We start from the raw sequence: 72089 nt of genomic DNA on the forward strand, positions 1-72089 counted from the left end.
CGACCAAAGGTTACCTTGTTAATCCTTGACCGAAATAATTCGACCAAAGATTACTTTGTTAAGTTTTGACCGAAGGAAGATTACCGTAATTAAGGGTTTTTTCCCTCGTGATCAAATCACTTTGTTCATCAAGATTTCAATTATACATCCACTATTATCGTGTTAGCACTATACCTCACCTGACAGATTTGGATACAATATCCTTAGCTGATTTTTATCTAAAACAATTTGGCGCCCACCGTGGGGCGATTGGTGCTCTAATCCATATTACTCCTATCAATTGTCGATTTTTCCATACCCATATCACTATCAATGGCTTCTCAATCAACCTCTGCTTCGTCAACCATGCCCTCATCAAGGACTTTGTCACCGATGACTCCGCCAATCACGGGAGCACATCGAACTGCTGCTGCTGGGAGCAAGACGCGACTACCAGTCTTCCAAAGCTCAAAAACCGCTGCTGCTGCGCTAGTGGTTAATACTAATAATGATGTTTCATCAATGTTTTCGCAGGTTAAGGCATATATGGAGCACCATAACAAGACCAACCAAAGGATCCTTCGTGAGATAGAAGATCTCAAGAAGACTAAGAGGCCGGCAAAGGATCTCACTCCCCTGATGCCCAGGATGTTGGATTTCACCACTCCAGGATCCATGGCTCAGCTCTCGCAAGGATCATCCATCCTTCAACAGGGGTCCATGGGTCAACAAGCTCAAGGATCCTCACTGTTTCAGCCAGGATCATCCATCCTTCAACAGGGGTCCATGGGTCAGCATGCTCAAGGATCCTCACTGTTTCAGCCAGGATCATCCATCCTTCAACAGGGGTCCATGGGTCAGCATGCTCAAGGATCCTCACTGTTTCAGCCAGGATCATCCATCCTTCAACAGGGGTCCATGGGTCAGCATGCTCAAGGATCCTCACTATTTCAGCCAGGATCATCCATCATTCAACAGGGGTCCATGGGTCAACAAGCTCAAGGATCCTCACTATTTCAGTCAGGATCGTCCATCTTTCAAAAAGGGTCCGTGGGTCAACAGGCTCAAGGATCCTCATTATTCCAGCAGGGATCACCCGTCATTCCACCAGGATCCTCTGGGTTATATATTCAAGGGTCCTATAACTCCCAACCTCAAGGATCCTTCTTTCAGAATCAAGGATCCTCAGGAATCCAACATCAACGATCCTCCGAAGTCCATGAAGGAGATTTCATCCCCATGAAGACGATCGCGTCGGGTGGTCCCACTCCTGTCGCTGACTCTTCTTATCTCAGATATTCATCCGAGATGCCAACCTTCACCCAGCAAAGAGGTAACTTATACGATCCTTTATCCTTAGATGCTAACCGTGGTTTCGTGCAGGATGCAGGTATCAACCAAGCTATGGCCAAGGAGCTACAGAAGCTCAAGGATATGATATCCAGTGTTCCCGGGGTTATAAGACCAATCCACGAGATACCTGAGGGAAGCCACAAGTTATCCAGATTTGCTCCACCTATCTGTGATGCTGTGAAGGTTCCCAGCCGAATCACACAGGAATATCTCGTAACACGAGGGTGCGGAATCCCCACGTAATACGATACGAGCGTAAGATAGATAATACGTTGAACCGATAAGACAAACTCACGGCACAATACTAATAAACTCGATTGTATTGCAACACTTCAACACGTGATATCAATAATCACTAACACACGTTCGGAAAAACTCTATCACGATAAGCCGAAGTGGAGGTTTAAATAGACCTCGACAACTTCGCCTAACATACTAGGCGAAGTTGTCATAACTTCGCTTATTCTCCAAGTTCGCCTACATCTCAGGCGAACTTATACAAAACAATATTCAAAACCAAACAAACAATCTAAAACGATTACAGACACATACAAAACACAAGATACTGAACTACTGACATTATGCACCAACAGACTCCCCCTTGGCAGTAGCTTCATATATCTATCTTCATTCTCGTGTTTAGTAATCCCAAAAATCTCGTGCCACCCGTCTTCAAGCATGAACGCCCTGTCTTACACAGAAAGAGACTACCCTCTGGTACTTCTTGGCTTCATCTTTCCACGCAGGAATGTAGAATATCTTCTTATCGTTTAGTACCTGCAAATCAGCCTGAGACAAATTTACCAAGTGCATGGGATCATACACTCTTAGAATCTCCTGTTAGTCCTCATCTTCCATAACAGCTTCAGCTGTTTGACTATCAACGTACCACCACTTGAGACTCTTTAAAACATCCTTGGGCATTATCTTCATCGGAACTTCTTTCAAACACCGAATCGGCTTATATTTCATCACCATCCAAGGTTTGCCATCAGCTCGCATTCCCCTTTCCTTATCTTCAACTAACTTCCCTTTCTGAGGCTTTAACAACTCACACTTCTTCTCTTTCACGCTTTCTTTCCACACGATCTTCCCAATTATTCTAGCCATATTGTCATCACTCCTATTAATCGATCTCAATTTAGCCAAATCCTTCACCTCACACTCAGGCATGGTATTGAGCGATCTCAAAGTCCTCTTAAAATACTGAATCCCATCAAAGCGTTTAATCACAAATAACTTTAACTGCTCATCATACTGCCAGCAAATAATACCTTTCTTCGACTCAGCATACCCCTTGATATTGTAACTCTTTTTGAACATTGTTGGAACCGCTGGCTTCTTTGTCTTAACAAACCACTGAGCATAGCCTTCTTTCCAACTAAGACTCATCTGACACATCCATATCAAGACTCACATTCACCTTGTCAACATCTGGAATATCATGTTCTACACTATCATCCACAATCTCACATTCTTCTATCTCACTATCAATCACAATCTGTTCTCCTATCTTTTCAATCTCATCAACAGTTAACACATCATCTGTTAAATCATCATCATCACCCAACATTTCCTCATCATCAACAACAACGACATTCTCACCACCTGATCCACCTGATGTACCAGTTGACTCCCCCTGAGATATGGAAGTCCCAAGAGTTTGTTCAGTTCTTGGCAACTCACCACCTGCACCTTTCGATGCATTGGGATCATCGTCTCTATATTGTCTCTTCTTGGTTCTCAACTCGTCGCCCTTGCAGCTCCTCTCCCCTTGAGATGCTAAGAACTCTTTAAGGGCATCAAATAATTTACCGTGTTCAACAAGGAGGGACGACTGTAACTGGTTCTCTGCCACAAGTCTCTGGATGGCATGAGTTTGGATGAGATTAATTCTTGACTGTTCAGCAACCACCCGTTTAAGAGCTGCTATCCTCTCGAAATCTAATAAAGTAGCATCAAAATCAAACCTTATGTGAGAAATGTCTTGAGCATACGGTGGAGGAATGCCCAAGCTAGCTGGAATATCAGAAGTAGTCTGAAAAGTAACTGCGGGTGGTATTGAAACAGGCATCCCCGCAGTAGCAACCAACGTTAACTCAACAAATCTTGCAACAACCTCCGATGGAGTGACAGTAGGAGGTGGCAAGGAGACTATCTCCGGTGCTGTAAATTGAAACGTGGTCAGAGGAACACCAAAGGATGACGATGTGGTCACCACGGGAACACTTGAGGTAATCGGTACTGTCACAGTCATAGAAGCAGGAACCATAGTCATACCAGATAACGAGGGTGGAGAGAAACGAACCACCCTTGAGCTTTCACCAACTCCTGACCACCGAACCCTTGAGTTTGAAGATACTTTGACTCATTTGACCACCGAACCCCTCTTATAGTTAGAAGCAACCACATAGGCGAAGTTGTGTTAAGTTCGCTCATCTGTTAAGTTCGCCCAATATTAACTTCGCCTATAGTCAACCTGGTGGTTAACTTCGCCAATTAGATTACCAATTAACTTCGCCTATAGTCAATTTACAAACAGAACCGTATAAAATTAATCAAAATGCAACACGCTTTTAAAATCCTCCGTTAAAAATTTAAACCTTACGATCAAAGATCCAAGTAACCAAGTTTTAAACCATAAGACAGAATAGGCAATGAAAATTTTAGTAATAAAATAAACGGGATCAAATTTCAGTCTTGACGAGAACCTGCATGTTTTGGAAAAGTTCCGAACAGGAATCATACTAATTAATTGGTTGTCACATAGATCCATGTTCAGCGGTATTATGACTTAAAGAAACAGGTTGTAAGCAGGTATAAAACTTAGTATGGTTTTCATCGCGTCTGTGATACGGATTAGGTTCAATTAAGCTCAAACTTTAGATGGACATCACATGAGAGATTGTGATGCCTCCTATCTATTCTCAAAGCGTATTTTGCTTTCCCCATGTCACCCCGAGTTGACTTCGACCCGTAGTGTCTGATTAAACAGTAAGCACACATCGATCTTTAGAGTCTTCTTCCCGTTCCTTTTTTTATGCTTGAAATATTCTCTCTTGCCTCTTTCTTGATATTTGAAACAACATAAGCTTCAGAAGGCTTAACAATATACATGTTTATTATTATTATTATTATTATTATTATTAATAAAGACATTAATACAACTTCAAATTGTAGACAACTGCAAGTCCCGAATCTGGATCACTGCAGGTAGTTGACACTATCTTCTCGGGAATCAGAACACTCACGGGCTCGTGTATGACTGGGTAATCACTTTTCTGCCTATCATTCGGAAAGATGTACATGGAGACATGCACAACTCAGAATGATTCTCCACATTAAATCGAGAAGATTTAGTTTGTATCACTTCTACTTTTACGTACCATAGAAAGCTACCATAACATACAATGACTGTTCTTGAGTCCTTTAGGCCTAATAACTTCACCAGTTAAGCACACAAAAACAGTTTTCTATCACTTTCCAAGGTTGGATCAATTTTCTTTTAAACATTGTATTGAAACTTCTTACGAAGTTATAGACTTGAAAAATTATATCATCTCCCTAAAAAATTTTAAATTCTATCGCCCCGATCAAGTCAAAGTCTTCAGGTAAACGGCTATCCTGAAGATCCAATGGATCAGCTGGACCGACCACATACGAGTATGTTTCCTTCTAACTAAGTATGAATGACTATTTTTCAGCGAAAGAATAAAAGCCTATCATAAACCGCCCCGGTCACTTTCAGTCATCTGGTTAATGGTTATCCTCATAATCTACAAGTAGAAGTAAGGACCAAACATATCTGAAGATATGTCCTTCAGACTTAAGCAACCGACATAATTTTAAGCGATAGTGATGTTTTTTTTTTAATAAACCAGGTTACTCGGGATGGATCATCCCATTAAGCTCAACAAGATTTTGAAAACGGGATCGGTCAAACGCTTTAGTAAAAAGGTCGGCAAAATTATCCAAAGAATCAACCTTTTCAAGCACAATTAATTTCTTCTCAGCACAATCCCGTATAAAATGATGACGAATGTCAATATGTTTAGTTTTGCTGTGTTTGACGGGATTGTTAGTTACTGAGATTGCAGCAGTGTTATCAATGCAAATAGGAGTTTGAGTGAAATTCAGACCATAATCGCGCAATTGCTGTTGTATCCATAGAACCTGGGAGCAGCAGTTTGATGTTGCCATGTATTCTGCTTCGCAGGTTGAAATGGCTACTGAGGTCTGCTTCTTGCACTGCCAAGACACCAATCTTCCTCCGAGAAACTGACACCCACCCGTTGTTGACTTCCTGTTTTGATTGCAACCTCCATAGTTAGAATCTGTGTAAGCTACCAAATCTAGTTCTCCCCCTTTCGTGTACCACAATCCCAACTTAGGCTTGCCTTTGAGATACCGCAAGATTCTCTTCACTCCCTTCATGTGAGATCCTTCGGGCTTGCCTGAAAACGAGCACAAAGACAAACTGCAAACATAATGCCAGGTCTAGATGCAGTTTGATACATTAAAGAACCTATGATTGCTCGATATTGGGTGGGATCAACGTCTTCATCACTGTCAGAATCAGCACCCAGTTTGTGGTTGACGCAAACTGGAGTGTCAAATGGGGTGCTATCGTCCATCTTGAAGCGTTTGAGCACATCATGGACATATTTCGTTTGATGAATAAACATCCCATCTTTCTTCTGATCTACTTGCAATCCCAAAAAGTAAGCTAATTCGCCCATGGCGCTCATTTCAAACCTCTTCTTCATGACTGCTTCAAATTCCTGACACATGGTGACTTTTGGTGCAGCAAAAATGATGTCGTCCACATAGACTTGAATGAGTAGAAAATCTCCCCATTTTCTCTTGATAAATAGCGTGCTATCGATCTTTCCCCTTTCGAACCCATTCTTAAGCAAGTAATCGGACAAGGCTGCGTACCAGGCACGAGGGGCCTGATGTAGCCCATATAAAGCTTTACTCAGTTTGTACACATGATCAAGAAAATCTGGGTCTGGGAAACCCGGAGGTTGTTCAACATACACCACCTCATCGACTTTACCATTAAGAAAGGCACTTTTCACATCTAACTGGAACACTTTCATCTCTTTGTGTGCAGCAAATGCCAAAAATAGTCGAATTGCCTCCAATCTTGCCACAGGAGCAAACACTTCATTGTAGTCGATTCCTTCTTGTTGATTAAACCCTTTTACTACCAGTCTTGCCTTGTTCCGTATGATTATCCCTTTCTCATCTATCTTACATTTAAAAACCCACTTTGTACCGATAGCATTTACGTTATGTGGTTTTTCAACTAATTTCCATGCTTCCATCTATTCAAACTGTGCTAATTCTTCTTGCATGGCTTCAACCTACGAGCTATCCTTTAAAGCCATTTGATAATTCTTCGGTTCAATCTGGCTGATGAAGCAGGTGTACAAGCATTCATTTATGATACTCGTGTCTTTAATGCTTGCGTAAACACATGTGTGTTCATCCAAACTTCTTCTTGTTTGAACACCGTCAGACAGATTACCTATCACGTTCTCCAAAGGGTGATTTTTGTGAATTCCAGTAGTCTGAACCGGACCGACTTCCAGATTGTTTTCTAAATTTGAAGAGAGTTCATCAGTGTGTGATTGATGTTGAGAGTGAAATGGATTGTAGAATTCTTCTTCAGTGGAGGCAGCAGGAGTATCAACGGCACTTGACGAGGTTGTTTGACATTCATCGTATTGCAGACGTTGCACAATATTTTCCTCCTCGTCATACAGAATCTGTGAAGCAATTTTCTCATCAACTTCTGCAAAATTCAAGTAAGGCACATTAAAAGATTTGAATAGTTTATCATAGTCGAAAGCTTCAGCAAGTCCCATGCTAGGTTTTAGTGATTTGTAACTCGTAATGTCAGTGTTACATACCACCTCAACCTTGTTGTTCGATAAATTAAAGACTCTTCTGTTGGGAGTCCCAATCACATACCCGACTAAAATACCTTCGTCGGCTTTCTCACCAAATTTAGAGTTTGTCTTTAATATCGAACATGGGGACCCGAAAGGTTCGAGACCATTCAAGTTTGGCTTTCTACCATGCATAAGCTCATAACAAGTTTTATTTAATCTTTTAACAGTTAAAACACGATTAAGGATATAACAGGCTGTGGCAACAGCCTCAGCCCATAACACCACAAGAAGTTTAGCATCTGCCAGCATGGTTCTGGCTCCTTCTATTAGCGTTCTATTCTTCCTCTCAGCTACTCCATTTTGTTGTGGAGCATACGGGGCGCTGTACTGATGTTCTATCCCTTTCTGTAAGCAGAACATCTCCATTTGATAGCTCTTGAACTCTGTACCATTATCACTCCTGATGTACTTAACCTTTCTCCCAACAATATTTTCAACCTTGGTAATCAAGTTAATTACCAACTAAACAGTCTCATCTTTTGCCTTCAGAAAGTATACCCAAGAGTATCGAGAGTAATCATCGGTTACAACCAAGCAGTATGACGTTCCACCTAGACTCTTTACATTCACAGGACCAAAAGGATCCATGTGTAGTAGGTCTAGGGTACTGACAATTGAGTTAACCTTCTTGGAGTGATGAGGCTTTTTGTGTTGCTTTCCTTTCTTACACGACAAGCATTGATCTTCAAAGTTAAAATTCTTCAAGGGAACTCCAAGTACCAGCCCATTCTTGACAATGTAATTCATTTTGCGAAGATGTATATGTCTCATTCTTCGATGCCATAACTCTGACCCAGACTCAGTTGCCTTTGACAGAAGACATGACTCTTCTGTTGTCATCTTAGTTGACCTCATATCCATTACATACGTTTTCTTTTCTCGTCGAGCTTTCATCACCACCCAGGACTCTGGTATCTTGAAACCAGGATAAAGAACGATTGCCTCATTTTTAGTAAAATGCACCGTGTATTCTTTGTCACAAATTTGAGATACACTCAACAAGTTATGCTTCAACTCTTCCACAAAATTCACCTTCTCTAACTTCATTATTCCATTCGTCACAGTTCCAATACCACTGATTCTACCTCCACTCTCTCCAGCGAAACTAACCCTTCCTCCTTGAATAGATTTCCAGTCACGTAACTATTTCTTGTTACCAGTCATGTGCCGGGAACAGCCACTGTCAACAACCCACATATTGTTTACAGCCCTGTTTGACTGTTCCTGCACAATTAAAGAAATAGATTAAAATCTGGGGACCCAAGACCTACTGGTCTTGATTAAATCTGTTGACCGGCATCCAGTACTTTGGTTGCCCAAAGTCAGTTTGAGGATGGTTTCTGTAAGTTCTGAAAGGAAACCTTCTAGAGGAATGGCTATGAGGCCATCCAAACCTTAGTGAATTAACTGAATTATAATTGTTGGTTTGGTAGTTGACTGGGAAAAAATGAGACTGATTTCTTTGAAATCTTGGATTAGTCCAATGACTGAAATTTGGTGTGTTCACATTCTTACCAGTATCATAATTAGTATTCGTTTTATTCTCAGTTTCCGGAGGCCTCATACCTCTAAATTTTCTCTGTTTTAGAGGACAATCAGCAATAAGGTGTCCTACTTTATTGCATCTGAAACAACTTCTGTTTTGAACTTTCGTCTCAACAGTTGTTGCAGATGTCGAGGTTGCATTACTACCCATTTGTCTAACATATGGTAGGACGAACGGATTTAGGGAAGAATTCTTTTCATCGGGCTTATATTCCTCCCCACGTTTTAGTAACACTACCTCTCTTTTATCTCACCCAATTCGGATGACTTGTCCGAATTTGATGAGACAGAGCTAGGGACAGAAATCGCAACATTAGAACTTGACTTACTCGTTTCGCTTTTATTAACTTCAGTTTCTTTAGTAGAAATTTTGATTGGAACTGTCTGACTAATCTCAACATTCGCAGATTGCTGATTACTAGGATCATAAGTATAGTTATTGTTATACGGTGGTGGAACTTCTGAAATCCAATTCTTCCTTTGTTAACCGGGGAACGTTGAACACTTATGATGTGATCTAGCATTGCTGAAGAATTTCTAAATTGTTCAATTTTTCTGTTTAGTTCCACCACTTTTACCTGGTAATCAGCTATCTTTTTCAGCCATTAGTTTTGTTTTTTCTTCTAACACTTCATAACTAAGATCAATTACTTGTATTTTTTCAGCTAGACTGGCTTTAAGACTTCTGATATCCTTTTCACTAGCTTTTATTTTTACCGAGTAACTGATTTCTCTTGTTTTAGTATAGTGATGATTTTCTTTTAAGGTTTTAAGTTGTGTGTCCAAACTAACAAACTGATCAGTTATTGTTTTCAATTGTTCAAACAGATTTTCACATTGTTCACAATGAAGTTCAGAACTTACCTCAGAGAGCTGATCGTTCACTTCTGCCATATATGCTTGATTTTCTCCCGTCTCCCTCTCATTTCCTCCAGTTTCGATGTTTACCAAATTAGCCTGTTCGAACACTTCCTCAACTTGTATATTCCAGTTGTATCCACCATGCTGTCTAGATACCATAGCCCTATTTTCACTACCACCCCCATTCTGTTGTGCAGGCCTGTTCTGACTTCGTTCGACTCTCTTATTTGTACATTCCTTAGCAAAGTGACCATTTTGTTGACAGTTGTAACATCGAACCTTTGATTTATCAAACCCTGGTCTTTCTCCAACGAACTTTCTACCCGTTTTCTTCATGAATCTCTTTACCCTTCTTACTATCATAGCCATCTGCCACTGCAGGTCCATCTCTTCCAAATCATCAGCATCGATCTGATCATAGTCTTTATCCAACGTTGCAGGGTCGACTATTTTACCTTTGATGTAGTTCTCATAGGATGCAATGAAGGATGCATATAGAGCAAACTGCTGTTCAGCTGATTTAACACTCATGGGCATCTGTGATTAGTTGTAGCTTGGAACACTTGACGAGAAATTTCCATTTGTGGCTTGAGGTTTTGAAGGATTACTACCTCCAGCTACGAAACATACGTCACCATCCATATTGAGAATCACATGACCATCTCGAGTTGAGTAGTAGGTAGAGGATTCTGATTTTGAACTTGAGCTTGGAGTGACTTTCGCACCATACATTCCTGAATCCTGAACCTGATCAGTTGGTGTCTCCTTCCGAACCATGTTAAGCTCAAAATTTCGTAACTTATTGACCACTGTTTCCAAATCGATCTTGGCACAGTCTTTATCTTCTCTCATCAGAACAGTGTACATTTCCCATTTCGGTGGAAGAGCATCAAGAAGTTTCTCTACTATCTCTTCTTCCTTGTATTCAATGGAGTAATTACTTAGTTCGGTCATCAAGTGATAATATCTTGTGATGATATCGTCAAGTGATTCATTTTTCAAATACTTGAATACAGAGAATTGGGTTTTTAGCAGCTTTGTCTTGGAAACACGTATCCCCACATTACCTTCATATCTATTTTCTAGTGCTTCCCATAGATCTCTAGCAGTTTTGTATTTCTTGAAGGTATGAAGAATCTCTTGTGGAAGAGCCATTGTTATAGCTGCATGAGCTTTACTCTCTGCCTCATACATTTTCTTTTCCTCCTCTTCCATCTTACTGTACTTCTTAATCTGTTCACGACCTTCAAACAAGGATGTTGGTGGAATGTATCCGTCTTGAATGCAAACCAAAATCTTAGCATCTTGATACTTCACATACTGTTCAAACCGATCTTTCCATGCAACGAAATCGGTACCCTTAAGCATTTTTGGAGCTTTAGTTGCTGAACCGGCTTCAACCTCCATCTTTACCAGTTCTGTAATGTTTATTGAAGTCATAGTCGAAAGAAATACGACTCGAAATAAAAAGAAAGTACTTTTTGTGAACAGTGATCAGATAGCGAAGTTATTACAACTTCGCTTGAAGCTTAACTTCACTTGAAGCTTAACTTAACTTCGCTTGAAGCTTAACTTCGCTGAACACTCAACCTCGCTGCTTCCTAACTTCGCCTCTTATTAACTTCGCTTAAACTTTATAAGTTCGCTTAAACCCTACGTAAGTTGACGGCAACTTCGCTTGATGAACACAAGGTTTGCAGGATTTAATTGGATGTATTGCGAGGTATGCAGAGGTGTTTTGGGGTATATTTGATGGTGGAAGATGGGCAAGACACAAAAACTAAGAATTTCAACGTAAACTCGTTCCGCGAATAGAAGAACGGAACGATCTTAACACCCGTGTGATAATCCCGAACCACACAATCACAAGCAAACGCTCTGATACCAATTGAAGGTTCCCAGCCGGATCACACAGGAATATCTCGTAACACGAGGGTGCGGAATCCCCACGTAATACGATACGAGCGTAAGATAGATAATACGTTGAACCGATAAGACAAACTCACGGCACAATACTAATAAACTCGATTGTATTGCAACACTTCAACACGTGATATCAATAATCACTAACACACGTTCGGAAAAACTCTATCACGATAAGCCGAAGTGGAGGTTTAAATAGACCTCGACAACTTCGCCTAACATACTAGGCGAAGTTGTCATAACTTCGCTTATTCTCCAAGTTCGCCTACATCTCAGGCGAACTTATACAAAACAATATTCAAAACCAAACAAACAATCTAAAACGATTACAGACACATACAAAACACAAGATACTGAACTACTGACATTATGCACCAACATGCTGAAATCCCGAAGCGGTTCCAGACTCCGAATATGAAAACTTACGACGGGACCACTGATCCTGAAGAACATGTGGCACAATATAGAGAAAGGATGGAGATCAATCCTATTCCGGAAAGACTCAAAGAAGCTTGCCTATGCAAAGGATTTGGATCCACACTGACAGGATCAGCATTAAAATGGCTACTAAGTCTTCCTCCCTTTTCAATTACTTCTTTTTCTCATTTAGTTAACTTGTTCAACAGCCAATTTTCCTGTAGCAAGAAATTTGAGAAGTTAACTAGTGACTTATACTGAGTTATCCAACCAAGTGATGAATCCCTTAGGGACTTTGTTACGAGGTTTGGTAGGGAAGCCTTGGAAATCCCTAATCTTGAGATGGCTACAGCTGTTGAGGCCTTCAAGATGGGACTTCAAAGGGGCTCCCCCTTTTATGATGATCTTGTGATGACTCCTTGCAGGTCCCTAGATGAAGTAAGAAACAGGGCTCTCAGATTTATACGGTTAGAAGAAGACAAGAGGATCCAGGATCGTCTGGGGAATCAAACAAAACAAGAATCCTCCGACAAGAAGCAAGGATTCTCATTCAAGAATAACAACACAAAGCCGTATAACAAGTTCAATAACCAGAACGTACGATCAGTCGAAGACGCAGATGATGATGAAGACTATCCATGCATCTCCGACTACTATTTTTCCGTGGATACTCATGGCTTAATCTGCACCATGAAAGATCTGGGAGAAAAGGAAAGGTGTCCTCGGAAGAATGGGAAGATGACCACCTTCTAAGACAAGTCTAAGTGGTGTGCCTTTCACGAAGATTTTGGCCACATGACATATGAGTGCATTGGCTTGAGGAGGGAAATTGGATACCTCCTGAGCAAGGGTCACTTTAAAGAGCTCTTGGGAAGAAAAAAATCCAAGATCCAGGATCCTGAAGATCTACCACAAAAAGAAACACCACCACCACCAGATGCTCATGTGATCAATTTTGTCTCCAGAGACTACGAATTGTTTCAAGATTCCTGTACTATAGAAGAAAATCCCGAAGAAGAATTCGAGTTGGACGATGAAAGAAGACCGCTCAGCTCCACTACTCGAGTGACTGATCAGAGAATCTTCTTCAATTAGAGGATCCAGGATCTTCACCAGGATGAGCTGGACGTACAAACAGTCAATTTCATCTCCGGAGGTTTGGACATATGTGGAACTTCATTCTCTGCAGCAAAAAGACTGGCCAAAGAGATCAAGATGGATAACGGAGATCGACCAATAGTATCGACCACCTTAACAACAGACAAAAGAATCTTCTTCGATGAGGAAGACAAACTAAACATCCAGGATCCTCATCACGACGGTTTGATTATTACTTTATTTATCGCTAACGATTATGTACGCAGGATGCTAGTTGACGGTGGGAGCTCGGTCAACATTATCCAACATGATGTCCTCAAGAAGATGAACATCCCGGATTCAGAAATCATTCCTAGAACATCGGTGCTAGTCAGTTTCAGTTGTGAAACCAAGAAGACATTGGGGGACATCAACCTCCCAATTTATATCGAAAGGTTAAATTCATACCAAAAATTTTGTGTGATAGATAACATTTCCTGTTGCAATGTTATTTTAGGTAGGCCCTGGCTCCATGGAATGAAGGCAGTAGCCTCAACTTATCACCAATGCATCAAGCTACCTACTCCTTGGGGAGTTGTAAAGATAGTGGGTGACCAAGCGGAGGCCAAGAACTATAATTCATCATCAATGAAGCCAACAGCCAAGCAACCTATAGCATAGCAACTACAGCAACATCCTAGGGACGTGCTGGAAGCTCTGGAGAAAGACCTTAAAGAAGTATCATTGGACCCCGAGGATCCATAGATAAAGGTGTTCCTAGGATTCAGTATCCCCAGTAAGATTAAGGAGGATTTAATATCCTTCTTAGGGCGAAGAAGATCTACCTTTTCCTTCAAGCATTCTGACATGACAAGTATTTCAAAAGAGGTAATCACTCATAAACTCGGCCTTGATTTATCTGTTAAACCCGTCCATCAGAAGCGAAGAAAATTAGCTCCTGAGAGGAGCAAGATCATACAAGAAGAAGTTGAAAAACTTCTTAAGTCCGGTATGATCAGAGAGGTTCAATATCATCGATGGCTACCTAATATGGTCATTGTTTCAAAAAAGAATGGAAAGTGGAGGGTGTGTGTCGATTTTACCGATTTAAACAAGGCATGCCCCAAGGATCCTTTCCCATTACCACATATAGATTCCATGGTGGATGCAACGGCATGACATGAAATGCTTACCTTTATGGATGCTTCCTCTGGATTTCAACAAATTCAGATGGAACCATCTGATCAAGAGGATAAAACATTCATGACTCCCACCGGCATATACTGTTATACTGCTATGCCATTTGGACTAAGAAATGCAGGGGCAACATACCAAAGACTAGTCAACATGATGTTCAAGGATCAGTTGGGTAAGACTATGGAGGTCTACATAGATGATGTGGTGCTGAAGTCAAAGAAAGCTGAGGATCACCTTAGAGACCTCGAGGAAGCATTTAATATCCTTGACCATTATAACATGAAATTGAATCCGTCAAAATGCCACTTTGGTGTTAAGGCTGGAAAATTTTTGGGATATATGGTAACTAAAAGAGGAATTGAAGCAAGCCCCGAGCAAATTGAAGCCATCCTAAATCTGAAATCTCCTGCAAACACAAAGGATGTCCAAAGGCTCACAGAGAGAATAACTGCTCTCAATAGGTTCATCTCAAGATCCTCCGAGAAGTGCAAGGACTTCTATGACATCCTTAGGAAGAATAAGAAGTTTGAGTGGACGGAAAAGCATGAGGCTGCGCTTACAGCCTTGAAGGATTACTTATCCTCAGCTCCAGCTCTAATGAAGCCAGTGGAAAGAGAATCCTTATACCTATATTTAGTTGTCTCAGGAAATGCAGTAAGTGCCGTCTTGGTAAAGGATCATGAAGGTGAACAACATCCTGTTTACTATGTAAGTAAAAGTCTTTTAGATGCGGAAGCCAGGTATTCTCATTTTGAAAAAGTTAATTCTTGCACTCATTATGGCTTCTACTAAATTGAGACATTATTTTGAAACTCATCCTATTAATTTGAGAACTAATTATCCCGTTAAGAATATTCTTAGAAAACCAGAGTTATCAGGTAGAATGACCAAGTGGGATGTGAAATTAAGTGCATATGATATCCAATACGAGCCAAGAACATCAATCAAGTCTCAAGCACTAGCGGACTTTGTGGCTGATTTCACTAGTGACCTACAAAATGAAGCTGACTTGGTGGTCCAACAACTAGAAAAAACTCAGGATCCTTGGATCCTCTTCACAGATGGAGCATCCAACGTAAGAGGAACAGGATTGGGGATCCTACTGAAATCGCCACATGGGGACATATTACCCCAGTCTATAGCCTCTGAGTTTCAAGCGATGAACAATGAAGCAGAATATGAGGCTTTGATTGCAGGTTTGCAATTAGCTAAGTGCATGAGGATTAGATATCTTCAAGTATATATAGATTTATTACTAATTGCTAACCACTTTAATGGCTCATATGCTGTTAAAGGAGAAAAACTAATCAAATACCTAGATGTTGTGAAGGAATTAGCAAAATCCTTCGAATTATTTAGCATTTTACAGGTACCAAGAGAAGAAAATGCCAGGGCGGATGCTTTGGAAAATTTAGCCTCATCCCTGAAAATTCCAGAAGATATGAAGATTCCAATTATTCATGTTCTCTCACCAGCAATAGGAGAACAAGAAGTTAGAGAAATAACAAATGACAAAGAAATTGTACTCTGGGATCCATTATCCTTCAATAACCAAGAATCATGGATCCTTCCAATCAAGAAGCACATCGAAACAGGAGAGATTCCAGCAATAGAGAATCCCAAATCCTTCAAACTCAAGTTATCACAATACATTTTATTAGATGATATGCTATACAGAAAATCTCTTGCAGGTCCATACTTGAGGTACATCGAGGATCCTGAAATCCAAGAGGTGCTCAAAGATTTTCATGAAGGTGACTGTGGTAATCACACCGGAGGTAGAGCCCTGTTTTCTAGGATTCTGAGAACAGGATACTTCTGGCCAACAATGAAGAGAGATGCAATGGAGTATTCAAAGAAATGTGATGCTTGTCAAAGACATGCAAACATCCTCCACCAGCCAGCAGAACCTATGTATCCTATATCCTCTTCGTAGCCTTTCATGAAATGGGGTATGGATATTGTAGGCAAACTACCTAAGGCGCCAGGAGGAAGAGTATTCATGCTTGCAATGACGGACTAATTTTCAAAATGGATAGAAGCAGAAGCTTTTGTTCAAGTACGCGAAAAAGTGCTGGGGCATTAAGATGATAACCTCTACTCCAGTACATCCTCAAGATAATGGTCAACCAGAGTCTAGCAACAAAATCATCATCAATAATCTGAAGAAGAAACTAGGATCTAAGAAAGGAAAGTGGCCCGAAGAGCTACCTTATGTTCTTTGGGCCGACAGGACAACACCCAAGAATGCAACAGGCCAGACACCATTTTCATTGGTATTTGGCTCAGAGGCAGTAATTCCTACAGAAATGGTGGTTCCTACAGCAAGAACGAGCATCCGTGATCCTGAAGCCAATGAAGAAATCCTTCTCCAAGATCTAGATACTGTTAATGAACTCAAGGACCTGGCCAAGATCAGAATGGCAGCCTATCAACAAAGGGTAGCTGGGGCATACAGCAAGAATATAAGAATCAGAAGATTTTAAGAAGAAGATTTAGTTTTGAGGAAAGCCTTCCAAAATACTACCAATCCGGCTGATGGAAAGTTAGCACCCAAATGGGAAGGACCTTATCAGATTGAGTCAGAGGCAGGAAAGGGGGCATATCATTTGCTCACAATGGAGGGCAGCAGATTACCAAGAGCATGGAATGCTATCCACCTCAAAAAATATTTTTTCTGATCAGGCCAGTATCCTGAGTTGGTGATTGCATGAACCGACTTGCATAACCAACCGAGTAGCTCAAAGCGGGTCTCGTATGAGTTAAATGCCGCAAGCTTCCGATTATCTTTCTATAACCGATCGGATCTACCTTCGGATTCTCATCTTCTTTAGACAAATTTAAGCTCGGTTCCATAGGAAATTGAGTCGAGTTACACTCCCAAAGACTTGCTTCTTTTAGGATCTTTGTTGCATAACCACTTTGCTTTAACGTTACCCCGCGATCGCTTTGCTTCACTTCGATCCTGAGATAGTAATGCAACAACCCGAGATCACTCATCTTGAACCTTGACTCCATTTGTCTTTTGAAGTTTGAAATTTCTTGCACACTTGTCCTCGTGACTATCAAATCATCAACGTAAACTCCAACGAGTAGTAGCCTTTGACCTTTACACCTTTTGTGAACCGCTTGTTTTTGTTTACATCGAGTGAAACCAAATTCTTTTAAAGAACCATCTATTTTAGTATTCCATGCCCTTGGAGCTTGGCGTAGACCGTATAACGCTTTAGCCAACTTGTACACTTTTCTTTCTTCACCTTTCTTAATGAACCCATCCGGTTGAAACACGTACACCTCTTCTTTTAAATCGCCATGAAGAAATGCGGATTTTACATCCAAGTGATGCACTTCCCAACTTCGGTTTGCTGCTAACGCGAGTAAAAGTCGAACAGTTTCGATTCTCGCCACTGGTGCGAACACCTCTTCAAAATCGATCCCATATTTCTGAACATACCCCTTAGCTACGAGTCGGGCCTTGTACTTGGTTATTTTTCTGGTTTCATCTCTTTTGATTTTATAGACCCACTTTAAACCTATCATTTTTACTTTGGGTGGTGCTTCGACTAACCGCCATGTCTTGTTTCTTTCAATCGACTCGATCTCCGCTTCCATTGCTTTTCTCCAATATTTTTCATTATTCGCTTCTCAAAAATTAACCGGCTCATCATCAAATAATAATAGGAGATTTACCTCGTCGGTTGTCGGGTCTTGCTCGGCGGGTGTCGGTATACCTTCAACCAGAAAGTCGCTAAATTTCTTAGGCAAAACCGTCTTTCGAGTAGTTCGACGCGGCTGAATAACTTGTAACGGTTCTTCGTTTAGGCTAGTGTTCGGCCTAGTCGGGCTTGCAGGTGGGCTGCCACCTTCTGAACTTGATGACTCACTTCTGTTTCTGATACGAACCAACTCACCGGTATCATGACGGTATACGAACCCGTGTCAAACCCGGATGTCACATGCTCCGATTCGGGTTCAATATCACACCTAACAATAAACTCGGTCCATTCCGGACCCTTTTCGCCCTCTTGTTTGTCAAGATCAGCCCACGTGTACCTTTTACACTCGTCAAACTTGACATCCCGCGTAACGTGTACTCGCCTTTTGATTGGATCAAACATACGGTAGGCTTTTGTTCCAGGTTGAGTACCTAAGTGAATCATCACAACACTTCGGTCGTCCAATTTTTTTTGACCGGTACCAAGGACTTTTACTTACCCCGTGCATCCGAACACTTTAACGTGTGAAAGGTTCGGTTTTCTTCCTTTAAAACGCTCTTACGAAGTCGAATCCTTCAAAGATTTTGTTGGTGATCAGTTTAGTAAATGAACCGAGTGATGAACCGCTTCTCCCCATAGGTCTTGTGGTAGTGACATCGCCTTTAACAAACATCGAGTCGTACCAAGTATGGTTCGGTTTCTTCTTTCAACCACTCCTTTTTGATGTGGGGTGTAAGGGGCCGTAAACTGATGTGCCACACCTATACTTGATAAGTAATCTTCCAACACATGGGATGTAAGCTCACCCCCGTTGTCGGTTCATATGGTTTTAAGTTTCTTGCCCGTTTCGTTTTCCACCCTTTTCACGAAATCTATGAGTAAGCCCGCAACTTGCTCTTTCGTCTTTATCGTGAAAACCCACATATAGTGGGTGTAGTCGTCAACAACAAGCAAAAAGTATCGATTTCCACCGTGTGTCTTGGGAGTAATCGCGCCACAAACATCGGCATAAACGAGCTCGAACGGTACCTTTGCACGATAATTGGATTCTTTCGGGATATCCGATCTTGTTTGTTTGCCTAGCATATATGCATCACAAATTTGCATCGGGTGTTCGATTCTTGGCACTCCATCCGCAAGTTTCGAGAGACCCCGAAGGGCATCGATATTCGAATGCCCCAATCGAGCATGCCATATCCATGCAACATTATGCAAATTGACTTGTAAGCAAACTGGAGAAACGACCTTTAAATTAATTTTATAAACCCGGTTAAAGGAACGAGGTACCTTGATTAGAAGTCTTCCATCTTGTTCGAATACCCATAAGATACCGTCTTGGATCCCGATCTTGCATCCTCCTTCGTCTAATTGCCCGAGACTTATAATATTATTTTTGAGAGATGGAATAAAATCAACGTCATTCAAGGCTCGTTATTCTCCCCTTTGACCTTCTACTACTATCGTGCCCCAACCTTCGATTTCAACACACGAACCATCGCCGAAACTTACTTTACCTGTCTTGTTACGATCGATGTTGGAAAACCATTCCGGATTTCCCGTTATGTGGTTACTCGCCCCATTATCAAGAATCCACGTGTTTTTATCACATGGGGTTGAAGCATATTGCTTTGGATCAACCCGGTCTTCTTTTAGAAAAACGACATCTTCCTTACTCCGAGCTACCGTCATCATGTTTAGAACCGGTCCGCCATCTTGAGCTAGGTTACTTTGATCGTTCGTCTCCTTGTTTCGGTTAGGACATGACGTGGCAAAGTGTCCTAGTTCATCACACCGATAACATTTAATCTTTGATCGATCCTTCTTAACTCGGGGTTCTTTTTTTTCCCGATCCACAACCTTACCCTTTCCCTTGTTCTTTTGACTTGATTCGGTTCCCATCTTGCCTTTCCCATGACGCCTTTCTTGATTGCTTTTAGCTTTCCATTCTTCATATGTATATAAGAGTTGTTCTTGCTTACCGGACACAGGTTTGTCTTCATCTCCAGATCGTTCCTCAAATGCTTTTAGGCGTCCAACGGCTTCATGGAACGCCATGGTCTTTATATCGGCAAACTGTTCAATAGTAGCAACAATCGCTATATACCTCTTTCTCGGTACGGACCTTAAAAGCTTTCTCACAAGGGTCTTTTCTTCAAACGGTTCACCAAGATTGCTTGCTTTGGAAGCTATTTGGCTAATCTTGGTCGAGAAGTCATCAATCGTATCCGTTTCTTTCATCTTGAGTACATCGAACTCATGTTGAAGAGACTCGATCCGTGCTTCTCGAACCCTATCAACCCCAACGAAACGAGTGTTAAGTGCATCCCATATCTCTTTAACGGTGGAAAGGTGTGCCACTTGCATCACCAAAGCCTCCGGCATACCTTGATAAAGATACACAATCGCCAACCCATCTATCTTCGGGTCAACCACCATTCTCGTTCTTCGATAGCCTCCAACAACCCTTGAACCTTGAAGATGGCCTTGATTTTTACCGTCCAAATCGTGTAATTAGTGGATGTAAGAATCGGAAACTGAATCGACATGGAACTCGGTTCTTTAGGAAAACCGACTTGATTACTTGGTTGATCACCCATCTTTTTCCTTCTTGATCGTTGTTACTTAAATTGAAATATGGATTCAATTTTCTTGAAGCCGTACCCAACAAGTAATTCGTGACTTGCTAATCAAAAGAAAAGAATTATGACCTTTTTTTTTGCTTATGTTCAATCTTCGTTTACACAAAAAATTCAAAAGCTTAACTTTTTGTGTCCTTGGTATCTAGTCACAAACTCCCAGCAAAGCTTCAAATATAAAAAATTGCTTATGCTAAAGAATACAAGTTGGATATAATATCCTTCTGACTTTTGTGACCAATTTAATCACAAACTACACTTATACGTGTTTTGCTTTCGGTCGACCAACGAAAAAAAACTTTCGCAGTGATAGGGATTTTTCACGACGCTTCACGTTCAAGAAACCGAAACAAATTTCTTGAACCTACCGAACGATCGATCAGCGTTCCTTGTTCGTTGGTGATTAGACGCGAACCACACCGGAGACTAAACTCCAACCTTGCCGGAAATCAGACGAACTCCGAATCTTTCTTTCCGGTTGCCGCTCTTGATGTTCGATCGATCTTAGAACCCGTCGCAGAGGTCTCGCAACCAGATGTGATTGCCTTCCTCGCCGGACTCACCTTCGATCGGAGATGCCTTGCGCTGCCGAAGCTTCTTGATCGATATTTAGGCTCTGATGCCCAATTGAAGACAATAAGACTCAAGTCTAAACCTTTATTGTATTGATTAATAAGTTGTTGTGATTACTTTGATTACAAATAACCCCTATTTATAACCATACAATTACTTGTTAGACAAGAATAGGAGGAAAACTAACTCAATAACCCCCTAGGTTTATAAGTACGACAACTAGGTCCCCGCACTTACTCAAGATTATACTAACAATATCTTCATAGTATGAAACCAATAACATGAACAAAAACAATTTTTAGCATCAATGATTAAAGAGGCCAGTGCCGCACGGTCGGTTAAGAGGCTTGTGGTAGCCGATGGATGTGGTCACCGGAAATACAGAGTGTCCTCGTTAAAGGTTCGATGGTTTTTTTTAATTATTATCATCAAACTTGTTATACGTGTAACTATAGGGACTGTTTATGTAATTAAAAATAAACGGAAGTTAACCATTTGTTAGTGTGAGATTGTTATTGGTACCAAAGTTGAAAGATAGGATTATTACTAGTTATACTGTTAGTTGAGATTAATATTGGCCAATACTCAGTAGTTTAGATTATTCATATCCAATTTTCCTGTAAAAAATACATACCTAGTATGAAAGGGAATGAAGAAGTTCTTTGTTTTATTTCTGTTCTAAACTAGAATTTGTGGAACCGAATCCACCTATTATGTATACGTGTGTGAGCAGTTAAGATAAAGAAAATCTAATGAAATTTTTGGGGGAGTATTAGAAAATGGCGGGTGATTTTAAACGTGGGGGGGAATTAGAAGGCATGGGATCCTCCCACACCATCCATGATCTTCCTACACCATTTTTTGTCCTATACGGCTCGTATAGGGCAATAGGGTCGTATAGGACCTGAAACATGTCAGGTTGTGTCTGATGCTGTCGGCCAACGTTTATAGTGCCTCGTATAGGCCTATACGGCCGTATACATTGGCGAAGGATGCTTAGGGCCCGGGGTGGCCCCGCCCCCCTGTTTTTTACGCAATAGTGTAAATTTAGCTGTTTTCGTCTATAAATTTTTATACGTAGTGTAAGTTTAACCGTTTTCGGCCGAAACTTTTTATATGTAGTGTAATATTTAGCCGTCTTCGGCCGAAATTTTTTATACGTAGTTTAAATTTAGCCGTTTTCGGCCGAAATTTTAATATACGTAGTGTAAATTTAGCTGTTTTCGGTCGAAAATTTGAGCCCAGCCCCCTTCGTTTATGAAATTTACATTTTGAGTCCCCCCCCCCCCCCCCCCCCCCCCCCCGGGTGTCTTAGTCCAAGCTTCGCCACTGGCCGTATAGACACTTTTTTTTAAAATGATGACCATATATTTAATATATGTGATTTATACGGGTCGTATCTGACTCGTTTATCTTAACGGGCTTAAATGTTGAGCTCCAACTTAGCTCGTCAAAAGCTCAAGACTGTTTGGGGCTGGTTGACCCAGCTTGTTTATTATTAAATTTTCTAAAAAAAATTTCAGGTTTTTTAATATTCTAGGCATACTTGTAGCTTACATATAATAAAAATTTGAGGTTTTTTTTAACATTTGGTCCGCATACATTAAAATAAAAGCGCACCCCAAAATACATCTAGTTTTAAACGTGGTCCACATACATTAAAATAAAAGTGCACCCCAAAATACATCATGTTCCAAAATACATCTAGTTTTAAATGTGGTCCACATACATGAAAATAAAAGTGGACCCCAAAATACATCATGTTCCAAAATACATCTAGTTTTAAGCGTGGTCCACATTCATAAAAGTAACCAGTTCACCCAAACGTGGTCCACTTTTTTTTAGAGAACTGAAAATCTGTCTATACGGGTCGTATAGCACTATACGGCTCGTATAGGCTCGTATAGTCGTTTTCCGACAGCGATTAAGGCAGTCTGAATGTTTCTGCAAATGTTTTCTATATAGTCGTATAGCCCTATACGACCGTATAGGTTTTATGGCTTTGTCAGATATCAATACGAGCCATTTAATGCCTATACGGCTCGTATAAGCCTATACGGTCGTATAGGCTGCAAAAATTGTTTTTTTTGTCCCCTTGTCAGACATTCGTACCCTATACGGCCATATAGGCATATACGAGCCGTATAGGCATATGGGGGTGGTGTGTGAGGATCATATCCCAATTAGAATTTGGATAGTATAATTTGGACGCAAGATGAAAGTTTAATTATTTATTAATAACTTTTTTTAAACAAATTTGTCTTTATATATTAAATAAAATAATCAAATTACAATAGAGAGTTGGGTAATCGGGCAACAAACTGCGTCGCCACCCCTTATAAATGACAAACTCGATCCTATGAAAACAAAAATATAGTTTTTTGGCGTCGATAAGTTATTGTGCACGACCCGTTGAAATATTTTAAGAAACGTAATAGCTTGGGTGAAAGAGATCCAAATATATCAAAAGCGGAAAAAATTAACATTTAAAATATTCATCAATCTAACAAAAGTTGTCGTCAATAAGCTAGTAGTTGAGTGTTAAGGAAGAGATTTGGTGTTCCATGTGACCCAGTTTTGATTCCTGCCCACCATTTAGTTACAACATCATTGGGTGATGATGGGCGACTAAGCAAGTAAGTGACTTTCACTAGTTGGATCCTTTAACTGAACATGTTTTATCTAACCGCACGGTCATGCCTTTAGCCGTGTGTTCACGAGCGTTGGGCTTAGGTGAGGTTTTCCCTAATCGAAATACGAGTGTGTGTCCCGATATGATGAATTTAGTTAGTATTCGATTTGAATGATTCGTTGGCCCTTCAAGAAACCAAACACACTAAAAATGTGTTCTAAGTTTGGCCTTGATTTACAAATTTTGAATTTGATTGGCTAATAAATGCAAATATTTAACTGATCTTATTTGATGACCCTGACTGAAACCAGATGACCCTGATCGAAACCGTTAACCTTTAATTATATCATCATCATTGGCCATCCTTAGCCAATGTACTAATCGTCACCCTAACTGAAATCAGATGACCGCAATCGAAACTATTAACCTTTAATTATATCATTATTGGCCATCCTTAGCCAATATACTAATCGCCGTTGATTGATCATAACCATTGACCGTTAACCAAAATTGATCCGATCACCCATGTTTTGATCAATGTTGACCTTCTCTGATTAATATTCGTTATAATTGTTGGTGGTCGACCAAAAGTGTTCCTAATCGAAAGTAATTTCCCCTGACTAACCTAAATTGAATAATTGGTATTACTTAGTAACCACCAGGGGCGGACCTACGTTGGTGCTACAGGGGTCGGCCGTCCCCTGTAAAAATTTTGTTTTTAGTGTTATATATGTGTTAGAATTCTGATCGACCCCTGTGAAATTTTGAAACCGAACCCTGTGAAACTAATGAAAATGTAAGATAAAGAGAAAGATTGAATTTGCACTAGCCGGGAATTTTCCGGTGTCTGTGAATATGCCGGAGGGAGTTCAGAGTGTAGTTTAAAACTTAAAAAGGAAGAAGATGCCTAATTATAAAAAATGAGAACTATAATCTAGACAACATAAAAGATGGTCCACTGTAAAGCAAATGTCAATGAAAGACATATCTCTTTTGTCTCTTTCTATCTTAATTCATTAGATTATTAAACAAATTCTTCTTCGTATATTTGTAGTATTTAATTAATTTATTTACTACTCTGTATTTATTATTTTGTTTAGTAGATGATTTTTATTAATTCTTTTAATATTTAGTGTATACATTTCTTTTAATAGAATATATGATAATGTGACGCAGCCCGAACAAACTAATTTATTAAGATCAACTGGTTTTTAAGTCAAGTTATTGAATAGATAGTCACGACAAAAACTAACATTTTATTGTTAAATATTACGTTTCATGTCCTTTTTTTTGTTATATGATATTTTGTTTAGTAATCTAGTTATTTTTTATATGACCTTACCCAATTGACCCGACCAAAAAAACGAATCGGATCGAAAAAGAATTATATACTGATTAACCCGACCCGAACGGCCAAACCGAACCATAAAAAAATTAAATGTACCGACCCAAAAAAATTCCGACCCCTATAAAAAGATTTCCTAGATCCGTCACTGGTAACCACTCACACGTATTTGACCTTGGTAGGCCTTAATTGAAACTAAATGGTCCTAATTTCTCCAACGTCCTATCTTTGCCTCTAATTGACATTTAGTGACTATTATCGACCAACATTGAGCAATACTAGCCTTCACTAACACTAAATAATTCTAATATACTACCTTTAATATATTTATAAATTATACATTTGTACATATATTTAGCTTTATATTAATACATAAATATTTATTTCATTTGTTTCTGAAAAGTAAATAAATATGGTATCTATATATATCCCTCCTCATTAAAGGTATGGTTTAAAACTATTAACGCTAAATTGACTTATAATAACCTCAATTACCTTGCATTGACCAATATTGACTCTTAATAGGCAACATTGATATTGATTAATCTAATTGTCCTGAATTGTTCATCGATGAATATAATTGTCAAACATGTTTAGCTTTTATCCAAGATTATTGATATATGGCTAAAGGGGGGTGAAGAAACACTAACCGAACCCCTGACAGATTACTGGTAACCCGGGGGTTGGATAGCTGTTTCCCACGAGGGGTTAGACCCTTGGAAGATAGTTCTTCTGATAACCTGCAAAACAGACACCGTGAGCTCGTCACTGAGAAGGGGGGGTTCCTCCTTGTGACCACCCTCCGGCGTGAGAATCAGACTAGATTGCTCTTTAAATATAAAAGTATATTAAGAGATTGCTAGAGCAGATATCAGGTATATTATGATGATATAAGATAATGTAATGTGTTCAGATGATCATACCATTTGGGGTATTTATAGCCGAAGGTAGGTTTCCAAGGAGGTATGGCCGGCTGCAACAGTGTTCCTGTTCATCAACAGTAGCCTACGCACGTGCCCTGCTGATAGTTGGTGGGTAGGCAGCGGCTGATAGTGACCAGGCCTGCTGTATACTATTCCCTTTCCACCAACTGCCGGCTACGCACGTGGTATGACAGTAGTTGGTGAGTAGGCAGCGGCTAATAGTGATACAGTACAGGAGCATGCTGCTCGCCATACTGTATCAGTGAGCTGTCGTATCTCTGATCAGATCTTTCGCCCATACCTCGTCAGGTACAGTAAAAGATCCTTCAGTATACAGACTGCTTATTTGGGCGGGAGTATTCCCCCTCCCGCCTCTGTGCGGGATTGCTCCCGGCTTTGCTCATTCCTTCAGGTGACACTGAATGATCGAGAGCTAAGTGCCTTGTGCGTGTAGCCATGCTGCGCGGGTGGCCTTCCCTAATGGCTTGTATCCGAGGCTGCGGGGACAGGCGGAGTCCTTCACCATTGGGAGGCATTTCCTGCGGGACCAGCTTGCGTACTGCGCGTAAGGACGTCACGTATCTGAGCATGGTTGGTCCTGCGGATCCAGTTGGTCTCTGCGCAGACGTCCCTGTTTAAGGTGAGTCTTGCGGGTCCAACTGGGCTCTGCTGGGACCTACCTCTTCAAGTCCCCCCAGTCCAATGTTCTTCTCATGCGTGTTTAATAAAGTGAGGTGAACTTTTGGACTTAAGCAAAGGGTTTTGAAAAGGGTTTTGTAAGGTTTTCCATGGGGATTCTTTCCGCGGAAGTCCTTGTCACTTGCAGAAATGCCCGAGTTTCCTGCTTGGTCTTTGGGTATGATGCGGGTAGTTCTGTAACCTCCTCGCAAGTCAGGAGCATTGAGTCCCAGTTGTATGGATTTTCCATGAGGTTTTGGTAGTTTTGAACATAGTGATCAATTATGTTAAAACCACTAATTCCATTCTGGTGTTTCAAACAACGTAGTTCTCGACGTTCCTGCTATGCGGGGATGCTATTTCCGTTTCCGCAAGCATTGCCCAGAAGATCCTTCCTGGTTTCAATTCCCAGCGGAGCGCTAGGTATGTGAAGGGTTTTGCCTTAACACTGTACCAGCGCTCGTCTTACGGTTACTTTACTTCCAAGGTATTCCTGGCGTCAATTCCCTGCGGGTGCTAGGTATGTGAAGGTTTTTGCCTTTACACTGTACCCGCACCTGTCTTATAGTTACTTGGTAGCCGAGGAATATTTGGCTTCAATTCCCTGCGGGTGCTAGGTATGTGAAGGGTTTTGCCTTTACACTGTACCCGCATCCGTCTTATGGTTACTTGTTCGCCAAGGTTTACTTGGCTTCAATTCCCTGCGGGTGCTAGGTATGTGAAGGGTTTTGCCTTTACACTGTACCCGCATCCGTCTTACGGTTACTTGTTTGCCAAGGTTCTTGACTTCAATTCCCTGCGGGTGCTAGGTATGCGAAGGGTTTTGCCTTTACACTGTACCCGCATCCGTCTTACGGTTACTTGGTTGCCAAGGTAAGGGGTATTTTCCCGCTTACTTTTGAATCTTTTTGAATTTTGAATTTTGAAATTCGAAGAGTTGGTGAAAGGATAAGAACAGTCCAAACCTCTGAAACGTCGTGCGACGGTTTCTTCTGACTGTGTCAGGACGTGCAGGAAGTTATGGTGACGTGACAGAACATGGTCATTCCAGTCGCTTTTTCAGGCGCGTGGGCGCGATTTTTCGGGCGCGTGGCCTCGAAATTACTGGCACGCGTCCTGTCAACAGCTGTTGCCAGCTTGCTATTTGCCACGTGTCATAGTTTCATTGCACATTCGATTTCTCTCTCCTCCGCATTAAATTCACTGCATTAATTGCGATTACTATATAAAGGGGAAGAGGGTTCTTTGTAATCCACACTTTTCACTCTTCTCTTCATCTTTAAGGCGATTTCCGGCGAATACTCCTTTATTCAATCGAGCATTCTCTCGAAATCGTTCTTTTCTTCCTCTGCAAGATGTCTTCTCGTGATGCTGAAGCTATAGCTGACGACAGGGGTACTGCTGGCGAGTGCCAGTGTGCTCTGCCCGGCGATCAGTACCGGTATGTTGTCAGGAAGTTCATGCTCGATCATCTCGAGCCTGAGTTTCCTGAATCCCACCAGACCGTGTACGATGCCCCCAGAGGCAAGATCGGGGTTTATGCTGCATTTTTTGTCTATGGGAATCTTAGATTCCCATTGACAAAATTTGTTTACCGTGTCCTTGAGAGGCACGGTGTTCATTTGACCGAGCTGCACCCCATGGCGATCGCCAAGATTCGCCATTTTGAGTGGGTGTGCCGGATTTTGGGCATCGAGCCCCATGTGGACCGCCTGATGACCTTCTATACCTGGAGGTGCATCCAGGGTGGTACACCCTGACGACCCGTATTAAGGGTCTGAAGATTTGCGACACCGAGCGCAGTCTTCGCGCGTGGAAGCAGGAATTCTTCTACATTTCTGCCCGCGCCATCCCCCTTGCCATGAAGTTTAAAAATGGCCAAGCGATACCGAGCCTTCACGCCCCCAACTACCAGGAGGCGGAATGGTTTTCGAAGATATCCCGGGTCCAATCTCCGGTTTACCGGTTTGCGGAGTCCGGGATGGTCATGTTAGGGATGAGCCGGGTGTGGAAGGATGCGTCTCAGGTTCCCATCCTTCTCGAATATGGTTTGAACTCTATTCCCTATGGTATGTCTTGTCTTTCTTTTTGATACGAGTTTGTCTTCTAACTGTTTCTTTTCTTTCAGAGGGAAATGATTTGGAGTCGCTTCTGTACCAGCGGGAAACCGACGGTCCCGCGCGGATGGGTACTCGTGCTCTGGACGAGGGCGAGTTGCCCATCCTGGAGCAAACGGTGGATCGGTTCGTGGAGGTCTATCCGCTGGGCCACGAGATCCTGAGCCACCGGCGGCCAGGTAAGGCGATATTCTTTCCTCAATCCCTCAATGCTGTACCCGCTGCTGGAATTCCTGACCTGTCTTCTGAGGAATCCTCAGATGCTCCTCCGTTGGTGCGGAAGAAGAAGGCTGCTGTCGGCGGGAAGGGGAAGGAGAAGGCCTCCACAGCTGATCCGGTGGTTCTATCTGACTCGGATAGTGAAGAGGTGGCGGGGAAAACCGGTGGTGAGAAGACCACTGCTCCGGAGGCTACGACCGTTACCTCCGGAGAACCAACGAAGACGACGGTGACCGGTACCAAGAGGCCGGCTCCATCGGGTTCCTCCCCGCCCATCCGTACGTTCAGGGTCAAGAAAACCCGTAAGTACAATCATAGTTTCTGTCTTTGTAGATTTATCACTATAAATTTATCTAACACTTTCTTCTTTGTGCAGGCGTGGATGTTGACGCATTCCAGGGTGAAGCGCAGGGGAGTACCCTCCCGCCAATGACGGTAGGCTTGGTCAGCCTACCTGAGGCGTCGACCCAGGTGCCTGCACCTGCTTCCGCTGGTTCAGTTGCTCCCTCTGAGCAGACTGTTCCAGCCGAGATGACGTCACCGCCGGCCGTGAGTGCGATTTTTACTGCATCCTTCACAGAGCCGGCGGTTACTGCTGCTGCTGACTACGAGGCGGCGACCACGGCGGCGACGACAACGGCGACCACGGCGGCTGCCACCATGCCCGCGCCACCGGCACCGACGGCCGGACCATCAGGTACGCGCAGGGCTTCCCGCCGATCTTTGCCACCTTCCCGTCTGCCTGACCTGTTGGATGGATTTCCCTTAGGTTCAGGTGATGGGTTTGGCGGCTATCGGCCTGTTATTGACCCTACAGGTGCGTAGGGTTCCTTTCTTTTTCCCTTATGTTTTTTATCATCTTTTCCTTACTGCCTTTGTTTCTTTTGCAGTGTCGGATTCCAATGAAGTGTATGTTCCACGATGGAACATTCGCCGAGGAACAACCCTTCGCACACCTGTGGAGTGCGTGGACTGGGCTCGCCACGCTGCTCCTCATGGTGCGTTGGGGGAAGCCATGGTTAGCTACCAGGAGGGTAGGCTAACCAATGAGCTTCGGGTTCTCCTGGCCCGGATGCAGCCACGCGTCGAGCTGCTTTGTCATGAAAATGACAAGTTAAAAGCAGCTCGCGCAAAGGAAGTATCTGAAACGCGGGCTCTTCGGGAGGAGAACCAACAGCTGGCGGCAGCTGCCGCCGACAAGGAGAAGGCCTTCAAGGCCCTCGAGGTTGAAGTTCAGGCGCGCCTCGAGGCCCGCTCCAAGGCTGCCCAAGCTGTGAATGAACAGCTTCGGCTGGCCAGGGAGACTTCGCGAAACGCAACCGAGAGGGCTGCCAAGGCTGAAGCCGTTGCTGAGCCTTTGCGTGTGGAGAATGAGGAGCTCAAGGCCAAATTAGAGGCTCTCCAACGCGCTCATGATGCCTTGGCAATGGAAGATGCCAAGAAACTCCAGGAAATCTTGGACCAGAGGGGGGTGCTTGACCACACCGAGCGGAAGCTTAAGGGCGTCGAAGAGGCTGCCGCAAAGGAAGTTTTACTTGCCAACCTTAACAAGAGCGAAGCCGAACGCGCCCATAACGAAGCTCAAGCTGCCCTCCAATGGCTTCTTCGAGAAGCGTTGCCTCAGGTATGTTTAGCTTTATCTTCACGCTTTTCTTTTGTAAGAAAAGGTTCTAATACTTGTATTTTCTTTGTAGGTTGTGCGTCGGGTCTTTTCAGAGACCTCTTACGATGATGCTATGAGCGCAGCCCTCAACGCTTCTCATGAGGATGGGGAACGGACCGGCTTCCTGCTTGGTCTAGGGTTTGCTGAGAAAGGCGTCCCGCCTTCCAACTTCCCTTTGTATAATGTGGATACCGAAACTATTTATGACCAAGCAGTGAACCAGTATGCCGCCTTCCCGCATCCAGTGATGGAGAAGGTGGACGAAGTAGCTGCTGCTGATGATGGGTTAGCTGTCCTCAAAGCGTTCCTCGAACCACCCCGTTCTTCTGACGGAGCGGGTCCAAGTGGAGGCGGCCCTGAAGCTTGATCCTGAAGATCCCTTCCCATTGCTAAGATAGACTTGTATAGTTTTATTCTTTTAGGCGGGTAGTTACCCGGCCATTCTTGTAATATATTATTGAAATATGAATCTTTTTGCTAAGATTGTTATTTCCTTCTTTGGGTTCCTTGCTTTATAAACTTATGACTTGCATTCTTAGTTTAAATTAGCAATTTTCCAAGTGTTTAGAATAAGTTAACCTTTGAACGTGGTTGATAATGGGTTAAAGTTTCGCTTCCTCCTTCGTGATTGTGCGGGTAGAACCGTCACTTGCACTTGGTAGGATGGCTAAACTTAACCTTCATCTGACTTGCGTGTAGGTTTTCCTTATCTTTCTTCGAAATTTCTAAGGCATTAGGATAAGTTAACCTTTGAACGTGGTTGATAATGGATTAAAGTTTCGCTTCCTCTTTCGTGATTGTGCGGATAGGACCGTCACTTGCAATTAGTAGGATGGCTTAACTTTAAACCTATATCTGACCTACGTGTAGGTTTTCCTCATCTTTTGAGGATAAGTTAACCTTTGAACGTGGTTGATAATGGATTAAAGTTTCGCTTCCTCTTTCGTGATTGTGCGGATAGGACCGTCACTTGCACTTAGTAGGATGGCTTAACTTTAAACCTATATCTGACCTGCGTGTAGGTTTTCCTCATCCTTTTTTAAGTTCAGATTAACCGTTCAACGCACGGATGTCAATAGGTTTGGTTTCCTTTCACGATTTGTGCGGTTAAGACCGGCACTTTCATTTAGTGGGATAGCCAATATTTACCAATGACTGACCTGCGCGAAGGTTTGTCACGTTTTTGGGTTCGTGCGGGTAGGACCGCCTTCCCACGCAACGACTTCATGTAATGTGAATGTCGTCACCAGTGTTGCATAGTTTAACCGTTCGACGCGCGGTTGTTGATAGGTTATTGTTCAGTTTCCCCATTATGATTCGTGCGGATAGACCTGCACTTTTATTTTGGGTGCTGAACCTCTCCTTCAACTGACCTGCGTGAAGGTTTTTTTTTTTTTTTTTTTTCCACATTATTGGGTTTGTGCGGGTAGAACCGCCTTCCCACGCAACGACTTCACATAATGTGAATGCCATTACCAATGTCCCGAAAAGCATAAATGTAAAATCATCAGCTTCGATGTTCTAGAGAGAATCATTTCCATTAGAAGTGGCTCTTGGCCTTTACAAATTGGAATTGATTTACATGCAAACTGTGTAAATGAGCTCCCTTCCATGTTGGGATGGGAGCGCCATCGAGCCGATACGCACCTTGTTTGGGATCTCGTTCTTTACGCAGCATGTAGTCTCGATATTGAAGCTGGAATTTTTATTTGTTTTTTCAACTAGGGTTCTACACGCACCCGCCTCCTCAGCCTTTATTGCGCCACGAGGTGCGCGAGCGTCCCATCTCTGACAAATGCTTCGACCATGTCCTTTACGTCTATGCATTCTTCAGTGTTGTGGCCTTTTGTCCTGTGAAAGTCACAGTACTTGCTCCGATCAGCATCGTGACGATGTCGGATTATTGGAGGCTTTGGCCACGGGAGCTCCTCAGTGGCGAATATCTCAGCGACGCTTTTGGTGAGTGGCGTCCATCTGGAGTTCCGGTGCGACTGTACATTATCCCTTCCGCCCAACCGATGTTGCAAGCCGGATGAGGTGTCAAAGTTTACCCTTGACTGCCAGATGCCTAGCTTTCGCTTTTTATTTAGTCGGGCGGTGAGTACGTTGTCTTCTCTCGTCTTCTGGGTGTAGAGGTTTGTGCTCTGCGGGAGATCTTTACCCAGTTGCTTCTCCGTTTCCGCATAGCGTTTTGCTGCTGTCATGATGCCATCCCATGTGGATGGCATGCCATCTTTACCCGTTAGGGTGCGGATGAGCTCTGGGTCATGCGCACCCTGGATGAAGGCAGCGCGAACAAGATCTTCGTTGATACTGCCCAAACTTAGCTTCTTTGAGTTGAAGCGAGTAATGAAGTTTGGCAGAGATTCATCTTCTTCTCGTATGCATTTGAGGATTGTCCATTGTTCCTCGGTATACTTCCGTTGCTGGCTGAAGTGCTGGCTAAACTTCTGCTGGAAGTCTGCCCAGTCGTAGATGTGGTTGACCGGTAGACGATCAAACCAAGCTCTAGCAGCCCCAACAAGCGTCATTTGGAACATGTAACACCACGTGGGTTCCGTCCAATTGCTGACGGTTGCCCCTGCTATGAACCTGTTCAAATGATCGTCTGGATCAGATATACCGTCATATGTGCCTATGTTAGGCATCTGTTTGGCACTCTTTGGGGCGATTGCTTCCGCAATGTCCCTTGCAAACTTGGACGTTCCTGCATTTGCAACGTTTGGTCTGAATGTTTTGGAGAAGTCTCGTGGACTTCCACCTGTGCTTTTTGGTTTGAAGGCTTGTCCAAAATGCCTTCTCGGTTGGGAATCCGTTTCCTTACGCTTCCCTTTTGCCCTATGGCGAGGGTTCGCGTCGGAGTCGGATTCCTCCGAGTCAAAGTATTCGAATTCGTCGGCCTGTTGGACGGAACGCAGGCGTTCGTCCAATTCAGCCTGGAATTCCTTTTGTCGTGCCTCCGCCCATGCCTTAACTTCATCGAGAGTCTGGCGGGGGAGTCTTCGTTTCTCAAACTGGATATCGGTGGATCCCAGTAGGTGATCATTTACTGCACTTGCCCCAGCTTTGGTAAGTGGGGTAGTGTTCGTAAAATTTACTTCACTTGCCCCGGCTTCGGTAGCCGGGGTAGTGTTTGTAAAAACTGTGTTGCCGGTATTCCCCCCAGTAGCTGGGGTTGTGGTTACCGTAATTTCTCTAACCATCTTTGTAAAAGTTTGAAAAAACTGGAGAAAATGTAGTTCTAGCTTTATGCACGGATGGCGCCAATGAAGAAACACTAACCGAACCCCTGACAGATTACTGGTAACCCGGGGGTTGGATAGCTGTTTCCCACGAGGGGTTAGACCCTTGGAAGATGGTTCTTCTGATAACCTGCAAAACAGACACCGTGAGCTCGTCACTGAGAAGGGGGGGGGGGTTCCTCCTTGTGACTACCCTCCGGCGTGAGAATCAGACTAGATTGCTCTTTAAATATAAAAGTATATTAAGAGATTGCTAGAGCAGATATCAGGTATATTATGATGATATAAGATAATGTAATGTGTTCAGATGATCATACCATTTGGGGTATTTATAGCCGAAGGTAGGTTTCCAAGGAGGTATGGCCGGCTGCAACAGTGTTCCTGTTCATCAACAGTAGCCTACGCACGTGCCCTGCTGATAGTTGGTGGGTAGGCAGCGGCTGATAGTGACCAGGCCTGCTGTATACTATTCCCTTTCCACCAACTGCCGGCTACGCACGTGGTATGACAGTAGTTGGTGAGTAGGCAGCGGCTAATAGTGATACAGTACAGGAGCATGCTGCTCGCCATACTGTATCAGTGAGCTGTCGTATCTCTGATCAGATCTTTCGCCCATACCTCGTCAGGTACAGTAAAAGATCCTTCAGTATACAGACTGGCTTATTTGGGCGGGAGTATTCCCCCTCCCGCCTCTGTGCGGGATTGCTCCCGGCTTTGCTCATTCCTTCAGGTGACACTGAATGATCGAGAGCTAAGTGCCTTGTGCGTGTAGCCATGCTGCGCGGGTGGCCTTCCCTAATGGCTTGTATCCGAGGCTGCGGGGACAGGCGGAGTCCTTCACCATTGGGAGGCATTTCCTGCGGGACCAGCTTGCGTACTGCGCGTAAGGACGTCACGTCTCTGAGCATGGTTGGTCCTGCGGATCCAGTTGGTCTCTGCGCAGACGTCCCTGTTTAAGGTGAGTCTTGCGGGTCCAACTGGGCTCTGCTGGGACCTACCTCTTCAAGGGGAAAGTGTGACAGATTGGTGTTGGTCATCTTTAAAGTTTTATTTGAAGGATGATTTCAATCGCTATATCTGTGTGATCGTTCCTGTGTAGTCTTAATTTTTTTTACAAAGTTATTTTGCTAAACAACTGTATTTGCAACCATAACAATTTTGCTAGTTATATTTTTAAACGTTTTTGCGACAGACTTAACTTTTATTTCATTTTATAATTTACTACTAGAAATTGGTAACTATATTTGCGACCAAATAGTTATGGTCGATAAATTTGCAAGTGTTTTAGTGGTGTTTTGGATGTGCATTTTGCGATCGAACATATTTCGGTCAGAAAATTTGCTTCTGTTTTCGTGACTAAATAAATTTTCATTTTATTATTTTTTTTAAACTAGTGAAATTTGCAACCGTAACAATATGGTCGCTACATTTACAATCGAAACAATTTTGGTCGTTACATTTGCAACCGAAACTATTTTGGTCGCTACATTTGCCACTGGTTTTGATTTGGTCGCCTATTTAGCTACCGAACAATTTCAGTCGGAAAAATTGCCACCGTTTTTGCGACCAAATCATATTTTTTATGGTTTTTTTTCTACTTACAACCATATTTGCAACCGAAACAATTTCGGTCACTATATTTGCGACTGATCAACAACCGAAAAATTTGGTCAAATTTTGCGACCGATTTTGTTTCGGTTGCTAATTTAGCGACCGATTATGGGTTGGTCACTAATTTTGCAACCGGTTTGGTTTTGGTCGCAAATGCAGTCGTTAAATTTGCGACTGTTTTGGTTGGTCGCAAGTTTCGGTCGCCTTTGCTTGTATGAGTAGTAGTGATTGTCTTATTAGCCCATTTTTTATTATTATTTAGCAGTTTTCATATTTTATAAAAAAAATAATTACTAAAAAACATTAACAACATTTTTCATAATCAATGGGTACAAATACTCTGTTTTTAAATAATAATGTGTTCGCTCACCAAAAGAAAATGTTTTCGGTTGTTAATACGATATTATAGGCTATATATAAAACAAAAAAAAACGAAAATTGGATTTTAATAATCACAACTTAATACAGTTGGCCGATAATAATCCCAACTTTAAAAATAGATGTCACTGGTCCCAACTTTCACACTATTTATTTTCATTGGACCTTCGTTAAAAAAATTAATGATATTAAGTTTTTTCCAAATTTCAAATTAATTTTTTAGAGCTTTTGATTGGAATGAGAATGTGAATCGATTGATGTAAAATTTAACTTGAAATGACGCTTCAAACAGCTTAATTTTTGTGAATTAAAAGTTTAAACACCGGAATTGAAGCATCCTTTAGTTGTTTGGACCACCGTTTGGAGGTAAGTTTTACATCAAACGACTCGTATTTCGATCAAAAGCCCTAAAATATCAGTTTGAAAGTTGGAAAAAACTTAACGCCGTTAAGTTTTTTTAACGGAGGTCCAATGAAAACAAATATGGTGAAAGTTGGGACCAGTGACAACTATTTTCAAAGTTGGGATTATTATCGACCAACTACATTAAGTTGGGATTATTAAAATCCAATTCGCCTTAAAAAAAAGACTGAGTTTGGGTGAACTCGGTCTCTTGGTTGTGGCTCTGCCACTGGGTTAGGGTATTAGGAAGAGGGATGAGATGGGGGTGAATTTTTAAGCTATTGCGTCAAAATATGAAGATATGTTGAGAATAGGGGATGAAGTGTGAATGTTGTTCTATACCCTGTGCTACCATAGCCATTGTCTAATGATACTATGTCACCTTACCATCTAATGATATGAGGCACCTCATTTGAATCTCAAACTACGTAAGAGCACATGCATATGAGGATTTCGACACCATCTTTTTACCCTAAACGACCCAAAATTCAAAATTCAATCGTATGACTATAAAAATTCCTGGCTTCATCTCTAGGTTCATGACCTAAAAATCAATCTGATGCCCATATATCCTAGCAATGTACAACAATGTTCTGATCCATCTCGCATCTAATTTTACACGAATTTGAGAAACACCCCAAGCACCCTAGGTATTTAAAAGATCAAGCCAAACCGTGATGCATGTATAAATGTCATAACCATTAAACTCATAAATTATTTGATAAAACTATTTTCCTCAAATACATTATTGAAAATGTGATTTTGTTGTGTGTAAAAAGGTCAACCATTCGATTACGTAATATACGGCCTATTGTACTTTTCCACCTACTAAATAACTAAATAAATAAATAAACCGATTCTTATCCTCCTCCTCCTCCTCCTCCTCCTCCTCCTCCGTACATCTCTTTCCTCATTTCAATTTCAATTTCATTTTCATTTTCATTTTCGTTTTCGTTTTCTTCAACACAAAAGTCAAATGTCTCTCTTTCAATTTCCACTCTAATTTCTCCATTTCCCTTTCATACATCCCCTTAAATTCACATCCAAATCATCATAACAACCCACAAATTGGGTGTCTTGAATCTTGAAAATTGGTGTGCTCTACACAAAGATATTTATTTATATATCTAAACACATATACATATAATCATATATGTGTGTTGGAAAAAATAAGATAATAAATAAATAAATATAATATGATGATGAATGGAGAGCAAATGATGATGATGATGAAGGTTGACTATTCAAAGTCAAGAAGAAAGCCTTATAAAAAGTTTCCAACCTCTTTATCATCATCATCAATTTCCCATAAAACCATGGGTGCAGAAATGCATGAAGTTGTGGATTTGAGTGCCATGTCTCTAGACACCCTCCCTATCTCATCTAATTATAATTTAGCCATCATTCATGTTTTGGATATCTCCAATAACAACCTCCAGGTACTCAAATGTTTATGTAAATATTCTTTTGTTTCCATAATATGTGTTTCATATTAGATCATATATATATATGTAACTTAACAATTTCCAGGTGATACCGGAGTCGTTAGCGGCGAGACTGCTAAATATGGTGGTGTTGGATGTTCATTCAAATCAACTAAAAACTCTACCAAATTCAATTGGTTGTTTGTCAAAGCTCAAGACTCTCAATGTTTCTGGCAATCATCTTGAGTCACTCCCAAAAACCATTGAAAATTGCAGGTTACTTTATTATTTTCTTATTCTTCTTCATCAGTTCTTATTTAATTTAATTGAGCTGTTTTTGCTTTTATACAAAATTAATGGATTTAAATGCTTTTAATTATTAATATACCTAATTTGTTTCTTTTCTAATTGAATATTCTAATAAACCTGTGAATAGTATTAAAAGTTTTCCGTACTTGCTCATGTGTGGGTTACAAAAAGATCACCGTATCAAATTATGTTTCATAATGTTACATATGCTTTTATTAATTATTAAAACTCGGTTGGACTTTCTTTTCACCTGATACTTTTAAAAGTGTAATTGTTTTATATCATCCTATAAATATTAGTTTATATCAAATGAACGAAAATAAATTTGTGATATATAAATATTAAGACTTTTATGTATATGCTGGTCTGGTTAAGATTACAAACAGACCATCGATCATATCAAATTATGTTTTAAATGATTGGATATTGCCCTTTTACGTTAAAAAAAAGGTAATTTTTATTATCATCCTATAATTAATTTAATTATTTCACTGAATTTGATACAAATTTTGTTTTAAATTACTTTTAAAATTAAGGTTTAAAACTTTAAAAAAATAATCCAACATCAATGTCCAAAACATGACTCGAATCCTTGACATCTAAGGGAAGAAGCACCTTGTATATAATTCACCAAAACATTCAAGTAAATTTTCAACTACTTATAATATTGATCTTATTTTCTTTCAGATAAATATCACATGCAACTTTCAATAACGTTTATAATAAACTTTTGAAAGTATTAAATGTTTTCCATATATGCACAGTGTTAAAATAAGTCGAGTTTCAGATTACAAATTACCATATATGGTCAGAAAACCAGTCTCTAGAACATGTTCTATTATATTTGCGTATATATTTGCCATTAATCTTTAAAGTCTTGTAAGGCATGAATAAAAAAATTGATCATGGCACTCTAAACAAACGGTTAACAGCTCATCACTTACTATAATATTCTCCTTAAACATGTTTTCAATATCTTCATAAATTTAATTCTAAAACGGACGAGGAAAAGGGCTCCTTCGATATAATATTAAAATAGAAATAAATATTGAGTTTGACTAAACTTGAATGTATTTAATTTTTTTCCAGATTAAACTTGTTGTCCACTCACATATATTTCTTATTATGATAATTTACTTATTATGATAATAAGTATTTTAATGTCTGACTATATACATATATTAACTTTAATCTTTTTCTTTGTTATTTATTTATTAGAATAAGATTGTACTTATTTTATATATACACACATATAAATTTATTCAATGTTCATAGAATTGAGGGAAGGTGTAAATACTCACGTAAATCATTTACATGCAATTAACCTTCAGGGCTCTGGAAGATTTAAATGCAAATTTCAATCAGCTGACAACACTACCGGACACCATCGGGTTTGAGCTGGTCAACATCAAGAAACTCTCAGTCAACTCCAACAAACTCATCTTCCTCCCTTCATCCACCTCTCACCTTACCAATCTCCGCCACGTTGACGTCCGTCTCAACCGCCTCCGATCGCTCCCGAACGACCTCGAAAACCTTATCAACCTTGAAGTACTTAACGTCAGCCAAAACTTCCAATACCTTGACAAATTACCATACTCCATTGGCCTCCTAATCTCCCTTGTTGAGCTTGACATAAGCTACAACAAAATAACCGCGTTACCGGACTCCATCGGCTGCTTGAAAAGGCTCCAGAAGCTTAGTGTTGAGGGGAACCCGCTGGTGTCTCCGCCACCGATGGTGGTTGAGAAAGGTGTGCAGGCAATCAAGGAGTATATGAGTGAGAAGATGACTGGAGCTCATCAAAACTCCCCGAAGAAGACGTCGTGGATCGGGAAATTGAAGAAATACGGGACGTTTAATGGGATCAAAATGACGCCCGAGCGAGAAGGTTACTTGATGCCGAACTATAGGACGATTGACGGGCTTGCTTCGCCGAGGTACATGGGCATGTTCTCGCCGCGCAGGCTTTTTTCGCCGAAAAGTCATTTTACAAGATGATGTATCAAGAACGTTGTGATTGTTTGTAAGATATAAGACTGAATTATGTGTAGGGGACATGGTATGCATGTGTTACTTTTCTCCTTTTTCTTTCTTATCTTGTAGGTGTGCCAATAACCTTAATATAAAAACTGTGAAGATGGTGATGTGTAACATATGAATATAAGATATGTTAAATGTGGAGATGGTTAAGGATGTAAAGATGTTGTGAAATTTATACGTTGGTTTGTGAACTTTTTTTATAAGCTTAGAAAATTGTTAAGTGTTTTATAAGGGTGTTTGAAAAGTGAATACAAATAGATAATTCGCTACTAGAACAAATTGACTCAAACTGATTCTTATAACCAAAAAAATGAGGCGACACATTGAAACACACACATGCACTTGAAATTCCTAATCTGCTCGTTGAATAAACAAGATTGTCCCTAGTCCGCTCACATGTCATACGGTCTTGTATAGTCTTTTCCTAAGGTTTGCTGGTTCAAGAAGCAGACTATGCAAGTCCGCTTAACATGTGAGTGGACTCGGGGCGACCTTGCTTATTCAACAAGCGGACTAGGAATCTCAAGTATATGTGTCTGTTCTAATATGTCACCTCATTTTTTTTCCTTTTGTTATGAAAATCGAATAGAGTCCGTTTGTTCAAGTATCGAACTACCTATTTCTGTCTACTTTTTGAACAACCATCTATGAGCACTTAACAACTTTCTAAACCGCTACTAATACAAAAAATTTAATTGGTTTGTTATATAGGCAATTAGCTTGTGCCGGATTCAACGACCAACCGGTTTAAAATACCGATATTAAAAGTAAAGAACTTTAGAAAATTTCGAAGTAATTACTCTTGAATCAAATGGACTTTAAGAAAGAATTTAGAGTTTTCATGAAATTTCATGAGGTATTTATTCTGAAAACTATGTAAACAAGACAACGACATTGAGCAATATATCTCAATTGCTTGGATTATGAACATAAAACATGTAACATTCAGTCACTTCATATCAACCATTTGGCACATCTGCCTTAGACTACTAAGTTGTAAACTTTTGAATACTTTGGCTGAAACGTGTTTAACCGTGAAATTATTCTTCCATCCTCTGCTGCCCTTTGTAACGGTACATCGACTTTAATAATCCCGTATCCATCTACCAATTAACGACTGGAAATGTTTCAAAAAAGATTGGCATACGACGTACAATAAGTTCACGGCCTTCTTTATATCTAAAGATAGGATGTCCTAACCATCCAAACGCTATTCCATCCTTGTTATCCATTGAACCAGCCCTAAATAATTCCCTTTTTGTCTGATTATTTCCAATGTAATCCACACTCCTATAATCCTTGGTATATAAGATTGTATATTTCTTATAACTCAGATCTCGTATTGATGAAATTATATAGATATATATGTCATGAAATAATATAAAACAAAGACAACACTCAGTATTGGCCATCTAATCTTAAAATTTAAACAAAGCTTTAATGATGCATACAAAGTCAAAACTTTTCAACCTTTTGACATTTGAAATGATAAATGCCTTCGACAAGAAAACATTCAAATCAAATGTATGTTTCTAGTTTATATCGGCGTCATCAAATTTTCCAAAGTAAACAAAAAGATATTAGAGAAGAAATTCTAGTTGAAACAAGTTTAACTTAAAAACATGGAGGCCCTATACCTGAAAAACAAGTTTAACTTAGAGAAGAAATTCTTTTTAGTAGGTCGCTCACTCTCTTTTAGGTTGTAGGGATGAGATTTATTCCCGAATATCTAAACTCGCACTCGTTCAATACATGTACCCGTATATCGGTATATACATCAGGATTCTAGGAATTTGATATACGGTACTTACGAGCATGGATATGGGAATTTTAGTACTTAGTAATTGTTTAGAATGTGTAGTGTTTTATTGAGAAGTCCAACCCGCATGGGTATCTTCAAATGGATATTTTGGATTTTTTGGTACTCGTTACCTGTTTGGATATGGGTATTTCGCCATTTCGGTACTCGGTACCCCTTTGATATCATGGTTTATTGGTTTTGGTATAACCCCTTTGATACCGTACTGATACCCATACCAGTTAGCCAATTTGGTACTCGTCGTGTACCGATATCTGAACTGATTCTGCTTATTTGACTTGTACTGGTCGATGCGTTCATTGGAGATTTGAAAAAAAAACAAAAAACAAAGTAGTACCAAAGCGGGTGACGTACCGAAATACATGTACAAATACGTACCCATACCATAAAATTCTATACGGTACTCGGTAGTCGGTACCTAGTTTTACTGATTAAAATACTTTCGATACGGGTATGACACCGATCTCATCCCAACTCTTTTATGGTAGTTAGAAAGAGAGAATATCAAATAGAAAGATAAAGCGGCCATGATGAAATGATACAAACATATAATAGTTCTTACACTTAGATCATCCTCTATGATGGGGGCATTGAAGCCCCTCTACAGTGTCACATAAGCACTGTGGGTATCGAAGCCCCAACCAAAAATGCCCTGTTATGGTTTAATGCCCAAAGGGCGCCCATTATATATGTATATGTATATATATATATATACACACACATATGTATGTATGTTTGTGTGAGAAATAGAGAGAGGGCGCCCACCAAAATACCCCACATTTTCCTCTCTTCTGCGCCCGGCGTTTCAACCACTGGCAGCACCCGCACCCCACCACCAAGGGCGCCCCTTGGTGGTATTGAGCGCCCAACGGCCCCTGCCATCTCACCCAGCGCCGCCCCATACCGAGGGGTCTTATTAAAAGTAATCATTTTCATTGATTTGGTTATTTCATCAAGAAAAACTAAATCCTTAAATTCGTATATACTTTTGACAAATTAGATTCTAACAATCTAAATTATAATCCATTGTCAATAAATGCAGATAATTTAACCAATAGTTCTTCTAACTTTTACCTTTGTTGCTAACGACCACTCACATAATCATCATATATTAACGACAATCTCACTCACATAATCATTATATAGTTACACTTGATTTCTCTTGATCCGCTCACTAGAAAGACATGTTAACCAAGTGTTAATATGTGATATTTACGTGTTTGAGATTGTTGTTGGCGAAATAAAATTTCAAAGTGTCAAGTGTCAACATCTCATTTAAAGCATATTTTATCTATTATCTTCAAAAAAAAAAACTAAGGTGATGTAATGTACTTCCCTACATTTTGACTATGATCCAAAAGGTGGTTTAAGTTGTGAACTTATGAAGTTGTGATCATCTAAGTTGAGTTAATGGATAGTTTGGTCTCGTACATCATCTGCGGTGTTGGCTTTACGAATGTCTGTTGCAAACATGAAGTGGCGCTGGCAAAGGGAAGGAGACGGACGATGCATCATTCCAAGCAAAAATCCATGGATACGGACGGGAGAGAAATCAATGATTGAATTGTTATCAAGATATTGTTAAATAACAGTATTTCAGATAAATCAAACTTGGTTGTTAAATAGCTTATTATTTTTTCAACTAGATAATAAAATATTTAGTCGTCATTGGGTTCAAATTGTCGTGTTAATTTGTTTAATATTTTAATCAAACTGAGGCTTTTGACCATATATATTGATCATATCCTATGCGTGGTTTGAAAAACATGCATACGCATTTTCTTATGCTCCATTATATATAAGCCGGCCACTAAAAATCAAATATGTACATTTATATATTACTTAAAATAGACGTAAGTAATATTAATGCACAAATCATCTCATAAGTCAAGCGTACGACCGTACATATCCTTCCCACTCTTTCCTTTGAAAACATGCCCGCATAAAAAAATGAGATAAATAAATATATATAGTATAAATCTTAACTGATAGTAACGTGTACATCTATTAACTATTATTATAAAAACAAATATCTTACTGATCCATATATAAGGTGTTCAAAATATTTGGTTTGAAAATAGGAAAATAAGTAGCGTTTTTATAAGAATCACAAGTAACTTTTGTTCTTTTACCAAGGTTTGAACCATCTGCGAAGCTTAATGGAAGACCGGAGAGTCCACCACCACCACCCTTCCTTTATTTTTTGCTTAATGGTGTAAATTATCCATTGTCTGAAAATTTTTATTTATAGTATAAATTTACCCGTTTTTATTAGAAGCTTGTTACACAACAGAACCCAATTTACTCTCCATATCCTTTCCAGAAATCAAATTTTTTATAGGTGTAACCGTGTAACATATTCTTTCACAGTAAGGTGTGCATTGGAGTTGGATGCATGCATATAAACTTCGGTATTAAAACTAAGATAAAACCTTACCAAAAATAATGATTAGGGTAATTTACAAAGATAATCACCGTGGTAAAGCAATGTCTGGATTTTGGTCTTAGAAAATTACATGTTTAGTTTCACTCAATTCCAATGTAGTGGCATATCCAAGAATATTTTTCATGTTAATAATCAAATACTAGTAAAAAAATATCGAACATGCTAATATTGAGTGAGATTTGAGAACCGTATATCATAATAGATAATTAAACTCATTGTATAGACATACATATATACGACATGTTATTTTGGTGTCTTTCGTTCTGATTCTTGAAATCTTTTTTATTTTCTATATTTCTAAAGAAAACTAAAATAATGAGAACAGCTAATACAAAATAATTGTTTTATATTTACATGTTAAAACTTAAAACCATTGGTACAAGGGGCTTAGGTTTCCTTTCTAACTCCTTGATTCTCCTCCCACTCCTAGGCTAATCACCAACAATAACAATATTGATTAGCTTAGCCTCTTCTATGATCTCTTATTTGACCGTCACAAGCACACCCCTTTCATTTTATTTAACAGCAATTTTTTCACACCTAAAGTATCGCCTAACCTTACACTGGCTTGCAAGGATTTTGAATTCACTATCATATTCGTGGGAGCAAACATCTTACTACTAGACTATTTGATCATGAGTTTCAAACATATTTAGATGATTTGCAGAATATATTGAATGCCAACAACTCAATAAAATTAGTATGCTTTCTTAGGCCATATTTCTTTGTTTGCCATCTTTAGACAACTTTTGATGCTAAAAAGCATCCTCATAATAATTAAATCCTTATAATTTATCATTTCATATGATCGGAATCACCATTTATTGATCACATCCTCAACCCCCCCCCCCCCCCACCTTTTTTTTTGAACGTAAGAAAGAGAAAACAAAATAAATAGTTTTTATCTAATAAAACAGAGACAGAGAGAGAATGTGATATAGAAAGCTTTTAAAGATGAACAAAAATTTTGAGTTTAAGATGGGTTTTGCTAATATATAGATATAATGATAAGGTATCCAATGCTATGCTCGAGGTGATGTTAGACGATCTCTTAGCATTCTTTTTCTTGTATGTGGAAGCCCTTGAGCGGATCAGGAAGTGAGAGAATTAGATAGGCAAGGTGTGGAAGAGGATAAGTCCTTTTAAACCAACGGGCTTGGACAGATGATAGTTGAGAGACGGAGTGTCGTCTGTAAAGAGGAGGAGAAAGGAGACCGGTCAAACAACATTGTAGACAAATGTGCTTGTCCTACTCCAGTTGTGGATGCTCTAATACAATTTCCTACAACTATTTGTACACCAAGAGAGTTTAAGTTGGGATAATCTATGTTGTGAGCTAGTGTATGCATAATATATTAAATCTTGATTTAATCATTAGATACATCAAAAGACAAATACCATAAAAATGACATATCTTTTTTCTTACAAAAGTCGGTCAACAAACTTTTACACACTAAAATAAAATCCCTCTACATGTTAAATTCGAACAACAATATAATAAAAAAAAAATTAAAGCAACTTTGAACCAATATATGCATATTGTTTTTAAAAACCATCAGGATAAAATAAATTATAAGGCATGTAGGAACAAGCGGATGTACCCCAAGTTATTTTAGTATAAATTTTATACTTTTGTTCAAATTTAGTTTGTAAGGAGGATGTTAACTGTTAAGAGTGATTTTGCTAAGAAGAGATAAAAACGCATGCTTCTTTTTGTGGACTTGACTAAAACCCGGCGCTTATTTTCAACTAAATAATTAGTTTTCATTAGGTGCAAATTGTCTTGTTTGATATTATTTATATCCTGTGCGTGGTTTGAATTTTGAAAAACATGAACTTGCGTATTTCTTTTTGCTCCATTATATAAAGTATAAACCGGCGAATAAAATCATATATGTATATATTATTATTAATATACATAAGTAATAATGCATAAATCATTCTCTCTAAAGTCAATCGTATGACCACATTTCCTCCTCAATCTTTCCTTTGAAAAACATGCCAATAAAATCAGATAAAAAAAGATGTATAAATCTTAATTGATAGTAACATTTGATTTATCAATTAACTATTATAAAACAAATATAATTTGTTCAAAAAAATTGGTATGAAAAATAGAAGGATAAAAAAAACATATATAACAATCACGAGTAACTTTTGTTCTTCGATTTGACCAAGGTTTGAACGAATAACTCGCCTGCCCTGTACGAGGACCGTACCAGGGGCCCGCTTGCTACATAGCGGAACCCGATCGACTCTCCATATTCTTTCCAGTAATCGAATTTCTCAGGTGTAACATATTCTTTCACAGTAAGGTGTAATGGAGTTGGCTGCATGTATATAAATTTCAGTTTTCATCAATCATGTAATTAAGTGTAGTAATTGATATAATAAAAGTAAATAAAGCAAAAGAAGTCACCTGTAAGTACTGTCCAAGAGTCAAAATATCAACATCAATGGCGCGTAAATCAGCCATGGCTTGCTTCAACTCTTCATCAGATTCTCCAAGTCCCAACATTATTGATGTTTTAGTAATCATCCCTTCCTTACTTAACTTAGCATGTTTTAGAACTGATAAACTCTGTTCATATCTACACCCACAACACAAAATGTGATTTACATCAATAGCAAATACTTTGAATGAATAAAACCCGTTAGAGAAAACTCACCCAGCTCGTGGATCTCTTACGATCCGTTGTAGTCGTTTAACGGTTTCGATATTATGGGCAAAAACATCCAACCCTGAGTTTGCCAACATGGATACGGCTTCTAAATCACCCCGAAAATCAGAAGTCAAACACTCCACCATTATCTCTGGCTTGCTTTTCTGCCAAGCGTGTACTTCAATTAAATATTTCATCCATATGCAAGAAAAGAAGATGGTGGATATTATGTATGTACCTTCATTGCTTTGACGGTTTCAGCAAAGTGACCACTCCCACCATCTGGTAAATCATCACGATCGACACTCGTTAAAACGATGTAATCCACACTACAATGTAAAGCACCGAAAACAAATTATGTTGGAACTTTTGTTCATGGGGCCCACCGATACACTGCTAACCAATGGGATCAGGTAAAATACGGTCTATAAAGAGTTAAGAGGTAAAAATTTGCTCATTGTAGTTTAATTAATATGAATTGTGATTAGGAGTTACCCCCAACTAACAATGGCTTGAGCGGTGTTTTGTGGTTCCATAGGATCTGGTGGTGCGGGGTTTTTGCTAGTTTTGACAGCACAAAATCGGCATCCTCTGGTGCACGTGTCACCAAGAAGCATGATGGTGGCAGTTGCAATACCGTCTCCACCTCCATTCCAACACTGCCATAAATGTCATATAATACAATGGTATTAAAAACAATTCACTTGAAAGTGCTTGATTTGTTATCATGAAAACTTTGACATTTAAATTGGCGCGTTGTTCGACTGAAGTCAAATGTCTCAATACTGTTGAACAGTGTTTAGATATCAATAAACACTGGCAGAAAAAAAGTATTTTTGTTGCCTAAATCAATTAGATAAATAGCAAATTTCTCAAATATCATTTAATAATGTTAGAAAAAGGCAATTTCTTTGAAAAAAATCAAGAAAATCATTTTAGCCGGTATTTATTCTAACCAGTTACTTTGAAACTACACAATATACATGACCGAAAATGGTTCATCATGACATACTTTTAAGTGTTCATAGTTTAGTTAGAACAATGGTTAGTTTGCAATGGTACTACAGCATGATAGTTGAAAATAAAATGATCCATCTAAAATGAGTAGCTAATGTCTCAAATAGCATGGAAAAATAAAACTTTCTGATCACAATCAAACAAATACAACAGATGTTTAAAATAGCATTGAATAATGGACCTTGGTCTAAAAAAAGCAAGCCTGCGCAAATTCTTAAAAACAATATCAATAAATTTTGAGTAAAGGTCATAAATACCATCAAACAATAACAGAAAACAGGAATACTTTTTCGATCAAGATCCAAGAAAACATAGCAAATGTCTCAATTACAGGTTAACTTAACAATGGCATACAGAGGTTTGATTTTCTTAACCAAATTAAACAAATCAACAACAAATCGTTCATTAATGTTCGTCTACATTCGTTCATGTTCGGTTATCAAAGGTTTTTTTAAATGCTATACTTTTTAGTTTATCATCCTAACAATTAAAGTTTAAATTTTTATTTCCATATTAATATATGTTTTTTTGTGTTCATTTATGAAGTTCACGAACAAACACAAAAAAGCTTCGTGAAACGTCCGTTTGTCCTACAAATGCTTAACGAATGACACGAACAAGGTCGGTTCGATTCAATTACAACCCTAACAGCAAATTTATCACATACCCATGAATGATGACAGCAAAAGACTTCACATTTTAACTAATAATAATAAAAATAATTAATAAAATGAATACCTCTCCAATGTTAGGGCATTGAGCTTCTTCACAAACAGTATTGAGTTTAAGTGTGGACAAAGAATCTTTAACCTCCTGGTACTTGGCTCCTTGTGGGGCCTTTTGCCGGAGCCAACCCGGTTTCTTAACATTCGGGTCCCTGCCCGTGAACGGACCCATACTATCATTGCTCTTGGTCGAGGTAGAAGAATCAGCCGAAGAAACGCAACTGATGAGTGAAAAACGAATTTGAAATGGGGTTGAAATTGAAGTGGAGATTGGGTAATTGGAACAAGTGGGTGACTTGAATTGCTGAATCAGCATCATGGTTGAATTTGATGATGAGATCAAGAATGAATTTGAGAAGATTTGTGTTTGGGTTTATGAATCAAAGAGGTAGGGGGCGATAAAACCCAAGGCTGATTTGTTGTTTACTTCACTTACTTTTTATTTTTTATTTATTTTTATTTGTTTGGTTGCTTGTTTATTATAATTTACTAGTACGGTGCCCGCGCGATGCGGCGGCGAACAATAGTTAAAGGTTGTTAACGAGCTAATATAATCCAAACCAGGGCTAGCTCGAACTTCATTCCGAGCTAAATTGACTGTCTGTGTATGATTTATTGTCCACAGCTGATCGAATAAGTTAAGGGTAGTTTAGTCTTTATGTTTAATGTAATATGGCTCATTCGCTAAGCATGTATAGCGAATGAGGTCCATTCATTATAGATTAAGCTCATTCGCTAAGGGATTTAGCAAATGAAGGCTCATTCGTTAATGTAATGTCCATTTGTTGAGGATGTTTAACGAATGGGAGGTCATTCTCTACGGGAAACCTTATTCGTTAGGTGTGTCTAACAAATGAGAGACCTCATTCATTAGTGATGATTAACGAATGAGGGTAGCTTATAAATAGGCATTTTCTAATGAATATACGTAGATATCTATGCCATATTTATTCTCCGTGTAACGTACCATGCCGAATTCTCTATAGGCTTAACTTATGTAATGTATGAACAACAACGTATATCAATAAAGTATTGTTAACGTAATCGTCTCGTGTACGTTTCATGTTGTGCGATTAGATCTTGCAAGAGGACCATACTTTTTCTCATTGACTCAATTTGGCTCAACTTTACAATTTATTATCATAAATATCACACATATAACTTAATCATGTCGATTGATTAATTCTAAGACTTAACCAAAAAGTTGAGTAAGTCAGTTGCTATCTATAAGGACTGAACTTGTGTTCATAGAATGGCGATGGTAGGGTGGCGGTGACGGTAGTGGTGGTCAGGCAGCGACAGTGGTGGTGGCGGTTATGGTCAGGTGGCGGTGGTAGCGCTGGTGGTGGTGGTGGTGGTGGCGGAGGTGGTGGTGACGATGACGGTGACGGTTAGGTGGTGGCTGTTGTTAGGTGGTGGTGGTGTTGATAAAGTAGGGTGAGATATGAATGAAATGAAAAAAAGAAGAAGGGGGTAGGAAAAAAAAAGAGATTCCATGTGCAATGGATGATTATATTTTATTGAGTAATCAAATATCACTTTCTTAATTTCCACGTAATGAATCATTCCATTTCCCAAGTCATTCCTGCATACCAAACGCTACCATATAGTCTCTCCCATATTGTTTCTCCATTCACATGGACAGAGAAACAATAATAAATGTTTAACGTTAAACAAAAAGATAAATTATTTATAAGATTTATAATGTGTTTTAACACTTGTATTTACTTAAACTATTGAACTTTATATGCATTTATATTTTTTTTCCTCCTTATACGAGAACCTAAATTAAGCATAATTATTCAACTTTTAAAACATTGATAACTTTTCTCCACGATATTATTATATAAAAAACAACACCATAAAATCAAGCATTTAAAAAAAATTACATAAGCATTTTCTTTTCTAAAAAAACAAACTACTTTTTTTTGCTATACTATTTTTTTAAAGAAAAAAAATGATTTTCTTTATACCTAGGTGTGTTGTGCGTATAATAAGTGTGATTATAGTCGTGCGTAATTATGAAATATGTTGTGTAATTATCATAGAAGGTGTGTAATTATCTTTCTTTATGCGTAATTATGTGCATGCAAAATTGCAACATATATTGCGTGATTATGTACGTGTCACAATGGGTTGGTGTTATTTTCAAACAGGTTAGAATTAGGCGGTGATATTTTCCAACTGATCAGAATAGGTTGATATGGCACACACAACCCGACGTTAGTAGGCGCGTCAGACTCGCTATGCGTGTCAACCAACATTGGAACGAACACAAACCCACATCTGTCGCATAAAGCAATATCAAACTTGTAATCAATGTCGATACACATGTAACGAAGGCACATCGACCACACAGTTGTTACCGGTACGAGCGTAACTTGACGACCATAAACGCATAATGCATCATCGGATGCGTAACCAGATTCGATAACTGGGTAACCCGCGCTTGAACGCATGAAATCTAACGTCGCCACGTGTGTAACGCGGCATCTGACTCGTAACCGATGTCGGTACGCATGTAACCCGACATCAAATGCTTAACCAGTGTCGGTGTAACCCGACGATGTTAAACGCCTTTCCAAAACCCGGTTGTCGGTCGTAAATCGTATTCGTGTAACATGCAAATTTTTTAAAATTACAAAGTATAGCATTACTATACTCAAATTAAAGAGAACAAAATTCTCGTTTTTATGGTGTAGTTTCTTTTTTTAAATATTAACGTAGGAAATAGTTATGATCTTTTAAAAATCGTGAGGGGTAGTTGGTTTTACTTGAGGGGCCAAAAATATAATTATTGTTTATATAGTAAAAGTTGATAAAAATTGAGGGCCAAGATGTAAGTATTGATAGAAAGACATCTTTTTCCTTAAAAAGAAGTTAAAACATGCATTAAGACTTGTAAACTTAGCAATATTTGTTGGACCTCTTAACTTTTAAGAGGTCCTTCACTCACTCTTTATATATAGTAGAGATAAATCTAATTTTATACTTGTATAATAGATATATGTCTATTTAGACCGCTTGCTTCAAGTTTTTAGCTTCGTGATCCTGAGAAACTCACGAACCACTTGACCAGGTTACGCCTCTAATTTGCCCTAATAACACTTAGACTATGGTTTGTGAAAGGAAATGGATTTGAAACCAAAGATAAATCCAAATGTATAAATAGAAAAGGGTATTCTACTCGACATTTATTTGTACACCGTCTTTTAGTAATCATACATAATGAAATATGATGTAACGAGGATGTATATTGTATAGATGTATTCTAACGAAAACTACATCCATGTTACTTGTGTATAATCTAGAATATGAAGTCTAAAACACTGATGCCACATGTGTGGAATTTGAAGCTCTACAGGCTAACCGATCGAACGGCATGAAGTTTAGACTTAAGAGTGTCAAACCGAGCGAAAGACAACCCTTTGGTCACGAAATTAGAAAGTTGGATAGTAGTTGAAACATGTCAAACTCTTAGCGTTTGTGAGAGCAACATATCACAAGTGAAATGTAAGTTAATTTTGAGATGTTTCGTGCGCATATGAAATACACTAGATGGATAACCAAATATGTAGTGCTAACGTTATCAACCATAGAGCAAGGAGAGCTTTGGAAGATAGGAATAACTCGAATAAAACAAATAAATAAAATAATTGAAATATTAGGATCTTCTATAAAGAAAACATTTCTATATAGGTATACGAGCACGATTATGTGTGATAATAGCATGATAATCACTACTATGAAGCTCCTTAATAGCTCAACCATTGAATAGATCTAATATATCTTAAGAAGGTGGCAGAAACAATTAGTTTGGATTAAAACCAAGTTTAGCGTGGAACAAAATAAGTGCAACGAAAAAAACACTACGATTTCTTGAGGCGGCACCCAATGTGTAAATCACCATGTCGTTATTGATGTTTAAACAATAGACGATCTTCCTTTTCTTCTATGAATCTTCATTCTTCTTTATGATATTATTTTTATTTATATGATTTCTTGTACACTGATATTCATTCTTCTCTTCTTATACACGATCTCACCCTGTCTATGTCTCCTTGAAACTTGTATTTTTGTACCTCGTTCTGTGCGATTTTATGATCAATCAAAACATATATATGTGTTGCACGTGTGATGCTAAACCAATTTATATGTGTAAATAACTTTTGGGAATTAAGGGATATGCATGGGCGTTGCAAGTGTGATGTCAAACCAAGACTGACGAGGGAGGAGAAACCATGATTATCTTCGTCCCGAAGATATTTAGATCTTATGCTGAACTTCCCTATGATACCATATGTTGGGTGTAGAGATGATCATTCAAACCGGTTCCTGGAACCGAACCGGTAGACCCGAACCGGAACCGAACCGGTTCCTACCCGTTTTTTGTAGGAACCGGACCCTATCTGATTCAACCCGATGATCCGTGACCGGTTCTTGCGTTTCTGAGTGGGGGCGGGTAGGAACCGGTTCCTAACCGGTTCTAGCCGTTGGATCGAGTATAGCCGTTGGAAATCGTTTTTTTGGCCGTTTTTTGACCGTTGGGGTCAAAAATAGCCGTTTTTTGGCTCCCCCAAGCACCCCACTACTAGTATAAATAGGTATTTGGTGTCATGGGTTCATCACAACACTCAAAACGCAAACCCGAACGCAAAAAAATACAACAAAACGCTATTACAACGTTTTGAGTTCTCTAATCTCTTGTTTTCTCTTCTTCTATATTCATATTTGTTGTTATGGCTGCCTCACAATCATCGGTTGGTCAAGGTTCCAACGCCGAACCAAGTTTCGTTCGTATTGTACCTCATAATCGTAATCAAGAGATTTGGTGCAATTGGGATTTGGTTGAATTGAGTGACCATTCATTGAAGGCTCGGTGCAAGTTTTGTGGGGTTTATTTAAACCCACTTTCGAATTCAAATTTGAAGAAACACATCGAAAAACCGTATTGCAAGGCGTTGAAAAAGAACCTCGATTTGCAACAAACGCAAATGGATAGTGAAAGCGGAATATTTACATACCAAATTGATCGAGTTCAAGATCGTATGGCGAAGTTTGTGATTCAAGAAGCTTTGCCGTTTAGCCACTTCGACAACCCTCGCTTAACCGCCATGATTCGAGATACGCTTCAACCACAATACACTCACGTAAGTCGTCATACTCTTAAACGTTATTGTTTAAAATTGTGGAAGAAGGCCAAAGAGGTACTAATTGCATATTTTGAAAATATAAATACGAGAATAAACTTAACTAGTGATGTTTGGTCGGCTCCACATGGTCTACCCGAATCTTATCTTTGTGTCACCGCTCATTGGGTAGACCCGTCATCGTGGGAAATGATGAAACGCACCATTGCTTTCGAACTCTTTGAGTATCCACATACGGGAGATAATTTGTTTGAAATTTTAGATTATGTTATAAAAACTTATAAACTAGAAAATAAAATATTTTCAATGGCATTTGATAACGCGTCGAATAATACATCGGCGGTTGATAATTTAAAATTAAAATATACGCCGATTTGCAATGGTGTATTTTTTCACTCAAGGTGTGTTGCACATATCATTAATTTAATCGTGCAAGACGGACTTGCTTCGGATGAGGTTACATCGGTTATAAACGATTTTAGACTAATGATACATGAAGTTTTTAAGAAAAGTAAAAAAAGACAAATGGATTATAGAAAATTTTGTAAAGATACGGGAAGAAAAGCTTTGGAAGCTAATTGGGATGTACCTCATCGATGGAATTCCACTTGCATAATGTTTCAAAGTGCTTTCGAACAAAGAGAAACTTTACAAATGTTTCATTCTAGTCTTGCCGAGAATGATTTGGCAATCCCCTTTTCAAATGAGAAATGGGAAATTATCAATGACTTATCGACTTTTCTTGAATTTTTTAAAACATCAACTACGAAACTATCGGGAACGTATTATCCGACAAGTCCCTTGGTTCTTTCGGAGTTATTTTTAATGGTTAACAATCTTAAAGAATTTGAATATAAAAGTCCAATGTTTTCAAACATCATATTACCAATGAAGTTTAAATTAAAAAATACTTTCTTGAATTGCCATCAGTTTTTACTTGCGCCGCCGCTTTAAACCCAATGTTAAATGTTACGGGGGTTGAATTTGTGATTGACGAAATTTTTTCAGCCTTAGATATGCATGAAGTTGACCCAAACTTTTCAACAGAGGCAAAAAATTATTTTAACTTGAATTTTAAATTTATGTATGACTTTTATTTAAATAAATATGGGTCAAACATACACATGCCTATGCCGGGGGGGTCTTCATCAAGTTCAAGTGCTACTAGAGTACGAGATCCCATGATTAGCCCTATGAACACCGTTCGCAACGTAACGGCTAAAAAACAAAGGGGTAACACCCATTCAAGCGAACTAGGAAGGTATAGTGCAAATGATTACTCTACCGGTTTATCCGAAGAGGAATATGGCACTTTTGATGTTTTGGCTTGGTGGAAGGTAAAGGAAACCGAGTTTCCGATTCTTGCCACCATGGCCCGTGATTTATTAACCGTCCAAGCTTCTACGGTAGCTTCGGAATCCGCTTTTTCTCTTTGTGGCAGGGTAATATCGGTGAGAAGAACAAGACTAAATTCGGAGTTGGTGGAGATGTGCATTTTCTTAAAGGATCACTTGGACTCAATCGATCGTATTCAACACGTAACCACTCTCGAAGATGAAACACCACTTGATGTTCGAGTGCACGACGAATAAGAAGGCATTTCTACAAGTAATTCCGAGGAAGAAGTCGCCGCTCAATAATTACGACGAACAAGAAGGCTTTTCTAGAAATAATATGTCACAACTTTATATTTATAAGTTTAATGTTTTGTTAGTTTGTTTTTGAAGATTTTAAAACATGTAACCCTTTTTTTTTGAACTTCTTAAAGTAAATAAAATGAATTTTATGTTAATTGTTTTTTTTTATTTTTCATGTTATACAAATACGAATCGTAGTTTAGAATCCAAATCGCAAACGAAAAACGAAAAAAAAAAAAAATTTTTTACACTGTAACCGGTTGGAACCGGTTACAGTACAGGAACCGGTTTAGAACCGGTTAGATAGGTTAGGGGTCCGAGGGTGGGAGAACCGGTTCGGTTCCCTAACCGGTTCGAGCCTGGAACCGGTTTATAATGGGGTTTTGAATATAGGAACCGGTTAGGAACCGGTTCCAGTTCCTAGTCCCAAACCGTTTTGAACATCTCTAGTTGGGTGGGTGGAAATTAATTAAATTTAAATCCAAAAATTATTTTCTTAATAAGTAAGAAAATATTGGTAGTTAAAAAAGTAAACTTTACTTTAGTTTGTGTCAAAAACCACCCATGTTACATTTGAGTGAACACTGGGGAAAATTGTAATTTCTCAAACTTAACGACCAAAATCGCAATATAAATATACCACAAAGACTATCGTTGTAACTCTTGCTTGCTTCTTTTATAATTTAAAATGAGAATATCTCATAAAATAGTAACTAACTTTCAAAAGAGTTTCAATTAGGTCATTCATGTATATTTTTCTTAAATCGGGTCACCAAATATTCAAATCGAGTCTCACCGATTTTTTTGTGTGTCAAGAATGAAATGGAGGATAAGATGTTGGGTTCGAAATTTATAATATATGTATCTAATTTTAAAAAAATAAAAAAAACGTTTATTATATTAAAATTCAAAAGTAAAAAATAAAATCCACGTCGTCACTCAACGTCAACATAAAAAAAAGATAAAAAGATTTCTTATGTGAAAAAAAAAACACGCTAAAAGACATGTTAAAACATTTAATCTAATAAAATGTAAAAGTTAAGTGAGTTAATTGTAACACTTTTTAAGTGAACTAACTGAAATACATTTAAAAACTTAGTTACTATTTTATGAAATTGTCCCTTAAAAATGCTATTGTGTTAAAATTTCATAAAGACTAAATTAAATATTGGTTCATGTGGTTTGATCAAGTTGCATGCCTTGTCCACGGGTAATGACTTTTATAGGTTAGGTATCTATGGGCACGTTTGCTTTTAAAAATGGTCCATGATTTGTTAGGCTTTGTTTGAGGTTGTTTACATGTCCATTTTAAAAATCTCTCTGAAACATACTATTCAAATGAATTTGGTTAAAGTAACAAACTATCTTAAATGCAAAGATTGTCGAATAATAACTAAATGGATAAGCTATGGCGACTGTGAGACTAAAGTGACTAAACCAAAACTAGACAGACCAAAAATATAATTTACACAAATGATAAGAAATAATAAGACAAAAAGAAATACTAAGAAAGTCCCCATGAGTAGTCAAGGCAGGTAGAAATTAGAATATCTTCTGCGTGTGTCTGTCAAATTCCAAAACTCAATCAATCAATCAAATGAGTAGTAGTGTTTTGCGGTGATTTCTTCTTCCTCCGAAACTCCGCCAGTTTCTATTTTTCTGACTCCCAATTTGTCACACTTTTTAACATGAAATTGACACTCTGTTAGATCATGTTTAGCTTTCTCAGCAGAAAAATTCTCAAGCGCAAAGATAGTGATGCTGGTCTTAAAGGTACCTACCTACCTACCTTATTCATTAATATTCTCTTCTCCATCCTTTTCCTTACTTATCAATCAATCAATCATACCCAGTAAAATCCCACCGACAGCAAAGCTATAAGTAAGGTCTGGGAAGGGTGGGATGTAGGCACACCGTACCTCTATCCAAAGGAATAAAGAGGTGGCTTCCAGAGAGACCCTCAGCTCTAAGTACATGTGTATGAAGCAAAATAAAGGAAATCAAAGTTTAACAGCTATCTAAAAACTACTGCTAATTATAATAATATTAATAATAAGATCACAGTTTAACAGCTATATAAAAACTAATAATAATTATAATAATAATAATAATATATGTAAGGGAAAAACTATTATGGTATGTGACCTAAATAAGTTAAGTCTAAGCCCTAAGGTATTCAATTCTCTCTAAAAATCCTTAACTTTAATTCTACTTCTCCACGAATTCCTATCCTCAACCATGTCCTCAGAGAGGTTTAGGTCTATCAAATCATGCCTAATCCTCTCATCCCAAGTCAAATTCGGTCGTCCTCTACCCCTCCTCCCCTCTATAGGTTTAGGTCTATAAAATCATGCCTAATCCTCTCATCAAATCATGCCTTTTCCTTACTTACTTTCCCCTAATTTTATAACTATATATGCAGCTATTAAGTAGCTCCACTTCATCTACTCACTCACATATTATTCTTTAATTGGGTTTAATGGATGGAATAATATATATATATATATATATATATATATATATATATATATATATATAAATGTTAGGTTTTACCTCAATTTCTTAATTCATTCAACAAATAATTAATATATAAGATGTTAGATTTTTAACTCAAATTCTTCACCTGTTTGATTTATTTATTTATTTATATTAAATTCCTTTATATATGTGGAATAATATGCTGCTGCTGTATTGAACAATAATTAATTCGGGAACATATGGTTAATTTCATGCTTAACTCATTCTTGATCTGCGTCACTTGTATGATATTCCCTTTATCAACCAATTCATTTGAGATGTTTCATGTCACATTCTTCATCTCTTTTAATTGCACTCTTTTCGTCGGGAGTCTGTTTCTTCTATAAACTCCAAAAAAGACGACTTGAAACTGGGAACACTAACTTTTATTACTCAAATGTGCATAATCTTGCATATGTATCATATAAGTAGCTGCGACTAGAATGTTAACTTGTACTTTAAAGACTTTACTAAAACCTTATGAGTTGCTGACCTACATTATTCACATCATTATGTTTTTAACTTAAAGTACACATATCAATCCTACCAAACAATACAAATTAGTAACATATCTTTAAATAGCTTTTGTATAGCAAACTAGCTTCTATTAAGTTTCTATTTTTACACAGGAAGAGCAATGGAGGAACTACAAGCTTCCTTATTCAGCAAGTTACGCCGTCAACACCAATCGTTATTTGCCCTTACATTCAACTTCGTCGCATCTTTTAGTATCATCTTGATGAATAAATTGGTAAGTTTACACTTTGCTATAACTTATTGGTGTCATAATGCTGAATGTTACATTTTTAGCCTTTCGTTTTTCAGGTACTTGTCAAAGTCGGGTTCAATTATCCGATCTTCCTCACTTTCATTCACTACATCTGTAGCTGGTTAATAATGGCATTTCTAAAGGCTTTATCTATCCTTCCCCCACCTCCTTCTTCAAAGTCAACCAAATTTTCTTCATTGCTCGGTCTCAGTGCCGTCATGTCCCTTTCTACCGGTCTCGCTAATGTTAGTTTGAAGTTCAATAGGTAAGTCAAATTGTTTTTAATAGTTAATATTATGTGCAATGACTTTTCATTTTTGAGTTTTTCTGACTCAAAACATATTATTTTAGTGTCGGTTTTTATCAGATGGCTAAGATCGCAGTAACTCCAGCTATTGTTTTAGCCGAATTCATGCTCTACCGCAAAAGAATATCTTTTCAAAAGGTATTTACTATATATGAAACACCAAAAGTCAACCAAAGTCAAACATAGTCAAAGTATACGTTTTATTTAACAACTGATAGTTTCAGGTGGCTGCGCTTACTATAGTGTCGATTGGTGTTGCGGTTGCTACAGTGACGGATTTACAATTCCATTTTTTCGGTGCATGTATAGCAATTGCATGGATAATACCGAGTGCAGCCAATAAAATACTGTGGTCAAACCTTCAACAACAGGAAAGCTGGAATGCATTGGCGTATGTTGCTTAATTTCATCATCATAATATTACCCTTCATGTTGACTTTTACTGTCTAACTTATAATTTGAAAACTGACACAAGGTTAATGTGGAAGACTACACCCATCACCGTGTTTTTCCTAGTCATGATGATGCCATCTCTAGATCCACCTGGCGTTCTTTCATTCGATTGGAGCTTTTATAACACTTCTATCATCGCAGCTTCTGCAATACTCGGGTTCTTGCTTCAGTGGTCCGGTGCTCTTGCACTCGGGTAATTAAGTTGCATCCTTAAATAAATATAATTTATAAATGTAAGATTGCATAATATTATGATTCTTTTTTTAATGTTAACATTTAACAGGGAAACATCAGCAACAACTCATGTTGTTCTAGGACAGTTCAAAACATGTGTGATTCTTCTAGGAGGTTTTATTCTATTTGGTTCTAACCCGGGGTCAACCAGTATATTTGGTGCAGTCACGGCTCTAGCTGGGATGTCTTTCTACACACACCTTAACCTCCGGCCACCTCAGCAGTCGATGAAAACGTCTTCCAAATAATCATCTTTACCAAAGTCTAAGCTTAGTAGAGAAAATGGAGACGTTTGTGATCATACCACCTGCGGAGAAGAATCTGTCTAAAGTAAAATATATTAACCATAATTGATTAAATTCATTTGTTTACAATTTATTTTCTTGTTATAGCTAGGATGATGGTAAGAGTAGTATGTAAATTGGGTTTGTTTAGCTGTTACAGTTTCTTGGGCCTGAAACCGGTCCAATAAAGCTTGGTAAGTTCAATTTAATAAGAGCACTTAGCACACGTACAAATGTGGGGTTTTAAATGAAGTTTTAAGTATAATATGTTAAATAAAATTTTAGTTTTTGTTTGAATTTTAATGATCGGTACTAACTGTGATGGTCATAATCTACGTATGTGATATTCTTGAAAAAAAAAAGGTTTCTGTTACATAAGGATTTTGATTACAAAAAAATGGGATGTACCTTCTTTGCTATCCCAACGAAGTTGTCACCGCCAACTCTTCACCCCACACCTTCTTCGACCCTCAACTTAAAACTACAATGACCGACGGCTATATCAACACCCAAAACAGACATCCAAATGTCACTCGCTTCGTTAAGTTTGACTTTAAACAAGATCATATAATAACTTTAAGATTTATTTCAATACTAAGGGTGTAATAACATATGCATCTTACAGGTATAAAAGAAATTACATGTACCGTTTTTAAAAAATAAAAATACGTTTATTTCTTATTGAAATTAAAGGTATTTATATTCCATATAAGTATATTTAAATGTGAATTACTTCTCTTTTGTTAAAAGTTTTGGATGAAATAAAATTTATATATTAATACTAATTATTGTTTAGCTTAGCTATCCATGTGAAAACAATATTATTAAAAGTCAGCTCGCATGAAACATATGCATGTTCATTGGGCCATTCTTCATGGCTTCTGCACTTGCACAAAATAAAATTTTGGCACGATGGCGTTTTAACAAAAATTAATAATAACCAGTTGAATATCCCCGTAGAATGAGTGTGAGAATTCAGTTTTGATAGGTACCGGTATAATACTGACACTCGGTATAGCAACTAAAAGAAGGCAAAGACAAAAAATAGTTATGATACGCCCAAAAAGATATTGACACGTAACAAACTTGAAACTATATATATCATTATGAATATTTCTCACGATGGTCGAACGTAACATAAGGTTTCTACTGCATATTTAACTCTTTTAGAGTTCTAGTGCATATTTGAAGCAACACCTATGTTTTTATTATTTCGGTTTCATTTTTTTTTCATAAATATGAGTTGTATAGTAAATTTAGTTAATGCGATTTCCTAATTTATATTTATCGTACTCATTTAAAATACTCACAATCAATTGCTTAATATGTCGCTCATCTAGTCATCTAAGACATATTTGTGTATTGCAAGTATAGATGTAGGGTATCAAAAAGACCCAAATACCCTTAAGTAACACCCGCGGGTCAACCAGAAGCCCCTTATAAGGCACCCGCGGGGCATATGAACCATCCGCATAAATCATTTGAGGGAGAAACATTCCCACAAGGCATGCGGAAGCATACTGGCACCCTCAAAGGTCATCCGCATGAAGAAATATCCTTTCGCATAAATGACCGCTAGGTAATGCTCTAGGACAGCTGTCAATAACTAATTACCTTCTGGAAGATTTGCCGAGATGCTTTCTTGGGCAATACGTGATCCTTCGGCCAATCAGCCAGCGACAGCTGGCAAGGCCGTTACAACCATGCACATGGTTAACATTTCCCCTGAACCAATATCAGAAGGACGCGTGTCTAGGTTGTTATACATGCACATGAAACGTATAAGCTAAACCTATCATGTGAGGACACGTATCCAGGCGGTTATAAGAGCATCTTCTTAAGGACAGCTGACCCAATCACTTCCCCACACCCTTGGCTATAAATACCCTTTCAATCATCATGAGGTATTCATTCACTCCCACTGTACCCTCTCAATTTACTTAAGTGCTTATCTTCTACAGAATAGTACTTATTCTCACGCCGAAGGGTGGTTACAGGAAGACCCCCCCTCTTGTCCTTCCCGTAACGAGCTCACGGTGTCTGTTTTGCAGGTCTTCGTCACTGGACTTTGGACAATTGGGTTCATATCGTATTGGCAGTTAACCGTATCCTACCTTGTTGACTCATTGGATCTAGGACCCATTGGTGGGGAGTAGATCCGTGTTTCTTCATTGGCGTCATCCGTGTCTTTGTTAGAACAGTATAATTTTTTCCGTTCTCGTTACGATATGAATCAGTTACCTAAAGGGCCGACGGAGAATCCAGCACAGTCTTCACGTGGTCCCAACTTTGAAACACATGAAGGAGCAACGTTTGTGTTTCCTCGAATTTCGACTCCTGTCACAAGAACCGATGCCGTCAACCCTGGAGGTTTTTCCTTGGGTGGTTCGACGGCTCGGGGGTTGTTTGCTCAACAAGAAGGTGTTACTCCAGTAGACACCAGAAATGTCGTTACACTAATTGCTGATTTGGGGCGCGTTACAGCTCCAAGAGGTTCTGATCTCGGAGATTTGGACCGAATTATGAGAGATGCTAATCGAACTCACTTGGAGTTAGACCTAGATGAAAATTCCGGTGACTCTTCTCCAAAAAGAGTTCGGCAGCATAACTCTAGATCTGGAGGACTCTTATCTCCAGACGAATGGCTCCGCATTCAACAGGAAAGTCTGGTTGCCGAATACGAACGTAGGGTACGAAATGAGCGATTCCAGGCTCGTATCCTGACATACGATGAATCTCCCAGGAGATCAGTTTCCCCACCCATACGGGGAAGTCACATTCAATATAGCCAACAACTAGAACAAAACCTGGGTGACATCCGGAGGTTACGTCCTCGTCCCCGCATAGATATGCGGGTATCATTCTATGAGGACGAACTAGATGGACATGATTCAACCTATCACCCGGACGGTAGCTACTATATCGGGGATAGTCGCCTCCCTTCATACGGAGGGGCTAGCTACCCACGGCCGCCGGTTCGTCATGCGGAATATATAGTAGTGCTGAACATGATTTTCTTAAACCATACCGTCTGGAATCTTTCGCAGAAAAATCGAAGTTCATTCCAGCCATCGCGACGGACCCATTCCCGATAAATGCAAAATTCCAACATCTGTTGGTACATACAGTGGAATGAAGGATCCTAGTGATCATCTGTTGCGATTTGAAGCAGTAGGAGGAGTCAGCGGTTGGACTCTTCCATACTGGTGTCACATGTTTGCACTAACATTCACGGGGGCGGCGCGAGAATGGTTTGAGAAGCTACCATGTGGACAGATCAAAAGTTGGAAAGATTTAGTAGCAAAATTCTCTCAACACTTCAGCCAACAAAGAAAGCATACACGCGACCCTTCGGAAATACTAGACGTTGAAAGGCAAAATAATGAATCCATTGAGGATTTCATTACTCGTTTCAACAACGAGAGCCTTAATATTGGAGGGGTCAGTGAGGACATGCTGCGGGGCGAATTCCGCAAGAATGTCCATAACGACGCCTTAATCCGCACACTAACTGGGAAAGACGGAATGCCCGAATCCTGGGATGAAATTATGACAACAGCTAAGTTGTTTGCAAGAACTGAGAAAACACTGGGGTCCGGCAGCCAGAAACAATTACCAAGAGTCGAGTTTCAGACTCCAAGACCAAATAGACAAGCTAAAGGAACAATCTGGTCAAGACTGCAACCGACCACAGAACAACCGAAGCAGTTCGATGCAAGATCGTTGATTGGCAACAAGAACAAGCGTAACTTTCCAGCACGATCTTCCAACAACAGTTGGACTCAGTTGTCAAAAACTCCTTCAGAGATCCTCACAACTGAGAATTTGACCTTCCGCAAGCCTCAACCGTTACCGAGGAAGTCATTCCTCGATAACAAGAAACATTGCACGTATAACAACGATATAGGGCACAATACAAACGAGTGTGTGGCCCTAAGGAATGAAATAGAGGCGGCTGTAAAGAACGGGAAGTTAGATCATCTGGTCAAAAGTGTAAGACCAGAGAGTGGTAAACTTCCCGCAAAGGATAACCAGGGCCTGGCAAAAAGGCAAATAAAAGATTTGAACGTTCACATGATTCAAGGAAGTCAGCACGCCAATGGTAAGAGAAAAGAGTTTGCGGACGAAGAATGGAAGAATGAGCCAGTCATTTTTCCACGCATCATAGGAGGACCGTGCAACAAGAATCCTCTGATAATCACGGCTCTCTTCGGGCACTATCGGTCGCAGTATGTGTTCTTCGACACTGGTAGTACATCTGACATTATGTATGAACAGTGCTTCGAACAGCTTGAGGAAGATGATAAAGAAAGGTTACGACCCATTCATGCACCTGTCTCTGGGTTCGGGGGGAAATAATGCACCCGCGCTGTGTCATTACATTCCCAGTCACACTTAGTGACGGGGTCCACTCAAGAACTGAGGAAGTCGAATTTTTAGTTTTACCAGCAACTTCCAAACATGATATTATTCTTGGATGAGAGGCAATTGGTGACTTCAATGCCCACCCGTCCACAGCTCATGGAGTAGTAGGGGTCCCGACCCGCACTGGTGTAGCAATAATTCATGTTAATCGACATTGCTTCACAACCGAAAGCTCGAGGCCAAGTAAAGTTTCAAGACAAAATCAGAGAACCGAGCCAGAAAAATGGGTCCTTAACAAGAAATTTCCTGATCAAACAGTGGTAATTTGCCCGACTATTTCTGAGATCGTCCGAACTTTTTTAAAACAATTATTGACGAAAAACATCGACATTTTCGCATGGCAGCCAGCGGACATGACAGGTGTCCCGCGGAGCATTTCGGAGCACAAGTTAAAGGTGAATCCACTAATTACCCCAATTGTGCAAAAGAAGCGAAAGATGGCCCGGAACAAACAAAGGCCATGAATGAACAAGTACAGGATCTTCTTCACGCCGGAATTATACGGGAAATCAAATACCAAACGTGGGTGGCCAACCCAGTAATAGTCCCAAAAAGCAATGGAACGTGGAGGATGTGCATAGATTACAAAGATCTAAACAAGGCATGTCCAAAAGATTGTTACCCACTTCTAGAGATCGACTTGAAAGTAGATGTTGTGGCTCCATTCAGATTCAAGTGCTTCATTGATTCCTACAGAGGGTATCACCAGATTCATATGGCAGCTGGTGACAAGGACAAGACAGCATTCCGCACTGATCAAGGAACTTTCTGTTACAGAATGATGCCTTTCGGATTAAAGAATGCGGGTGCCACATACCAAAGACTGATGGATCAAGCCTTCAAAGGTCAAATAAGTCGAAATCTCGAAGTATATATGGATGATTTAGTGATCAAAAGCACCGAAGAAGATCAAATGTTGAGGGACATAGAGGAAACTTTCAAAACTTGAGAAACATTAATATGAAACTGAATCCAGCTAAGTGCTCCTTTGGAATGGAGGAAGGAAAGTTCCTCGGGGTAATCGTTACAGGCGCGGGTTTCAAGGCCAATCCAGACAAAGTTCAAGCAGTAGACCGCATGCCATCTCCTGCATCCCTCAAAGAAGTTCAAACACTCAACGGCAGATTGGTAGCATTAAACAGGTTTCTGGCAAATCACGCTGCTAAATCTTACCCGTTCATCTCAACATTGAGAAACTGTCTTAAAAAGGCACAATTCAGATGGACTCCGGAAGCCGAACAAGCATTCCAGGAAGTCAAGTGTTTAATGGAATTACCCACGCTAACAGCCCCACACGCGGGTGAACCATTAACACTATATTTATCGGCGTCTGACATTGCCGTGGGGGATGTCTTACTAACGGATAGTGTCACACCCGGCCCTGAACGGCGGAAACAGCCGGGCGCGCGCGAGTGGGGATTGATAATTAAGCACGGGCCATTGCAAACATTCAAAGTAAGATTTTCATTGCGCATGAAATGTTTAATACAAATACATTACGTTGTTTAAAAATTACATAAAAACATCCAAGTATAAAAACTGTCGAAGATTTCCACGCCATATCCCCTTGCGCGGCGGGAACAACCGCGCGCATCGAAGGGATAGAACTAAAATCTTCCAAAAAGCTAATTTTAGATGTTCAGCGTGAGGTGCTCTAAGTGTGACTCCATGCGCTACCTAGTTATCTCCTGAAAGACACGTAAAACATTTGAATCAGTATAAACTGAGTGAGTTCACAAGTTTTAGTAACTTGATAAATCGTATTGCATCATAGTCTTGATAAAAATTCATATTGAAACACATTTCTGATTTCATGTCTAAACATATGCTTGATAAACCGTATGAAAACATAGATCTGACAACATATTTCTGATAGAACCGTTCCGCGGGTTACGCGCGAACGTTTCTGGAAAACGTGCTCGTCCATGCAAAGTGGCGCTGCCACTACGAGCTAAAATAATGTAATACCGTCCCGCGGGTTACGCGTGGACATTTCTGAAAAACCGTGCTCGTCTATGCAAAGAGGCGTTGCCCCTACGAGCTAATCAATAATACCGTCCCGCGGGTTACGCGCGGACGTTGTGCCGGAAAACAAGGCGCTCGTCCATGCAAAGAGGTGCGACCCCTACGAGCGGGCTCAATCCCATAGTACTGCCCCATTCTAGGCACTCGTCCATGCAAAGAGGTGCGACCCCTACGAGTGGGTGGATCAAACCAGCAGTCCCTACCCTTAGAGTTCCACTGGTAAAGTGATCACTTACTCGAATCTGGTGCACTAACATCGAAAACCATAGATAACCGTTCGCATTGCTCATCATGAAACATAATTTAAACACATAATCGCTTGCATAGCTTGTAAGTATACCATGATAAAACATTATTTAAGTACGTGTCCCTCGCCCCGAAAACAGTTTAAAAATAGTGAAAACAGTGAAAATAGGGGCTGTGAGACTCACCTGTGGTTCTTGTTAAGGGATTAATCGAGATTCGGGTTTTCTTGGTGTTGGCCTCGGAATTGAAGGTCTAGAATACGATTAAATAACAAGAAGTATATATATTAAGATCAAGAAATAGGAGAATATAAGGGTTGGAAAGTAGATCTCAAGGTTATAATCTCGGCTTACCTAGTAACAGGATCGGAAATGAAAACAACGGATGCTTGGGAGATGATTAGTGCAAGTTTGTAGTTCTTAAGAGAGAAGTTTGAAGTGTGTTTGGGTGATAATCTGGGTTACATATTTATAGGCAAGATTTAGGGAACACAATCCCTTGCTTTAGGGGATTGTAATCTTTTCATATCTAGGTGTAATGATGATAAAGTATGGAAATTATTATTATTTATTTAAAAGTGGAGGTGATTGGTCCTAGGGAGTGGATAAAAGATTCTGATTTGATTTGGACAGGACATGCAGGTCTGTGGTTGGTGAGAGTAGGGTGGCTGACAGTTGACTTTTCATGTTACAGTATGCTTTTTCAGGTGCTTTTGTCAGTGTACAGTTAAAAAGTGGAAATCTCTGAAACACGCTACTGTTTCCTTTTGGGCGGGAATAATCCTCCTTAAATCTGGAGATTAGGCTAAGTGTTCTGCGCGTATAGCTTTGTGCGCATAGCTTTCTGCGTGAAGGACATTTCTTTGCTGCGGGTAGGTACGTAACCTTCTCGCAGTCAGAGACATTGAGTTTCATTTGTAGATTCTCCAGGTGGTCTTGGTATTTCAACATAGTGATCAGTTATGTTGAAGTCAATTCCATCTTGGAGCTTCAGACAAACTAACTCTCAATGTTCCCGCCATGCGGGGAGGTTAGTTCCCCTTCCGCACGCGCATAAACGATTTGGGATGCACCCGCCTTAGCATCATGCGGGACGGTCAACCCATTAGACAATATAAAGTTATGGAAACATAAAACCAATACACTCGCGCATGGCGCATATAACATATGCCCACGCTGGTTCTTAACATGGTGCGCTCGCGCAGGGTGTACATAACAAATACCCGCGCTGATTCTAACATAGCGCGCTCGCGCAGGGCGCACATAACATGCCCGCGCTGATTCTAACATAGCGCGCTCGCGCAGGGCGCACATAACATGCCCGCGCTGATTCTAACATAGCGCGCTTAAAATTCACAATCACCTAATTATTAGGTTGATTACTTAGTTTATAGGATTGGGAAATTACCGGGTGTCACAGATAGGAAAAACGTTCAAACTCCGATCTATTACGTCAGTAAAACATTGTCGGACCCGGAAACAAGATATTCGATGTTGAAAAAGCTGGTCTTGGCATTAGTATACGCAGCTTCTCGGCTCCGCAGGTATTTCCAGGGTCACCCCATAAATGTGTTAACAGGATACAAGCTCAAGAACGTATTGAGTAAGCCCGAATTATCAGGCCGACTGGCAAAATGGGCCATAGAACTGGGCGAACACTCGATAGAGTACAAACCAAGACCAGCAATCAAGGGGCAAGTGCTGGCGGACTTCGTCACAGAAGTCCCGCAACAGAAAGAACAAGAATGCTTAATCGAACAACAACCCCAAGCACCTCCAGAACAAGGGCAAGTTTGGTCTTTGTTTACGGACGGAGCTTCAAGCAGCGAGGGATCAGGTGCAGGCTTAAGGCTAGTTAACCCGGAAGGGCATGAATTTACGTACGCCATCAAGTTTGACTTTAAAAGTACTAACAATGAGGCGGAATATGAAGCCTTCCTGGCAGGCTTGCGGATAACGAAAAAGCTTGGGGTGAAACTTTTGGAAGCCCGGGTGGATTCAATTCTAATTGCGGGACAGATAAATGGAACATACGAAGCCAAAAATGACGTCATGGCATCTTATCTGTCACAAGCAAGGGCCTTGATCCACCAGTTCTCTTCTTTTAGTGTGGTTCACATTAAGAGGAGTGAGAATAAATCGGCGGATGCTCTTAGTAAGCTAGCTTCAACAAACTTTGAGCACTTTGCCAAAGATATTCGTGTGGAAGTTCTAGATCATCCATCTGTTCCACAAAACCAAGTCTTGGTAATCCAAACAGGCATTGAATCTTGGATGACGCCCATTAAAGCTTACTTATCTTCCGGAGCACTTCCAGCAGGAAAAGCTGAGGCTCGGAAGATCAAGCACAAAGCTTTGAATTACTAGATGACTAATGGCATTTTGTACCGGAGATCATTCCTTGGACCGCTGTTGTGTTGTGTAGACGCGGAAGACGCAAATTACCTAATTCGGGAAATTCACGAAGGCATTTGCGGGTTACACGCGGGACCAAGGATGACAGTTGCTAAGATCATGAACGCAGGGTACTATTGGCCCGACATGCATTAGGATGCTGTACAAGAAATCAGGAAGTGTGATTCTTGCCAGCGACATGCCCCCAACACCTTACGTCCAAAAAATGAGCTGATTCCGGTAACATCTGCCTGGCCGTTCCAAAAATGGGCTATTGATATTATGGGACCTTTCCCAGAAGCCCCGGGACGAGTGAAATTCTTGATAGTGGCCATTGATTACTTCACCAAGTGGGTGGAAGCCAAACCGGTTGCGTCAATAACGGCTTCAAGCGTGAAAAAATTCCTTTGGGAATTCATCATTTGCCGATTTGGCCTCCCGCAAGAATTGGTAAGTGATAATGGGACCCAATTTGCTGACAGCGGACTACAAGAATGGTTGAAAGAACTTCAAGTCATTCAAGTTTTCACATCTGTAGCTCATCCGCAAGCAAATAGTCAGGTCGAAAGGACTAACCGAACTATCAAGGAAGGGATCAAGGCGAGGTTAGGTACTAAACAGACGGGTTGGGTTGACGAATTGCCCCACGTACTTTGGGCCTTCCGCACCCAAAAGAACTCTAGTAACTCGGAAACACTGTTTAATTTGACCTACGGCACCGAAGCCATGATCCCGGCAGAAATTGGGATTCCATCCGCGAGGGTTCTGTTAATTGATGATAGTGATCACGAACTCAGGATGAACCTTGATTTACTCAAAGAAAGAAGAGAATTAGCGTCGATCCGCGATCACAACTATAAGCGACAGCTTCAGAAGTATTACAACTCGCGGGTACCGACATGCGAATTCGATGCGGGAGACTTTGTCTTCCACAACAATGAGGCTTCCGGTCAGGAGCCCCCGGGCAAGTTAGCTCCTATTTGAGAGGGACCTTATAAAATCATACAAGTACTATCTAAAGGTGCCTACAAGTTGGAGAAGTTGGATGGGACGGAGATCCCTCGAACTTGGAACGCAGCACAATTGAAGAGATGCTATATTTAGCAATCTTAGTCGTTCTTTTATTTTGGCCTACGTGCCCACATAGACTAGCAACTTATGTAATTTCCTTTATTGTAAGAAGGCTTATGCCCAGTTTATGAAGAATCTTACGCTAGTTTCATGTTATTTTGTTGATTTGTAATCTTTTATTGACAAAAACGAAGTTCCGGACAGACACTTATATTATAATACATAAGACAAAGTGCACCGGAAGGAAGCATGACTTCTTATTAATAGTCAAATGAGATTACAGAACAAAAGAAATATTTACATCAAAGACATATATATTTATGGGGTGACATCCTCATCCTCCGCGGTATCATTGGCTTCACCCTCTTCTTCATCCTCGTCGAGATCCAATAGCTCCTTTAATTGATTTATGGCGTCCTCCTTGTCCGCAAGTTCCGATATGTGATCAGAAAGGGAAAACTTAAGAGTATCAAAATCCTTGGAATTCTCGATAAGGATAGAAGCAGTGTCCTTGGCAGCCAAGATATACTCCTCCGGAACCCGGCCCTCAGAACCAAACTTATATCCTTCTTCAAAGCCCATTTGTCGGCTTGCTTGCTCGGAAGCACGGAGGAGCACCGCAACACAGTTCCCAAAATCGTCACTGTTCCGAACATCAATGATAACCTGTTAAATCAAACAAACATGAGTGAACACATACAAGTCCGAATCAGTTATGTTAACAAAAAAGACTTGATACCTTGGGATTGGCTGTCGTTAGAAGCCATTTCTTATCCGCCTGAGCTCGGACAAGATCCATCTTATGACTCACCGTATCTGTTTTGCAGGTCTTCGTCACTGGACTTTGGACAATTGGGTTCATATCGTATTGGCAGTTAACCGTATCCTACCTTGTTGACTCATTGGATCTAGGACCCATTAGTGGGGAGTAGATCCGTGTTTCTTCAGCAAGTTTTACAAAACTCTTTTTGTTCATGTAGCTTAGTTGAAGTGTTATAATAATAACCTAAACGCTGTGACCTTAATATCGAGTCTAATCTTTTGTGTACCTCATAAATTTATACATGAGTTGTAATAAACGAGGTTTTTATAGTGCCTAGTCAATCTTCGCCGGGCAAAACTTGATTGCTATTGTTGTCTATATACGAGTAGTGTAGGTGAAGCTATGCGACTCCTAGTATTTATTCTTTGTTGTAATTTGGTCAAGTAACAAGTGTCCGCAGTCTCTATATTGTGAGTCTAGCTTGCTGCCTAAAGACATTGTCTTTTGTTTGATGCAAACGAGGGTCACTAACAATTATCCTCGTTAATCACGGATGTATGAGATGCGTCCAATGTGATAGTAGTACCACGTAAAGTAGTAAGTGTAAATGTGAATACATGATACCACTAAGTAGATAGAAACGAATGAGCTTTTACTTGCAATGTGAACATCTTCTATTAAAAATTGTATACTTTAGCATGTAATGGGATCATTGCGTACTTTAGATTATGTGTAAACATGTCTGGTTAAATTTACTGCAATATATAATGTTTTTTTGTCAGTTTGAATAAACCCTTCTTCGGGGTTGCGGTGATTCAAAGTGTGTTGTCTTTGAACTATCGTTGATCCAACTAGTGAGATGGGTCTCGCCTACACTCAGAGTGGTAGGATGAATGTAGTTCATATTGATATCCATACGTGC

The 72089-nt window shown here is 39.6% G+C and overlaps 4 protein-coding genes across 4 annotated transcripts; 3 read left to right on the forward strand and 1 right to left on the reverse strand.

Moving 5' to 3' along the window:
- The first annotated feature begins 37379 nt into the window (after positions 1 to 37379).
- On the forward strand, positions 37380 to 40383 carry LOC143631492 (plant intracellular Ras-group-related LRR protein 6-like). Its single transcript, XM_077100253.1, has 3 exons — positions 37380 to 37886; positions 37978 to 38147; positions 39512 to 40383. Exons 1-3 carry the CDS (start codon positions 37644 to 37646, stop codon positions 40179 to 40181), a joined length of 1083 nt encoding a protein of 360 aa, XP_076956368.1. The 5' UTR covers positions 37380 to 37643; the 3' UTR covers positions 40182 to 40383.
- A 6117-nt stretch (positions 40384 to 46500) lies between these two features.
- On the reverse strand, positions 46501 to 49287 carry LOC143631493 (lipoyl synthase, chloroplastic-like). The gene is made up of 6 exons (XM_077100254.1): positions 48907 to 49287; positions 47647 to 47810; positions 47390 to 47480; positions 47158 to 47315; positions 46908 to 47079; positions 46501 to 46818 (listed from the first exon to the last, which is right to left on the reverse strand). The coding sequence occupies exons 1-6, from the start codon at positions 49210 to 49212 to the stop codon at positions 46633 to 46635; spliced, it is 1077 nt and encodes a 358-aa protein (XP_076956369.1). The 5' UTR covers positions 49213 to 49287; the 3' UTR covers positions 46501 to 46632.
- An 8074-nt stretch (positions 49288 to 57361) lies between these two features.
- LOC143631494 (nucleotide-sugar uncharacterized transporter 1-like) lies at positions 57362 to 60346 on the forward strand. The gene is made up of 7 exons (XM_077100255.1): positions 57362 to 57453; positions 58827 to 58948; positions 59023 to 59231; positions 59318 to 59411; positions 59498 to 59664; positions 59749 to 59919; positions 60010 to 60346. The coding sequence occupies exons 1-7, from the start codon at positions 57393 to 57395 to the stop codon at positions 60206 to 60208; spliced, it is 1023 nt and encodes a 340-aa protein (XP_076956370.1). The 5' UTR covers positions 57362 to 57392; the 3' UTR covers positions 60209 to 60346.
- Positions 60347 to 68430: 8084 nt separating this feature from the next.
- On the forward strand, positions 68431 to 69306 carry LOC143631482 (uncharacterized). Its single transcript, XM_077100245.1, has one exon. It carries the CDS (start codon positions 68431 to 68433, stop codon positions 69304 to 69306), a length of 876 nt encoding a protein of 291 aa, XP_076956360.1.
- Positions 69307 to 72089: the final 2783 nt, after the last annotated feature.

Source organism: Bidens hawaiensis, unplaced genomic scaffold, assembly GCF_021521415.1.
Source record: "Bidens hawaiensis isolate Kalapana, Puna unplaced genomic scaffold, B.hawaiensis_p1.1 tig00006085_1, whole genome shotgun sequence".
Lineage (NCBI taxonomy): Eukaryota > Viridiplantae > Streptophyta > Magnoliopsida > Asterales > Asteraceae > Bidens > Bidens hawaiensis.

Coding starts and splice junctions, on each gene's coding strand:
- LOC143631494 (XM_077100255.1), top strand. CDS start 57,393: ATGTTTAGCTTTCTCAGCAGAAAAATTCTCAAGCGCAAAGATAGTGAT. Junction 57,454..58,826: donor TAGTGATGCTGGTCTTAAAG/GTACCTACCTAC, acceptor ATTTTTACACAG/GAAGAGCAATGGAGGAACTA. Junction 59,920..60,009: donor TCCGGTGCTCTTGCACTCGG/GTAATTAAGTTG, acceptor AACATTTAACAG/GGAAACATCAGCAACAACTC.
- LOC143631482 (XM_077100245.1), top strand. CDS start 68,431: ATGTTGAAAAAGCTGGTCTTGGCATTAGTATACGCAGCTTCTCGGCTC.
- LOC143631493 (XM_077100254.1), bottom strand. CDS start 49,212: ATGATGCTGATTCAGCAATTCAAGTCACCCACTTGTTCCAATTACCCA. Junction 47,811..48,906: donor AATGCCCTAACATTGGAGAG/GTATTCATTTTA, acceptor CATTTATGGCAG/TGTTGGAATGGAGGTGGAGA. Junction 47,481..47,646: donor CAAGCCATTGTTAGTTGGGG/GTAACTCCTAAT, acceptor TTTACATTGTAG/TGTGGATTACATCGTTTTAA.
- LOC143631492 (XM_077100253.1), top strand. CDS start 37,644: ATGATGATGAATGGAGAGCAAATGATGATGATGATGAAGGTTGACTAT. Junction 37,887..37,977: donor TCTCCAATAACAACCTCCAG/GTACTCAAATGT, acceptor AACAATTTCCAG/GTGATACCGGAGTCGTTAGC. Junction 38,148..39,511: donor AAAACCATTGAAAATTGCAG/GTTACTTTATTA, acceptor ATTAACCTTCAG/GGCTCTGGAAGATTTAAATG.